The following is a 72,089-nucleotide window of genomic DNA, read 5'->3' on the forward strand; positions in this document are numbered from 1 at the left end:
TATAATTCAGGTAAGATATGGATTTAATGTAATTTAAAAAAAAAAAAAAATCCAAGAAGTCTTCTGTCCTTTTTGAAGATTAAATCTGGAGGAAAACTAGTTTCACCCACCACAATTTGCTTTACCTTCCTTTGCATTTCTTCCTGTAAGTCTGGTGGCCTGTACTCCCTAATACTCATGTAAAACCCTCCCAGCTATATAGCCAGTCTCTATTTACTGTCTGTCCTTTGGGATTAAGGAGACCTTGCCTACTTCAAAGGGGTCTGAAAATCACATCTGTTGAGGGGAAAGCATTGCAGTGTTGGAGAGGAGCGTATATGGGTAACCTGGGTGGCCAACCCTTGCCTCCCCTGCCTTCACTTAATTTACAAAGTTAGTTTGCATTAAATCACGCTGCATGCACTGGAACTGCTCCATCACATGGAGGCTCTCCAGTGTCTTCCTAAGTAGATATTCCTCCACCTATCTGTATTAAATACACATCCAATATAACTATTCCTAGACGTGTCAGCATTCCCTACAATTCCATGTCATTCCTGATGGGTAGAGTTGCAAGTGGCGGGCAGTTTCAGTAGGCAGTAGCTCTCCAGTTATTGATTACTAGCAGGGAAGTGACTTCTGCTTTCACTGCAGCCCTTGCAGGACGGCCAGCAAACATCTTGTGCTGTGCATCTCCACAGCAATACGAAGCATCTCAGCTCCCTCTGACATGGGTGGCAGGCGAGGTCGAAAAGCGCTCGAGGACAAGGTGGGGCTGGGCTGAGAATGAAGAATCAAACTTTTCCAGTTTATCAAATATAGAATTGTAGAATCACTTATTTTGGGAAAGACCTTTAAGATCATCAAGTCCCATCATAAACATATACATCACTACATTTTAATTTCAATGTTCTAATTAACCACTGCTTTAACCTTGCTAAGACTTAGAGCGTATGGGACCTGCATTGACCTGAAAGGTGCCAAAATGAGCTATTTTGATCAGGTCTGCACTTTACACTTGTCCACATAGATGTAAACAAGTACACAACTACAAGTGTAAGAGAGAGCTTTGGATGTAAAAGAGGCCATTAGCAGCGAAGCACATCTGCTGAGAGATCATACCTTTACGAGGAGTATTTCGGTTAAGGTAATCAGACAGAAAATTCAGAACCATCCTGTTCATAAGGTTTATATGACCCATGCTACTGACAGGATGTGAAAATGAGCAATGTTTGTGAGCTGATTTAGAGAAAGAGCATTTAAAAATTAATATTTAAATTAATAGATGTTCTTTAAGGAATTTTATTTAGTATATTTAATAACAGTATTGTCAGCCACATATTTTAAGTATTTGCTGTATGATGAATTATTTACTGTCTGATAAATGTCATTTAAAGAAAAACTTTTAAAGTATAATTATTTGCTTGACAATGTCCTACTACCCCTCCTACTAGCAACTTGGCAGACCCTAAGCATTAAAATATTTTAAAATGCATTTGCAGCAAGATTCCCCACTAGTGATCAGCTTGAAACTGAATTCCACATTACCTATGAGTAAGATACCAGTTACACTGAGCCTTAGCTGGACATCTTTATTACAGGATCAGTAACACTTGAACTACCATTTCCCACAGAAGCAAAAATAAAACCCGGGCTGTGCTTAACTAGACATAATGTGAGCAGTCCCACTGATAATGCTGGGGATAGTCCACAGTGCAGAATTAATCGCATAGTTTGCTGGGCTGCTCCCTTTTTTTGTTTCTGTCATGATCCTTCATCTTCCCACAGTCAGAAATGAGCCTTTCCATCTAACCCCTCTATATATCACTCCTACCAGGAGTTCTGTGCCTGTCTAATTTAATGATAATGGCCAATGAACCTGACATTTTATATTGGTAAGAACAGTGAGTAAACCTAACATTGCAATTTTTTTTTCCCCAAGTAATTTTCCAAAGCTCCTTTATTAAAAAAAGGATTAATGACATTGAATAATCCAATATTGCTCTGGTACACTGTTAATTTCCTTTACCCAGTTATGTCAATTAAATGCAAGCCATTAGTGCAACTGCTCAGTTTGTTCTAATGAGGTATGTATTGATTTAGAATGAAGATTATTTTCTTTAAGATTAAATGTAGCTTGGGAAAAATGGTTAGAAAGACTGACAGGACACATATTTCTGTTCCACTTAGGCAACATATTCACTTTTTCCCCTCTACAACTGCTACAGCTGTCTACAAATATACAATGAGATAGTTAATTGTAGTCGTGATTTAACAGTTGGATCCACATGGGATCCCTGAAGAAATACTCAAAAGTGAGGGTAAAGATCAGGCCAAGTTGTACTGCATTTTGAGAACAGCCCAAACAGAGGATCGCTCTGAGGCTGTTCTCTGTGTATTTGAAATGGTTTGTTGTGAGAAACACTTACAACCCAGAAGTCTAGTTCATGTGCAGAGCAATGTGCTCCTCTACCTTTATGGTCTGTTACTGCTCCATGTGCATCAATCATGACGTTGCATTACATAAAAAAACCCATAAATTTTGGAAAGCAGTTCTGTGTTGGCACAAGCACTCACCTCAAAACCTGGGGGTGGAGGGCAGCCAGGGAAGTCTCAGAGTGCCGACGCACACAGACACTGGCATTCTGTCTTGCTTCTCAGCAAGTCCATTTTCAAGGCAGGGCCAAGAGCTGTAATTTCCATTTAGCAGGTCTCAGTTGCTTTCCAGAGTCATTTTCAGGTCTATAGAACAGGCTTGAAGGTTTTATTTGAGCACATGTGGCATGGCTGGGATGCATTTCAGAAATACCTTCCAACAGCCAAAGCCATTAAAAACTTTCACAACAACTTGTACCAAAGCCTAGGTACGTAGCTGGGGAGAGTTTGAAGCTAAATTCACATCTCAGTTAACTTGGGTAGCAGGCTTTATAACAGATTAGGAACCAGGAATGTGGTCTCCTGGACATTAACAAGTAAGAAAAATCACAGTCTTAAAAGAAATTGAGTTAAAATCATCACACCTTTGGTGTGTCCTGGGAAATTTGCACCTAAATTGAACCATGGCATGAGATCTCTGCTGGGACCACCATTCTTACATAATGGGTGAAACCCTACCTCAGGGAAGCACCCACAGGCTGAGCAGTACAGTCTTCTCTCCATCAGTAAGACATTTCTGAAACAAAGCAGCACCCCCTTCCTGACTGCTACCAGAACCCTGGCCAAGTTGCTCCAGTGAGTTATTAGCAGCCCATGAGAGGCAGGTGCTTCCCATCAGGCCAAACACTCCCTGGCTTTGGTGAAGAAAACCAGGCTTGGCTCCTCCACTAAAATACTCCATCACTCTACCATAGTGCACCAATTACACCAGAGTGCTGGAGAAATTCCTTTTCCCCACTCAGCAAGGTAATTAATTTTAACTAACAGTCCCACTCCTACAGTTACATAATAGCCAACTACATTTCAGAGGTGAAATTACTGTCAACAATCAGCTACTTTTTCTGCTATTTTGCATGAAAAAGAGGAAGAGGAGCCCCAGACTTAAACTTTGGGCCCAATGCATCTTTATCTCATTGTACAAGGGAGCCTGCTAAAAATGGCTTTTGAGATTAACTTTAAACCTTTCTTGAGGATCTGCACACAGAGCAAAGATTTCTCCACACCCGAGGAGCTCTATGACCTCTGAAATCGAAGAGAAATATTTATAACTGCTACTGTGAACTTAGTGATGGAATAGTTGGCTATAATATCAACATCTGCAGAGGAACACAAGTCTCTTCTTTTATTGTTATTCCCATTTAGTGAAGTCATTAAATTATGTGTCTTTCTAAAGTACTTGATGTAGGTCACAATGAATCAATACGTGATGCAGAAATGACTTAGGTTCAACATCTATGCTGCACAGAAATTTGGACTAAATGGTCATAAAAGATCTTTCTGGCATTCAAAATTTATAAATAGCTACCTGCTTCTAGTGATTTCTTAGGAGTGAAATTTGGCTTGTTGAATACATATGTGTCAGTATCAGAGTGGATGGCCTATTCAGGCAGACACATATAAAATCTGGCACTGATTGAGTATTGGCTCAATTATTAAGCTCAAACAGAGTTTAAAATAACACGTTTGGTCTGCTTGAGATTTTGTACAAGTCAAATGCCAATTACAGAAGTCTGTAATATTAGGCATTAAATCCTCCATACTGTGAGGTATAGCATAGTAAACTATATATTGTTTGAAAAGCATGACTCAAAAAGTTCTGAGCATATACACAATACTTTTTTATACAAGACACTAAAGCAGGCTTCTATTAAAAAATGAGCAGTTTACTATGGTTATAGTGTCTCAAGTATTATGGGATTACATACCACTCTGGAGGGGTAGAAAGCCTTAGGTGGCTTTGCTTGTTTTGCTTTCTCGTTTCCTGGCAGTGGGGAGGCAATGAAACTTTTAGCTCCTATTTTGGTCCATTTTCCCCCCCTCCCCCCCCAAAAAAAAGAAGAAGGGAAACTACAACATTTCAAAATAATGACTAATTTCAGGTGGGTATGCTGTCTGAAATATGTGATAACGTGGAAAATATTTGAAGTCATAAAATAGGCTCAGCTTCATAATCATTCAAATGTAGACATTTTAAACACTATTTTATTTAACGTAAGGACCGTTTCAACATATATAGACATATAAATTGCATATACCTCAGGAGTGTGATATTTTGAAGTTGAGTCAGTGCCAGTGAAAGCCATTAAACTGACAGCACTAGAGGCCAATAGCCTAAATTTACCTGGACGTCTGGTGTAGTTTGGACTAAGACCATGAGAAGTGCATTGTCAAAAGAATTTGAACCTGAGAAGATATGAGAAGTGATGGGCTACTGCCAGAAACACAAGAAGCTAAAATAGTGTCCAAACTAAATAACTAGAGACCTACTTTCTCTTCCTTCCTGCAGTTTTACCCTCTTCGCTTTCTGGAAGCACCTGAGAAACGATGGCAATGTCTTTGAAGAAGATCACATTGTTATCTTTTTCCAGGGCTTCTGTTCCTTTTGAGGTAGAAGAAGCTTTTTCAGTGCAGGTCTAGCCTTCCATGCCTCAGAGAAGCCTTAATGGAATGTGTTGTATTATACATACTTCTTTCATTCTCCTTTAGTTGTGAAAAACAGTAGCCTCATAGAGGATAAATCCTGACTCTACATCAGTATATGTCAGTAACAACAGCAACCACCCAAAGTGTCCAGACGTGCGTTTTTCTTCCTAAAAGTGTGTGCTGGGTTGGGGGGGGGGGGGGCGGGGCACGGGGTTTGGTAGCAGGGGAGCGGGCTACAGCAGTGTCCCCTGTGAGAAGCTTCTCGAAGCTCCCCTGGCTCCAAGTCAGACCCGCCTCTGGCCAAGGCTGAGCCAATCAGTGATGGTGGCTTCACCTCTGGATAACATATTTAAGAAAGGGAACCTGGAAGGAGGAATTGGAGTTGTGAGGAGGAGTTACAAGAAGACCACCTATGTGAACACCAAGGTCAGTGGAAGAGAGGAGGATGAAGGGGGGAGGTGTGCCAGAGCAGAGACCCCCCTCTATCCTGTGGTGAGACAGCAAGACCGCCCCCTCTGTCACCCTTGGAGGCCCATGGTGGAGCAGATGCCGACCTGCGGGCTGGGGAGGACCCTACACCAGAGCATGTGGCTGCGCCGAAACAAGGCCAGGACTCTGAGGGAAGAAGAAGCCCCCACTGTTGTACTTTGGTCCTGGAAGGACTGCAACATGCAGGGGTGACACATGCTGGGGCAGCATCGGAGCAGTTGCCTCCTGTGGGAAGGAATCATGCCAGAGAGAGTTCATGGAGGATTGTCTCCTGTGAGAGGGACCCCACGCTGGAGCAGCGAAACAATGCAAAGAGTCATTCCTTTGAGGAAGAAGGAGCTGCAGGACTGACTACACCCCAACATTTCCTTCCCCCTGTACCACTCAGGGGGAGGAGGTATAGAGATCAGCAGCAGATCTGAGCTGGGAAAGAAGGAGGGGTGGGTAGAAGTGATTTTAGGATGTGGTGGCACTTTTCACTGTCCCACTCTGTCTGTTAAGTGTTGGTTTTGTTAGTGTTTGAATTAAAGTGATCATTCTTTTTCTTCCCCTAAAGAGTTTGCCTTTTGGCTGTGACCATAAAGGGTGAGTCATCCCTCCCTGTCTTTATCTTGATTTCTGAGCCTTTTGCTTTATTTTCTCCTTCCCATTCCTGAGGGGGAAGGGGTTTGTGAGCAGCTGCCTGGTTCTCAGTTGCCCTCTGGGCTCAACGACAACAAAGCATTATTCAATAGGAGAAAATTCCGTGCAGATATTCCACCTTTTTGTCATCAACACTGATGACTCCACCCCCTCTAAGGAGGAGCCTGGCTCATCTACCTGTATTTAGGTCTCTAAAGCCCAAAGACCAGGACACCATGGGGTTTTTTTCACCCTTTCTTTCACAGATGGAGGAATTGATTCTTCCTATCTTTTCTTTGCACGACAGACAGTATTTGGAGTAGACGTGACAAACCACTGGCCTAGGAAGAAGGAATCTAGCAATATCCAAGTATCTCCCCCTTGGTGCTTTGTGACAATGGAATGATGTTTCCTTAACTTTGGAAGGTGCATCCATTCAGCCTACAACTAATTAATAGAGGTTTCCCAAATAGACTTGGTCAGAGGAGACAGGTCATGTCCTGGCACTCACCTGTACTAAAACTAGAAGCTCTGAGATGCCAACAGAAAGTTGAAAATCATGGCTTTTTAAAGTTGGTGTTGTTTCAAGGGCAGAATAGAAGCTGTTCATGGTTCAGGGAAGAGGAAGGTTTACCATGAGCTGAGAGAGTGCATCTGACCCAGAACAATCTGAGCTGAAAGTAATTGATGCCTGGGAGGCTGCTGGAGGAAATATAACTTGCTCCTGCTCTTGTTTTCACTCTTACTCAGGTCACCATTGAAAGATACCAAAGTAGATGGACCCTCCTTATAATGTATTTTAGCCACTCATTCACTCCTGTGTTGTGACCTCTCATGGAATTGAAAATCAGACTGGGTAAGATGTAGGAAAGATGAAAGACTGCATCAAAGAAGAGAGAACCAGTCCAAATAGACACATGTACTTTAATAACTGAACAAATGTAGTGTTCACATTTTCTTTGCTGAGCTGTTTCTGCTTCCGGTACCAATTCTGTCTTCAAAATCCATGTGGCTTCTCTTTTGAGCAGTAAAGTTAACTGTCTCTTGACACTTTCAGCTACATAGTAGTATCCAGACATGTACATGTTCATAGGTAAGAAAGACACCATCCAGTCCTGGAGAGCACCTTAGGCCCAGCAGACTGGCAAGTGCACAGTGTGCTGCTTTCCATGAAAACACAACACAGCTCAAGATCTTTCCCTCTGATGTGTCTCATGCATTTTGAAGGAAAAAAAAACAGCTATTGTAGTGACAATAATAACAACCAGTTTCATAGAGCAGGAGAAAAAAAAAATAATAGATTAATATAATAAAATACACGTGAACTCCAAGCTGGGCAAACACCAATACCTAGTGAAGCAAAGCTTTCATAGGAGGCCATACCCAATGATGGGTATAGAAATATGGAAATATATAAAATAACTGAGGTTAAACTCCATATTTTCCCTTTCCTTCTTTCTGAATTCTTTTGAGCTTCTGCCTGGTTCCTTTTATTGCCTGAACAGAAGAAGTGGGTCTTGACATCTTTTGGACAGCTTGATCTAAGCAGTCCTATAGTCTCACTGACCCAACAAGTCAGAATCAACCTGCCTAACTTCAGCTAGTTCTGTGAGGCTGTATCTTAACAAAGAACAGATGATCTAGTCTTCCAAAGTATGTTCCACATTTTGTACTTCTACTGAACACATGGAAAACGGATGTACAAAGAGAAGAACAGAGATCACTGACTGTGGTGATTGAACTCACCATTACACCAATGTCTGCAGACATCTGTCATTACAGTAATACTTTCCTTGCTCTGAAGAGGCCAGCTTAGATGTGTCTGACCAGCCAAGATAATGCCTATGAGAGAAGCAAGTTCTTTTTCCTTTTGAGGGAATATCTTATCCTATAATTTGGTATTCAGGAGTGGTGCTGCTGGGATGGCTGACAAAGTTGTTCCGTGTTACAGCACAGTCTTGACAGGCTCCCCTGGGTGGAAAACTGTGAGCACCCTGAAATCCTTTCCCTGCCATTTATTTGCTCCGCTGCTGACCTCCAGCACACCCTTCCCCAGCCCTCCTTGCCTACCTGGGAACAAGCCTCCTGCCCAGTGTGACTAAGAATGGCTCTCACTGCCTCTGCTACAACTTAAAATGCTGACATGACTTGGGCTATAGTCTTTCAGTCTGGTCATCACATGAGAGCTTGTGAAAGGGATTTTTTCTCTGAGGGACATTTATGGCTCTCTCAAACAGAGGCACTGGGGTGGTTTACCATCACGTTCATGTAAAACAGCTTTACAGCTTCTGTATGTGCTCTTAGAATTGAATCAAAGTGAAAGAGTCCTTTCCTTTCTAATTCATTCTAGAAGAAAAATAAATATCTGTGTACTGAAGGAACTCACTCTGTCTGTAGGTTGTTTAGAAGGCAACCTTCCCCCACCCCTCCTCACTTCCCCCCATTTGTCTAAAGGCCATCATCTCTTTGTGGAATTACTTCTACCGTCACTAATTGCTAAGCTTCAAGGACAATGTTTTTATAATTGGACAGCAGCCAAAACAACAAGCGTATCTAAACCTCTCAACTGTGTACCTACTGCCAATTTTACTGCTGCTTAACCTCAAGGAATTCAGCTTTGCTTTGAAACAGTTCATTGTTTTGAGTCAGACTTTCTTCTAATTCCCTTTCATCATTTAAGGGAAAGTTCTGCCAACTCCATAGAGCTGGTGAAGGGCATAATTGTAATGGATGAATATATCTGATTTCCTCACTTACATGTAGATTTTCACTCATCATGTCTCAAATTTTATGCTTCACAAACTCAAGATTGTCTAAATCTTTGGATTTAACATGCTGTAAGGAATCTTAGCTCATAATTAAAACCAGTTAAGGGACTAGGCATTTACAAGAGAAAGTCTGGGATGCTGTGACCAGTGAAATCTGTAGGAGTCTTTCTTCTTGACTTTTAATGGATATTAGCTTGGGCAACAGGTGGAAGCAAGTATAATTTCTTGAAAAGTCTGTGTCTGTCATTAGGACAAACAGTATGAGGTGCATGCTCAGACTGACAAGGAAGCCATGCTCAGATCTGGCAACTCCCACCCCAGAGACAGCTTCCATTTTGTGAGAGCTTTAAATTCAAATTCTTCTGGTGTGAAAGGGCAAAGAAAGACAAGGAAGAGATTAATATCCCTATGAAAACTCCTTAACTGTTTATCCAACTCAGAAAGCAAAGCAAGCTACACATACAAATACTTTCAAGGATGTTTTACTTCAAGACATGATGTATTGGTGCAATATGAAATTGGAGCAATTTCCCTGGCAAATGTTGACAATGATCTCTAAATATTTCCTCCCAAAGTCAATGGGAGCAGAGACAGTCCAGAGCACTACACAATCAGGCCATCTCCCTCCTCCTCATCCAATGTGAGATGAGACCTTTACTTCAATACATCCTGTGAAATATCTTCTTGGACAAACTGTCCGTGACATTAGTATAATCAAAGTTTGGGTGAAGCTCCCAGGGGAATAATGGTTGGACACAGAAGTTTGCTGGCCCTCAAGGGCAGCATGACCTCAACAGCAAGGAATTCCTCTACTAACAAATTACAGCAGACCTGTGTCCTAGTTCCTCTTCAAGGCCTTGACTTCAACAGAAGGCATCACACTCAGGCAGATGTTTGTGCTTACAGACCAGTGACTGTACACAGAGAGATCTGCCCAAGCATGTCTGCAATTTATTTGCTGTGCTTTCTTGGCACGTTGGTAAAGCAATACAGGTTTTTCCTGAGCATCTAGGAGAAACACATATTCCATCTGACGCTGTCTCGATGTTATGGTAACCATCTCTGTAGTATCTAAATGGCTTCTAAGATTAAAATCTTCCTCGGTTCAGAGCTCCTGGAATACCATGTTCTTCTTCCTCATACTTTCCCTCACAGTGTGCTTTATTTCAGGCACTATAGCTAAGTGGAACAGATCACAAGCATATAGAACATCAATTGCATTTTCTTGAAAAAAATGGGAGAAATAAACTTATCTTTTGATGGCAAACGAAGAACCTGTCCTTGAAAAACATTAGACTTCTCCACTCCCAATATTATTCTGAAATATGTTACATTTGTAATCTTTTAGGTACTGCAGTTGTACTCTTTTACTGATGTGAATAAAAAGGGACCATTTGAATGTTTTGCCAGTGACACCTGTTAATTCTTGGAGCCAACAGCTGTGCATCTGACTGACTATATTTATTGAAATTAATATTAACTATGCAAATCTTAAAATCCTGTTTCTTGTACCTGTTGCTTCTGTGTAATAAGCACATGAAAATTTGTAATACTCTGTATTTTTTTATGTTAAAAGTCTAATGCAACAAGAGGAGTGTTTATTATTCCATGGTGATTTCTGAAGTGCATAGAAGAGATGAATCTGAAATAACATTTTTCTCTTATCTGTCTTCATGCATTTTATAAATGTGCTTGTTGCCTCTTCATTGAAATACAATGAAATTGGTAGGGAGGGAGAACAAATTAGCTATAATCATGTAGTGGCAGGACCAGAATATGTACACAGAGTGTGATGTTCCCATGATGCCGCCTGAATGGTGCTCCTGGATGATAGTAATGCAAGAAGAAAATACACAAAGGCAGAAAAAGGTTGAGAGGAAAAAAAACTGTGCCCATCACCTCGACCTTCAGAAGAATGTCTCAGTACCAAATAATGCTACAAAGTTCATCAATAGCATGATGGTGCGTCTGGTCTGGAAATATTCACCTTTGGCTAACACCACTATTTCAGCTTACAACAACCACAACAACAGACACAACAGAAAACCAGCTTCATTAATGTAGCTATGCCAGCAGAAGGCATTTATTGTCAGCTCAACTTACTTTGAAAGCTATGCCTCATTAGCAGAAAAATCTCCTGATGCCATGCCCTGTATTCCTACCAGGGGGCTGATGGTACAGCTAGGCAGGCTAGGCATAGGACAACAACCCTACAGCACAGGCAAGGCTTGTACATGGCTTGTATGAGATGGCACTGTGGAGAGTGATGACTAGTGACAGACTTGGGGGAAGGTGGGAGGGAGGAGGTGAGGCAGGGGGAGATGGGAGAAAAAAGCTTTATGTGCTTTTTGCTAAAGTAAACCGATTGCGGTTCTAATTTAATTAGCTGATACTGGGGTTAATTCAAGTTCTAATTAGCAAAATGTTCCTACTAATTATAATTCACATTACCATGGAAGGCTGTTAATTGGTGTAATTGACAGTGTTATTAATGTCCGTGACGGCTATGGAAAATGCTCTCCATGGCTAATGGGAGTATTTTCTCCTTTAAACTGCTAATCCATTATCTTCCAACTCTCCTTCCCATTGCCATGGCAGCATTGTCCAAGTTTGCTTGTCAGCTTCACATCTGCAGACTGGGTTGCCTATGCATCAGCAATGGGAGAACCAAGACTCGGCGCAAATGACTGCGGCTGGCTGAAGCTGGACAAAGCAGGGGCATGAGGAGGTGATTAGCAAGCAGTAACATTGCCAGTGCAATTGAGGGGCAGGCCTAGTCCAATTCTCACAGCAAGGCAAAACACCATAGCAGTTTTTTTCTGCAGCTAAGGCTCAGTTGTCTTACAAAATCCTGGAGACTTTTTTTTTCTGCAGCTGTAGATGGCTGTTGACCCAGAATATGCTTTCAAAATCATCTGTGTAAGGATGACTTTAACTCAGACAGTTGCACTCTCAAGAGTTTGCAATGATTTGGACACTTCAAATCTGCTAAGACCCATAATTCCTGGAATATGCTTCCCCCTGGCCCTATTTAGTTCAGTCTTTTCATAAAAGTGAAAGAATGCAGAAACATAAAAAGCATTATGCCCCTAGGGAGTACTTACAAATCAAAAATATAGTCCTCAAACCAAATATTTAATTGATGATCTATGTAGAAATTAACTAATATATCCCAGAGATTCATTTGTATTCACAAAATACAAAATGAAGACATACAGAATTATTATTTTCTAAATGCTGGTTTCAAATTTTAACAGAATTACAGCCCTCTCTGTCTTCCTCATGCTAAGAGTGAATACTAGAGGAGGGAATAAGTGTATCTACAAATCTTTACTTTTTTTTCTGCTTCTTTTTAATACAGTCTTGATGACATGGGCCAGCCTTTTGAACAGAAACAGAAAGTGGAGTTTTTAATCTTTTTCTGGTTTAGTCATTGATTATGAATATTCTTATTCAGTTTTTGTTACTAAAAAAGCTTTGGATGTTTACTTCTTTGTAAATTTGGTATTTAAAAATCCAAGTAAAGCTCAAAATTCAGACTGCTGCAGTTCTTTATTTCTCTACCCAGCTAACGAGTACCTTTAAGTTGAAGACAAAATAAGGGAAAACATAGCCGGAAGCATTCCGGTCTTCTGATTGGTAACTTTGTTACAGAAATCTTGGAAGTTGAACTGGGTTAAAATCTGCAGCTTGACTGTAAATCCCACAAAAGGAAGAAGGAATCAAATACCAGGCATACTGGTCATGGAAAATAAAGCTTAAAATGACTGTTCTGACAAAGGGTATCTGTGCAAAACCCCAAACATAGGAGTTGCATTTAGTTTTAACGACAGTAAGGTATTAGTGGGCAAGAAAAATAATAAGTTAAATTGCTTTCTCTTGGGAATACCCATTATTAACTTGAATATAGTTTCTCAAGGAGTTTCCTGTAAGGATACATCTTGTTCTTTACATGTTTTTCCTTTCCATTATTCCATTGCCTTTGCCATGAATAGTTAGGAGTATGTCAGCCTTTCCACTGTAAAAGCTTTCTTCCCCAGAATACATTCCTAGTGCCTAAGTGTGTGCTCCAGCCTAAACCTTGGCCAGCAGATGGGTGGGGATTTGTGGAGAGAGTGAATTTGAAAAAAAAAAAAAAAAAAAGTGAGTGCTTTCTCTATATAGTAAAAATAACTGAGAACTTTACAGAACAGATGCTCTGGTAGTGTAAATCAGCAAAACTCTTCCAGTCATAACCAGGAGGAGGTCTGACCCTGCATGTTTAAATTTTGTTGACTTATATGATCAAAACTCCTGTTTTGCAGGCAATTTACCATAGCTTCTACAAGTAAACTGACTTGTCCAGAAGAATTAAAGGATTGGATAGGTTGTAGTTCCATAAAAGCTGTGGTTTTAATAAGCAGAAAATTAGTTATCAGCCTTAATAATCCATTAAATTAGAATACCTCTGTTTTCTATGAAAAGTTAGAGAAGCAACTATCTTTTTACTGAAATACAATAGAATTTACTCCAAAGTGCCCATTTCATATTAAGAGATTAAAGCATAGATGTGATGCCCCTCAGAAATAATAGCTTGGATTCCTCCTCAGAGAGTTTTCATACTCTCCTTGTAATGGTATGCTAGAGTCTAGTTAGAAAGACTGACAGAGTGTGAACAGACACAAAAAAAGTAAATAAAATAAACAAAGGCCCTTTTCAACGAGAATGAATCTTAACCTCAAAGGGTCTTCAATATCTTTCCTATTAAAATTCCCATTTGTCAGTCAAGACACCTTCTAGACTCCTAGTCTTTTTCGTTTGTTTTTTCTTCTGATAAATAGCTTGAAAGCAAGTTTCATCATTTTATATTGGACATACCGCTGAGATAACCATGCAGTGACAATAAACACAGTCCTCTTTGTGCATACTCCAGCAAGCATCTGGGATTCATCTGGAATCTGTAGTTTGCATCAGGAGGTAACAGTGGTCCCTCCACATGACTTTAGTTTGGTCAGCATTTTGTTTTCATTTAAGTTGTACGTGTCAACATCTGTCATTTCTTTAATCATCAGAAGAAGAATTCAATTACTATTTCATAAATGAACATTGACAAATAATTTTCTCTTGGGCTCAGCAAGAGAAGAGGGAAGAGAAGGCTGACACATCTCCTTGCATGCAGAACAATGCAGCACAGCTTTGTAGGGGTTTGTGTAAACCATGTGGAAGGAGTTTATGAACTGTGCTTCAGAGTCAGGGGTGGTAATAGCCTCGCCACATGGCAGTGGTGGCTAACAGGAGAGATTAGAACCTTAGGGTTGAAAAGCCTTCCACATATGCTTTGCAACCGTCTTGGGTTGTGATCATTACTCTCTGCTTCTGGGTGAGTGGATGGGCTATAAACTAAACAGAAGGCCCATTAAATCATCATACATGTGTGCTGCATGGTAGACTAAAGGGTTTGCAAGCCTCAGTATTCACACAGTGGGAATCCGTCCCTCCTTGTGCTGATGCACAAAATTAAGAACATACCTGGATGCAGTACATAATTCTCCAGAAGAATGTTTCCTTTCTTCAGTATGTTTCTGTATATGGGAAGCTGCTTTGGTTTTAGGCTACCAGATGTACTGTGAGGCCTTCATATTTTTTACTGATACTGCTGTTTTCCAAGGAGGAACAAAGCCTCAATACAATCTAATTTCTGATTTATTCCTTGAAACCACACAACTTTGAATGTCTCAAAACCAAGTAAGGGTCTCCTGCTGCAACCTGATAGAGGTATTGTGAAGCTAAAAATGATATCACCTTCACACAAAAATCAGTTCTTTCTTTCTGTGCACTTGGCCCTCTGTCCAGATGTGTGCACTACCAGTTGTAGCTGGGTAGGTCATTGGGGTCCTTCTCCAAAGAGGTCAGCGTCAAAGGGGCATGGCACTTCCTTTGTTCAGCATGGAATCCCCAACACTCGCAGCAAATCCTCACAGTAATACAAGCACACCAAAGCTTCATGCTTGAGGTGCCATGTTGTTGAATGGAAGCATCATGTGGCACTGCTCTATTTTAAAACAAGTCCATTTTTCCATCCATTTTCTGGGATTTCACATAATTAATACAGCATGTCATTCAGCCAGTCATTGTTTTGAAAAAAAAAATAAAGTTAAATATTCTTTAAAAAAAGAATTCTTTCAGTTTCCACATTTCTATAGAAGCTCAGAATTCATCAGAACAGTTTCTGAAATACTATCTTTCAGAGCACTCTTAAGCTGCTAAGTTGTTTTATGTTGAAAGCACTCAGTCTCACTACTTCCCTAAACTGTCAATGAAAAAGAAATAAAAATAACTCTGGACCTTACATGCAGAACTCCTTCATTGCAAGGCAGTTGAAAGATGTAACTATATGATAAAATATGCAAGTTCTACCTGTGTATGAGCAGGAACACAGAGTGCTGTGTACAAATACTGCAGAAATTATGCCAAATGAAAACACGCAAAATGTGTGATGAAGTAACCAGGACAATGAAGACTGCCATTAATCACTGCAAATCAAGGCTGTTAAGATGTCAGTGAAGCACCTTTTTGGCACACCTACACAGTTATTCTAAACCATTTCACTGGGTTTTAGACAAGTGCTCTGCCAATCCATTGGCATGAAGTAAGCAGACACCAAAGCAGTTCTTGAGCCAGCCACAAAACGCAATCTTCTGGGAGGTAACTTGGGCTGGGAAAGGATATGCACATAGGAAAAGAGCACAGAAAATAAGGTTACTGCACTAGAGGTGGCACATGCTTTATGGACTTGGTGAGCTGCACCTTGAATTTCTCAGTAATGTTTTTTTTTTTTTTTTTTTTTTTCTCTAAAGGATCAGGAAGTAGGGCATAGAAAACTGACATCTGTATCACCATGGTGAGGTTGTAGTTGAAGCTGAAATTGACTCCTGCTGCTGCTGCTTCAGACAACACCATCCTCAGCAGAGATTGCAGGTATCTGCAGGTCAAGAGTTTCCTCCTATCCTCTACTATGCAATGCTGTGGCCTGAGACCAGGCTTATACATTCCAGTGCTGATCCTCCCAGGCAGGCTGGACCCAGCGTCAGTGTGGGAATGTGCTGAGTTGACCCAGCCCGTTTTGGTTCTGGAAGTGCCATGGGGCTTTTGGGGAACAGGACTCTAGTTCTCATCTCCTCTCAGGAGTTCATGCTGAAAAGTATTAAGATGGAAAAGAAAAAAAAAAAAAAAAGTAAAATAGAAGAGAAAATAATGAAATTTAATAATATTAAATTTAAATAAATTAGATTAAAGTGGGGCTGTTGTTCTTTTTGTTCTGAGAGAAAACCAATTCAGAGACAGAATCTCTGTGGCCTTTCTAGAGTGATACCACACCTTACTTTTGAGTGGTGCTGTACAAAGATGCCATTCCTCATATTTTTCACAGCAGTTCATTAACCCAGCTGTCATTCCAGCAACAGAAGTATGCATTTTTGTTATTAGTGAAGCACAAACTCATAAGGGCAGTAAAACTGCAATGGTCTCTGCAATTCTCTGCCTATTCAGAAGTTTTTTGGGGGTAACTTAAATGCTTCTACTTCTGCTTTGAATCCACTGGATGTTTAACCCCTGGCATACTGTGTGGCAGTACAGCAAAAGCTTTTATCATTATCAGTATCATATGCTCCTTCTGCTAAAATAAGTCTAAACGAGAAACTGCAACAGTGTGTGGTTCTTTTGTATTCTGACATTTGCCACCTACTTTGAAAAAGTGTACATGTAAAGAGATGGGTTATAAATAATCTGCAATTTCTTTTTTTTCTTTTTTTTTTTAAGACTTAAATTATGTTCTCATTCCTCAGTGAAAGAAAATGAGAAAACAACCTTCTCAGAGATAAGACATGTCCCCACTCCACCCCACAGCCTATGCTGTTTTACCAGCACTGTTGGTGCTTTGGCAGGTAGGCCCCTAAATCACTGCTCCAAAGCTTGAAGGAGCTTACCTCTCCTTCAGACCATGAAGATTTTGTGGGCAAATGGGGAAGAGAAGGGTACATTTTTTTATTTTGGTATTGCAGGAAAAATTCTTACAGTCTGAAATTTCTAGTCAGCTGGTTGGGACCCTTGGAGATGTCATCTTCTCCTGTGCACAGCCAAACCTCCCCCATAGGAAGCCACGTGAGGTCAGGGAGCATAGTAACACATAGTGAAATTTAAAAAAGGAAAATTTTTTAGAAAAGAATGATATAAAAAAGGCATTAGGGGGTGCAGTCTTGTCTACCATTCTGGTATTCTTCCCTCCAGGAAAGGACACAATGTTTTGTTTGCATACTTTTTTGCAATTGACTTTCTTTAAAATACAGTGAGAAAATTCTGCTTTCATGGGTAGCCATCAGCACAATGGAAACCAATGGCATATGATTTCTGTTATAGCATTTATTGCTTACCATTGTAGCTTGGAACTGGGTTTGTCCCCAGATCTTTTAAAGAATTCAGATCTCAGAGAATTAAAGGTCATTAGATCTGCAGTCATTGTTAATGAGCTCACAAAATTAAAGGGAGTAAAAACTGAAAATAAGTAATTGTAAGATGACTTTCTTGCATGCTACCTTCCTGAAAAGCAGTATGTTTTATAACCATGTGGTTTTTTGGCAGAATAATTAGCATTTTATTTGTTATTAATCCCAAAATAGGGGAGTACAGTGTTTTGCCACCTCTCCTGAAGTCTTCTCTACAGCCCAATCAGTTTCCAGAGAAGTGAGTGTGAAGCTAGAAATTTGAATTAAGACTTTACAGTAGGATCTTGTAAAGGAGGACGGACTATGGACAAGGAATAAACAAACTGTGAAATGTACATTTACTCTGATAAAAAGCACACCCATTCAGTCTGCTGAAAGTCCAATGCAAGCAAAGAAAATAATGCTGAAATACAAGGGCTGGGTCTTAGCCCACATAAAATCATTTTTCAGGGGTACTTTTGCTTCAAGACAAGATAAATTAAGACTGCTGCCCACATCTATTGATGCATATCCAAAACAATGTTTGCATGTTTTGGAAAATTAAGTCAGATCCTGAATTTTAAAAATTTTCACAGCACATGTTTCTTGGACAAAAAGTAAAGTGGATGCATGGGGCTGAGCTCTCACCAACTCAGTTTAAGGAGTGTGTGTTAGCAGGACTGTGTTAAAATCAAGTACTTGGTCTGGCAACACATATTTTCCATAGCTTAAACCAACTGACTGCAAAAGAACTGGAGGAGTTTTGCCTGTGTAAAGCTGTGATGGGGAAGCATCAGATTAGATGACAAAATTGATTTGAACATATTTTATCACAGTTTTGTTTTGGTGCTTTTTTTCAAGAGGCACAGGGTTATAACTCAAGAGAGCTAGCTTCCATAATATTCACACACTAACTTGTACAGGAATGCAAGGTACTTTTGCCAAAATCACGACAAAATTTCCATGCCTTAAACTTGTATGGGCTTTTTTGCTGGAAAATTCAAACTTTGAGAGAGAAAAAGAACTTCTAGTCTTTCTGGACAAGAATTGCAAACAGACAAATCTTAACAACAGTCAAAACATTGTAAATTTAAAGAAAACTAGATTTTCAAAAACATGTCTTCAAAAGGATAGCTTTAAAAAAACCTCATGATTTTTCTTGATTTTTTTTTTTTTCCCCCAAGTTTGGTCAACTTTGTTCAAGTTCTTAGTCCTCGGAGGAAACAACAGGTAAATCAGCCTTGGCAGGATTAGGATCAAGGCTGCCTTTGACCCATTTGCCTCCAACCAGAAGCAATGTATTTTATTATGGGTATTTTATTATCTGTTGGTGTTTAGTGTTACTAGCATTGCTTGTGTCTGCTCTGCAGATTGCCTGATTTAAAAAGGATGATGTAATGTGGTACAGAAACAACCACCTACTTTCCCTGCAGTAATTTTGCCCCATCTCTGTGAGAAGACCACTTTCTAAGAGATGATCTGTCCTCATCACCACTGACACAAGTTTTGCACCTTTTATTTTATTTGCCTTGATGTTCCAGTGGAAAGGTTGGTTCAATTTCAGGACTGGGACCAGAGCAATTGGCTTCCAAAGTGACATCTCAGCTAATCAGGAAATGGAGCCGGCTCAACATCTGGCTTTTATTTGAGAGTAGCTTCACATCTGAGTGGTGAGCTCAGGGAGTGGAGACAGCAGCAGGACTTTGATCTGCCACTGCTTAATTTTGCTTGGATTACCAAGGTCGCCATTAACGTCAGGGGGGATCCAGAAACAGCCTTGCATTAAGGGCTTCCTGCTTGAAATTCCTCTGCCTTTACCAAATTTGCTGGCAACTGAACCATGGTAATGATGTATTTCTGTGGCTAGTATCAAGGTACCTGAGGTAGCCTCCCTGAGAGCTCAAGATACAGTTAAATGGCTAAAATTAAGAATGGGATCTACACCATATCCTTCCGTGAGCTTTCTGTATGCACAGAGGTATGGAGGATGCTGGAGTGCTTGTCTGTGGGCGTGAGATCCAACTTATTTTTCACCTTGGTGCAGGTATTCTTCATTTTGATGAATATCAGTGAACCCTCTCTTAAAATGTGGTGAGTGAATGAATAGTGCTTTGAGGCCAGTCCTTTAGCTGGAGTAAACTGGATGCCTTCAGCACTACCAAGCAATAATTTCTGTGCTTAATATCAGTCCATGGTGAATCTGGACAGCAAGAATGACTTTGACATAAGCACTTTAAATGTTGGTGCATTCTATTTTCTTTTAGTATGTATGTAATCTAACTATCTACTACTGTTGAACCACATCTAGAGACCCTTATCCTGTCTTAGAAAATTTAGCTCTGGAGGATTATTTTTTTTGACCAGTAGAAAGCAAACTGATAACCTGATTCTTCTTAACGTTATACTAGTCTAGTTAATTTATTTAAATTGCTCTTAAACATGCATACATAGGAAACCTGAAAGTTATCTTCTAGTCACAAAAAAAATATGTGATTAAAATTCAAACATGCTCATAATATATTTCTTTAATCACTGACCTGAATGCTTCTGATTTTAAAATGGGTGAGAAATGTGTTTCTAAGCAGCTAAGTGATGGGTAAGAATGGTTGAGGATGTTGGCAGTACTAATCATAGTATCATAGAATGATTACATTGGAAAAGAGCTTTAAGATCATCAAGTCCAATCATAAATGGAACATAGCCCAGACATCTCAGTATCACAGCACAATCCCCAGCTGTAGAGGAGCATTTCCTGGACTGGGAGGAGGAGGAAGCAAGGGGAAGGCCATCAGAGGTATTTTCCTTGGATCCATCAGCCTTTGGACCATAAGAAGTCTTAGACTTATGGTGTTCTAGGTCCTGGTAGCTGAGCAGGCTTCACTGGCTTCCACTGAGGGACAGCATCCAGCAGACCAGTGAGTAGGTAAGCATAAGCAGTGCCTTGGTTGCAGGATCTAGCAGTAGTCTTAGCATGGAAATTTTATTCTGTGGGCTCAAGGAGGATGGATCCTGGCTTCCCTTTTCAGGCTGTGGTTGTGAGTGGAGATGGAGCCAGGACCATTACTTTCATATTTCTGTGTAGTGTCAGCTTTTGTCAAAACCAAGCACTGAAAGGCTAGGAAATTGATAGTCAAGGGCATTATAAACGTTAATGGAGACTTCATATAAGCATTTTGCTTTTATTGAGTGGTTAAGAAGTATAGGTTTCAACACAGCACACAGAGAGCAATGGAGAGCAAGAAAGCATGGCTCATCGGATTGTTAAATTAAAGGAGGGAAATACTTCCGCCAAAATAATTTATTCTTGTTTAGCTTATTATTTAGAATTATACAGGAGTTTAAAAAACACATCTAACCCAGTGTTCCAGGCACTTTTCCTCCATATTAAGGAGAAAAATAAATAAACACAGCTGTCCTTCCTGAAACTAAAAGAAAAGCACTATCAGTGCCCTGGTTCAGCAGCAGCTTAAAGTAGAACACCAACTCAAGTGCTTTGATGGGTCCATAGCAGAACCAGAGTGTTGATTTTCCAACTTGAGCTATGTTTATCTATCTACTTTCAAACTACTCTTTGAAAAGGATTCACTGTAGTCACAGTCTTTAAGAATCTTAAAAAAAAAAAGAAAAAAAAAATTGTCCATCACCATATCAAGCCTCAGAGAATGACTTAATTGTATTTATTACCTTTGGAGTTGTTTTCACTTCATTTCATTGATTTATACATTTTTTTGCCCACTAAGGGGATGATAATCATCCAATAGCTTGTTTTATCTTGCAGCAAGCACATGCTTGTGAGTGCACATCGTTCAGGAAAAGCTTGTTCAGTCACTTGCACCTAATCAAGAAACAGAGCTAAATTTAACAAACAAATATGGAGTGGAGGGCAAAGACAGGCTGAGGCTTTATCTGGCAGGCAAACCAAAGAGGTCTTTGGAACGGTTTCAGAAGGTTTCCATCAAGAGAGAATAGCAAGTACAGAAACTGTTCATCAACAGCTTTATAATGCATCATTGTAAAATGGGTGGCCATGATAAATAATGGGGAAAGATTTGTGCAAAGGGAGATTTAAGCAAAAATCTCACACCAAACATTGTTGTATGGGAACAGAGGCAAAACATTCAAGAATATCTCACTGTTGCAAACTTCCAGCTAATGTGATTTGAGCAGCAGCATAACTGTCTCACAGTGGCTGGGAGCTGCCGCCAGACATTCAGTACTGTATATTTTTCTTCATGTTATTGAGAGTGAAAGGTTAGACAGAGACAGGGTTTATAAAAAGCAGACTTTGCTCCAAATATTTTGTTTAACCTTCATAAAATATCCTCAGCTTCAGTGCAGAATTCCAGGACTGAAAGAAGGAGAAAATATGAGGGATAGTTGCCTTTCAGTTAGTACATTTATTCTGCCTTAATTAGAATTTCTCTTTTGCCAAATGACAAAAAAAAAAAAAGTTTTAATTTGCATGTAGCAACACAGCAATAACCCCTGCCTTATCAAGGCAGGTGATCAGTGTGGTATAGCAGAATATTCCGGACTCCTCAGAGTTGTGGTAATGTTGTTATATGTGACTGCCCTGTAGCTCAACATACCCAGACAAAGTTATTTGGTTCTTTTATCACCTCACAGTCCCTGGCATTTGGCCATAATGAGATGCTGTCACCAGCTTTTGCACTTAGGCAAGCTAAGTCACCATAAACATTAGTCAAAAACTGGGGGAAACGGTAAAGTTATTTGCATTCTGCAGTTTTTCAAAAGGAGGTTCTGAGTTGCTTATCCAATAAAAAACATGGGAGAGACTTGTCTGTTTTTGTTGGGATGATTCTGGTGCATTGACATGCAGAAAATTAGGAGAGAGAAGATAAAAAGCAGTAAGTCTTGTTTTCCAGCTTTGGTATATGAAAATTTTGAGGGAAATAAGTGCCAAATTTAGAAAAAGTGTGCTTGTGTCTGGGTGTGAGGTTGTTGTTCTTGATCAGCTGCAAGAAGAAGCAGCAATAGAAAGAAGAAGCCTCATCAAGTTTCTTCCTTTTTCATACTGGTGTCAGAAGCTGTTTAATCTTCAACTCTCACTGTCTGTTCATTCCCACTCTTGCCCTTCACCCATTCCCAGTAGATAGGATTGCTTTTCTCCACAGGGCTGTTGTACCCCTCCCCACATCTGAAAGAAGGCAGCCCAGTGCCTCCGTTTTTGTTGCCATGTGGATGCTTGGGCTCATAGGTACCTTCTCTAATCAGCTCTTCTCACCTTCTGTGGTTCTGCAGTCACTCGTTGAGGAGGGGCACTGGAGCTTGTAAAGCTGCTCATGAGCGATGGGACTCATGTCCCATAGCAGACTGGGCAAGTACAGAAGTCACCAGACTTCATCAAATGGAAATACCTGTGAAGAGTGAACAGGTTGTCTGAGCCATGTAAATTGCTTAATAGTTCCTATACAGAGCCACTCCTGTGGTCTTGTTAAACAAAAAGAAAGGCTCACAGAGAGATGTCTGGTCTTGATTATCTAATGATGTATGTCATCTGAACAGTGTCCCACACCTAGGGAATTCATTGGCTACTTGAGGAAGTTTTAAGTATATCCAGGATGCTTACATTCTGCCATATTGAGATTATTTTTTTTCCTTTGGGGATGGGCATTTCTGACTTGACACTGCAAATTTTCTGCAATGAAACAGATGAAATCACAGCAGCGCTTACTGTTGGTTATTTTGTTTTGTTTTGTTTTTTTTTTTTTTCTTGAGATCATTGTCTATCCAGAAACAGCTAATTTATAGTAACCAGGGAAAAAAAGATTGCTGTTGCATTATTTATTCATGAAAATGGTGTTATGATAATATCCAGAGAATGAAGCAAATATTAAATCAAGTCCACAAATTTTCCCTGAACTGTGTGTTGTATAAATGCACACTTATTGAGTATGTAGGAGGACTGCACAATAGATGAAGAGTGTCAGGGAGAGAGAAGAAACAAAGAAGAGAATGCAAAGGAAAAATTACTTCTCCAGTCCTAAAACTTATCATATAGGAGACCAGGTAGGCCACCATAAGGTTTAGGTTAAAGCCTAAAACACTCTTCTGTGCTCCTGCCATTTAAGAATAAATGGTTCACAGTAGTATTGGTCATTTTGGTTGCTGTCATCAGTGAAAGACTCACACAACTTGAACCCACGTTAAGTCTTGCAGTATGGCAAGGGGCTCACCCCGAGCCTAGGGAATGTAAGGACTCTTCCTGTAGGCTATGATCAAGTGATGTCTAACACCTCACCCATCTGCACTGCAAGGGACTAGATGTAGCAGGGCTTGAAAAATGGGACAGACAACATCCCCCCTTTATAACCTACTTCATATTTGTAGGTTAATTTGTAAAAAGCAAAGTGGCGCCTTAGCACTCTTATTAATGAGAACTAATCTCCATCTTCTGAAGCTCACACTCTGTTCATAGTGTAATAGGAACAGTGCAGGGATGTTGAGGCTTCCAGAAACAACCTCGGTTTTCAAGTCCTACCTGCAACCCCAGGCAGCCAGCTCACAGGCAGAGCAACCTCCAAGATTTCTGACTTGGAGATCCCTTTCCAGAACATCCAACAGCTATGGCAGAAAACCTGCCTCCCAGGACACAAGCCTCAAACCACTTGTCAAAGTCCTGTATAATGTCAGGTCCATGAAAAATGACCAGAAAGTACAATTGCACAGTGCTGTGGACAGATAAGAGGAGTATGTTGCCAATGTCCCTTCATCAGTAGATGTTTCTTTGAGTATGTGGCCTGTGTCTTGTCCTAGTCTGAAGCACAGGACAGCAAAAAGAAACAGTAGTTATGGCTGAATGGAGGGAGAAGGGAGATATTTCCTAATCCCAAAGCAGTCTGTCAAATTAATCATAAATGCATGAGGAAGACATGTCAAGAAGCTACCTAAGAAATCTTTCTACCCATAGACTGTAGTAGGATCTTACACTCCTCCTCTCTGTGACTGTTACCTATACTGCAGAGGGGAAAAAACTCTTCTTATCCAGAAGCCAGGATCTGGGAGACAGGAAAGGAAAGCGTAATTTGGGAGGGAAAGAGGGAGAAGGAAAAGAGAAGACAGCTCTCTGGCATTTAGTAGCTGAAAGAAGAAGGAGTTGTGCTTTGCTGCAGATCTTCACCTTTTGCCGCTTGCTTTTCCTGCTCTTCTCTGCAGCAAGTGGAAGCTGCACCCTGTTTATTTTTCCTGGTCTGATTTATAAGGAGATGGTATATAGACATGGAAATCTTTTTGTTCAAGTCAGATGGAAGGATTTGAGGGCTTAGATACAATGGAAAAGCCATGTATGGTAAAGGCTGAGGAATTTTTCAAGCCTTTTTTAATATCTTCTTCATTCTCATTATATGTATATTATTATTATTATTATATGTAGTATCAGACTATATATATAGTGTCAGAGTATATATAGTTTTATAGATATTTAGATATTATGCATATATATTTATATACATATAGTATCAGACTGATGTTTATTATTAGTGAGGCTTTTGGAGTCAGGAGGAACTTGGGCTGTAACATGTTACCAGAGGACATGTTCCCCTGTGAGTCAGGTGAAGGCAGAAGGTGAGAAAGGTAGCAATACATGATATGAACCCACCACTCCAACACCCACGTGGTAACTCAGACTAAACATGCCAGGATGGAAAAGCAGCTGAAAGTGACAGAAAGAGAATCTTGAAATGATTTAACTCAGAGAAACATTTTCCATTTGTGGAACAAAGCTTTCTAGACTTGGCCGTAGCTTTTAAAGATACGCTATCTCAGATTTTTTTTCCTCTCTGATTTTCCATAGCAGTAATAGGCAGGGGGAAGGAAGGGGTAGTGATAGAATAAAAAAGGCACTCAATTTACCCTCAGGAAGGAATTTGATTATAAAGTAATGAAATGAATGTTACCCCTGAGTGATTTCCAGGCAAATTTTACAGATTAGCATTATTCCCTGTGAAAATGTGGTGATTTTGTGCCTAAGCTTACAATAGTTAGCGACTGGAAGATACACTGGCATGTGCTGCCTTTGCAAATTCACAAGCCTAGCAATCTTCAAATTTACGGGGAGCTGTCTGCTTTTTATTTCATTTTCTCATCTTGCTTGTGTTTGGCAGTATGAGTTGGGGCGCGCATGCCCAGGGGCATCTCCCAAAGCAGTAAATGAAAGAGGAAAACTGAAGAAAATAAGATGGGCACTTCTTGTCTTGGGACATGCATTTCAACAGCCTTATTCCATCCTCAACCTTCATATTACAGCTCAGCTTACCTTCCCCTCCACCCACAAAGCCCCTAAGACTGAAGTTTTATTTCCCTTTATAACATTTCCCCCCATTGCCTGTGCCACTGTTTTTTTCTTCTCCTCTGTGGTGCTTTCATTTCTATTTTGGATGTTATTCATTGAATGAATCTGGTAACAGTTAAAATCAGATATCCGTTGTCATAGGACCTACACAGTGTGTAGTGAGAGTTGGCCCGCTCTAAGCGGCTTGCTACTTAGTGAGACAAGCAGAGACTGTATGCAGAGAAAAGACATGGTAGTGTGTTCAACTGAGGGTGCACAATTGTTAAGAAAATAGCTCAGGGTCATCCGGAAAATTTTAGCAGAGCCAGGAACAGAATTCATGTTTCCTTATTCTTTACTAGAAATCCATGCTCCCTTCTCTGTATTAGCAATTTTCCATAAGCTGTTTTATAAAACAAATGAAATGTGTAATTAGAAAATACTGAAGGAACTAGATGTTTAGGGAATGTCTCCATGAGAATGACATATTTTTGTCCTGAAATGCAACTAGAAATATTGAATTAAAATTAAAATTATTTAATTAAAATTATTAAATTTTAATCATTAAAATTATTCTCATTAAAATTATTCTCATTAAAATTATTCTCATTAAAATTATTCTTTGCAGGCCTCTTCTATAAGGTTGAAACCACTTCTTCTGTATCCAATACTGAGAAATGCATGGTAATGTGATTTTATACTTACATCAGAGAACACCAATTTGTGATTTATTTCCAGAACACTTGAGTTTCTTTCAAAATAGAATAGGATAGTAATAGTCCTTCTTTATAGCCACTCAGTGTTTTTTCCTCTTCAGAAAAAGAAAAATTACTGATTTGATAGTGAGCTGTGAGACTATTCATTTCTAAAGGCTGAGAAGTGATTATGCAGCAATTTTGCCTATGAATTTAAGCTTCGTCCTTTCCTGTCATACAGAGGATTTGAGACTGCAGCTAATGGTTAGTTAATGGTAAAGCAAAGATCTGCCTCGCTACATGTTTTAAAAACACAGCTATAGAATAAATATCCAGGATTTACACTAGACAGCCAATCTCCACTTGACGTCATAGAGTAACTTGTGTTTCATAAGGCTGGCTGCTTTCTTGGTATACTGAACTGACATTTACAGTTCCCACTTCTGTAGAGAAGCCTGCATTCCCTGCTATATTATCCTCATGTGACCACACATTCTGGTAAACTTTGCTTTTGTTTAAAAGCTAAAGGTCTTTCCCTGATCTCAAGATATCCCAGCCAAAGAAAGAACTAAGCTCGTCCCTCTCAACATGCTATGCTAATTCATATTGACATTTAGAGAATTGGTCAAATTTAGTGCCAACTTGGTTAGATCAACTTGAGTTCTAGCAGGAGTTTAAATTCATATGTGGTTTTAATTAATCCCCTGCCTAAATCAAGGGAAAGGATACTGCATTTTTCACCAGAATTGCTCCATACAGTGCTGATTGCATGTATTTAACAGTTCTTACTCATGTAACTGAGAACAGCGATTGGAAATCTTCCAAACGTCATGCAATTTTTGCCAAACTCTTTTTGAACACCCCTTTATCTGGTGCAGGGCTGGGGCACTTGAGCTGGCTGCCCCAGGAGATCAGTACCTGTAGTCCTGGTGGCAGAGGACTGTTCAACAAGGAGCTTTGCATTTATGGAGTGTGCTCCCTGCTTATGGCCCCAGTGCAATCCAGCCCTTAACATTAAACATCATGAATAATCCCATCCATTCCTGTCAAAGGCATGTGCTTAATTTTCAAGTAAGTTCTTGGTAGGAAACTATGGCATGTTAAAGTACGTCATCGAAATGGTCACCAGACACGTTCATTATTTAGTGTTGGCAGAATGTATACATTACTTTTTTTTTTTTTTTTTGTCTACACTTTTCCTAGATTTTCAATGAGCAGGTTAGTCCTTTTTCCTTTTCCTTTTCCTTTTCCTTTTCCTTTTCCTTTTCCTTTTCCTTTTCCTTTTCCTTTTCCTTTTCCTTTTCCTTTTCCTTTTCCTTTTCCTTTTCCTTTTCCTTTCCCTTTCCCTTTTCCTTTTCCTTTTCCTGTTCCTTTTCCTTTTCCTTTTCCTTTTCCTTTCATCTTTTTATTCCTCTTTCATTTTATTTCTTTCTTCTCTTTATTTTTTTTTTTTATTATTTGTCCTATTTATTTTCTTTTGAAAGGTTTGGTCAGATTTTGGTTTCTCCAGCTTCCTGATCTGTTTAGGAATCAAATGACTCTTTAAACATGAAGCCTTTCAGGCCTTTGATTTGGCTAACCACAGAGGTCAGTTTTTCATTTATAATTTAAATTATTCCAGATGCTAGCACAAATGAGAATTGCAAAGAAATCGGTTTTGACATGCTCTTTAATACAACATATGGTTACAATTTATAATCAGAAGTCACCTTTCCTAGGATAGCTTGGATTTTGGAGGTCAGAGCAGGTTAGACATTTATTTCTTAGTTAAGACAGTGAGAAGTATTAAGGGCTGATTTGCAGTGTCTTAGAGTATGTAAAACTATAAATGGGAAGAGAAATAAACATAGTCATTGAAAAGGCAGGAGCTCTATAAGGGATGTTTTTTCAAGTTCCCTTACTGTTGCAGAACAGATGTACAGAAGAAGGATTAAAGGAAAGACAACCTTTTGAGGTTGTACACGTGTACTGAAAGCCTTTGAGAACACAAAAATTGCTCCAAGAGACAGAAGAGATGGTTGAAGTCCCCTTCTGCTAGGCAAGAACAGTGATCCAGACTGAACTATTGAAGTCTCTAAGTTTCCATAGCCTTTGCTTTATCATTTTACCTTTACAAACTACTGAAAAATAGTATTCTCTTTACAGGAAACAGTCCTTTCACCTCAGTCACTATTCACTGAGGTGAGTAAGGCACGAACCAGTGACTGATCATCTCCCTGGCATTGTTCCTGTCCCTTGCGCACACTGGAACTGATGCAAGTGAAAAACAGTTATTTTTCTTTGCCAGGATAGCTCTCTGATGGATCAACTCCTTGAACTAGTTTACTGCCCGCTTATACAGAACAATGAAGCTAACTGGGAGGGAGAACTTGGCCGTATGTGGAAAGACAGAGCAGCATGTGTCAGCAGCAGCCATCGTTTAGACTGATTTCAAACTTGCTGTGAAAGCAACCCCTACATATGTATGGGTGGTAGTGTTTCAGGGCAATGATACAGAGAGGAAAGTTTGTGTTCAATATTCCTCAATCTCCCAGTCTTCTAGAGTTTTTTCAAAGCCTATGTTTTACCAGAGCAGGAGACACTGTTTAAGATGTTTTTCACAAGACTTCAACCACAAAACTTTGCAGCAACTTTTTTCTCATTTAATTTTTTTTGTCCCCAACACAAAGAGAAATATTCATTGCAGGAGATGGATTTCAGTTATACAGTATAAAAGTATGGATTGATATCTTAGACTATGATGTGGTTAAATTAGAGGCAATGCACACCATGTGATTTTTCAGTATATTTTTCTACTATGTGCTGGATTGTTTCAGAAAGCTCTTGAGCAAGGAAGTCTCTACAAGAAGTGGTGAGAGAAATTACAGCAAATAAAAAGAATTTTTAAAACCCCAAAGCAATAAAAAGGAAACTCTTGGGTTTACATCACCAAGATGAACTCAAGTAGCTACATGAGGCAAGAAAACTCTTCTCCCTCTATTACTATTTCAGTATCTATTACTCCCTCAGTACTATTTCAGAAGCCATAAGCACACAGAAAAGTGGTCCCTGTCACAGATGAAAGTATCTCACATGGTTACGATTTAACAACAGAATTTATTAAAAGTGTGAGGTGGACCGAAAGGTTGAATTTTAGCAGCACTTAATGGTTCATTGATTTAAAGATTAATGAAGTGATTTAGTAAAATATGTTATGATTAAAATAGCAACTTGATTACAGAGTCGAGAATTACAAGATTCACACTAACTTACTGCGAAGCATTCTAAATCAAAGTATATGTATATATGTATAAACACAAAACATACACACATAAACAGAGCAGAAATATTTAGATATCCAGTGACATATATAGACATCCACACTCATGAAGGCAGATGTGTATAGTTAAACACATAGATAGGTAAAGGGTTGGATGGAATAGGCTAGTCTATGGTTGAAACTTCCATCTTGTCAGGTTTGGAGCGAATACTCACAACACATTAGTTAGTTTTTCTCAATGGGTGATAATTGAGATTCGAGAAGTCTGACTTCACCCTGGCCTTCCATCAGCTTTGTGGGCAGACAATTTTCAAACCTCAAGAAGTCTGGGCCTGAGAGGTGTCCCAGCTCAGCGGAGATGATGGTCACAGCCTACCATGATCCAGGAGACCTCAAAGGGTCTCACTTAGAATGACTGTTTATAGGGTCTGAGATAATTGACTTTTGTCAGGCACTTTTCCGTTTCAGCCCAACGCGGATGACGGAATATTCTGGTACTTTCTACCAGTTGCACAGGCTGAGAACTTGCTAGACCTTGGAGTTCTAGTATCATCCTCCACTTTGGGCCACAACCATGTACTAGGCTGCCAGGAAGAACCGATGGTTCTTATTTTTCTTTAAATGATCAGAGAAGGTGGCAGAAACCAGGTGGGCTAAGGGAGTGCTTTAATGCTCTGGTCCTCTGCCTTTCCCAGGCCATTTGAGGTGGCACGTGGTCCATCCCCAAGTGACAGGGGAGGTGGGAATCGGGAGCGTTAGGGGAGTGCCTTTACGCTTTGGTTCCCTACCTCCCCCTATTCACCTTGGGTTGGAGTGTGACCCAGAGCGGGGAATTGCACAATGCACCAAGCGCCCTACGAGAGGGAGGCTTGCACCACCACATCCCCTTGCTCTCTGCCACAGCCAGCACATATAGAGACAGGAGCTTATTTGGAGAGTGACATACTTGAGGCCATCCACAATGTGCTACACCAAAAGTCTAGCATCTTCTGTATCCTGCTTCCAACAGGCACTTTAAGTGGGTACCTGGGAAACAATATGCACAGGCCAAGTATATATGACACTTCTCTTTAACACTCTGACAGTCCCCAAGTATTTCCACTTAAGGGTGCTTCCTGCACTTGCAGGTGTTTCTGTGTATTTAGTTAAGCCTAGTGGCCAAAATCCTTTGTCAAGGAGTTTCATTGACCTGTTGCCTGAATAATCATCTCTTGCTGTCTGCTTTTAAACTGGTTCCCACTCTCTGAATTTGATGCCCCTTTTTTGTAGAACTAGATGACAGTGAACTCAAACAGTCCCTCTCTGGCATTCATGATTTCATAGACAGATGTCTACAATATCCCCTAAATGTCTCTCTTTTGCAGGAACATCTTTGACTCACCCTGCCCCAACTCCATTATATCTGTTCTGGAATTACAGTACCAGAATTACGCACAGTATTCAAAGTGTGAACAAAACACTGATTTATTCAGTGGCACTATGATATCCTCTGGTTTGTTATCTGTTTCATGTTAGCTTTTGGCTTGCCTTTTTTTGACCACTATTTCACACTGAGATGACATTTTCTTGGCACTATCTGTCATAACCCTAAGACCTCTCTCCTAAGAAGTCATCCTCCACTCAGTATCCATTATTTTATGTGGAAAGCTCAGCTGATATTTCCCCTTGTGAAACGCTTCATGTTTAATTTCCATACACTGAATTTCATGTTGGTTTCTCACCCTATCACTCAGATTTTCCTGCAGCTCCTCACACTTGGCACTTCTTGCTACCCTCAATGTTGTCATCCTGCAGCTCAATCCCTTTCCTGGTTTGTTTATGAATACACAGATCCCTGCATGACTTCCTATAGTTTGACCTCTCATTTACTTATTCTTGCCAGAAGCTTCTCTTACGACATGGCTGAGTAGTTTCCTCGAAGTTTGATAAAGATTGTGAAATAATTGAACACACATTTATATGTATACATATAGCTTGAAAAGAAAATGGCATTTTCTATTTTACAGCAGTGGCATCATGCTAGCTTTTAATGAGATCAAGGCACAAATCCTTGAGTCAGACTTCCAGTTCATGGTGTTCTTCAGCTTACCCGGTTGTAATGACCTTTCTTTAGTTCAAATTATTATTTTAAAGCTTCTTGCCATACCACAGTAATGAACAGAGAAATAAATAGTATTCCCATCTGACAAAAACCTATCTGTTCCAGCCGGGTACAGTAACTTCCCTTCCAACAGTGTTTTTAAACATGCTAACCAGGTACATTTCTCATCAGGGAGGAAAAATATCCATGAGACATCCTGCCCCTGGCTGAGGAGGACCTTCTGCTGTTTCTGGGGCTGATATTCCTCAGTTACAGGGACACATGTGCAGGGTTGGGTCTTACAGCAGCACTTCTGCAGGAATAGATGATGATTTGATAGTGATCATTCAGAAAAAGAGGCTGCATGGTACCAAAAACCTGAATATTGGCTGGAATATTTTTTGCATCGGATGACAATTATTAATTTGCAAAAAAGCCAGAAGCATGATGAGAGTGCTGTATTGTAGTTTTCCATGACAGACATCTAGCTTGCAGTAGTTTAGATTGCCTTTGTGCTGAGCAGCAGCCAAGCAGCCTGCTATGCAGCATTTTTCAGGCGGGGGCACACAAAACATAGATGTGGACTGGAAGGTCCTGACTTCTCATCACTGACACCCACTGACAGCTTCTTCTCTGATTTCTAAAGGATTTTAAAACATGGTGAATGCTGCTGTACTATTCAAATGGAACAAAAAGTGGTCAGCCTTTCCTAGCAAGAGTATGAGAGATGAAAATCTTTGTGGGTTCTTGGTACTTCCATGCACTGATCCTGTATGTGCTGATATTGTTTTGTAAGCTTTCACACACTTTTGTCACAGTCTGTGATGTTTGCAATGAGGGCAAAAAGCTCAGCTAACAAACCCAGCCTCAGTGAATACAACTGTGGATCGTTTATACCAGAAAGGTGCCATAAAAATTACATAATCTGAACAGAAAGTACAGTAGGAGCCCTTCACAAATTACATCATCACCCTTTGTAAATTTTACTAGACATAAAGCAAAGACAAAATAATTTCTAGAGCACACCTAGGCTAATACAAGGAGATTAAAGACAGTCAGCAAAGCAAAACAGCATCTGGACTCAGTGGTTAATGGAACATTTCAGTACATAGTTATACTGCAACATAATGCAGTAATGTTAGCTGATTTTTCATAGACTGATAGTTATACATCATTAAAGATTTTTATGCCCTTATCAGCAGCTCTGAGTGCTGCTCCTGCTTGCAGGCTACATATAGCCATGAATAAAATTGTTTTTAATGTCTTGACTAAAGTAGTGGAGAATACAAAGAAAATTCTTTTTTAGGAGGATACAACGAAAACTTAGAATTGAAAATACTAATTCTGCCATAGCCTTACTCTAGCCATGCATGACACCACAAAACTGCTATTCCTTCTTCCAAAAATAGCTCTCTTGAAAGGAGAGGCATTTCCTTTGGAATAAGAATCTTCCAAGAAGGATTTTAAAACCTAAGTTTTGTTTACTGGGTCATTTGTTCTGTCATGAGTCACATCTTGTAGCAGAGCCCAAGGCGGTGACTGGGAAAACTGTTCAGAAAAGAAATCAGATACATGTTGCTGCATATTACCTTCATTAATTTACACTGCAGTATCACTCCAAGCACTACTCGTAGACTGCCATGGCAGATGTTGTGGAGATGCTACTCCCAGTTCTGTATAGATCCTGTGATCAAACATCACCAAGATGGACTTGCATCATATTTTTTTCTTAAGGAGAAGAGCGTAAGATTGTTTCTGTCCCTTATACACATATTATCCTGTCTGTTCATTGGCACCTTCCATCCATTTAGGATGCTACCCTCTGTTTATACAATACTTCAATATTCTACACACTTTACATGTCCTTTCTTTACCCATATTCGGGTCAGCGAGTTAATGCCAGCAGAGCACTACACCATGTGCCTTGTAGTTAGGTGAGGAAATGATGCCAAGAAAATTAAGAAGGGGACTGAGGGATACAATGTTGTTTTATCAGAATGGAATGCAATCCCATGAGAGCATTATCATCTGCTGAACAACAGTTTGCAGAGATTACAAAACTTTTGGGTTTTCTGCATACCTTACAAAGGTTAAAAAAAAAAAAAAAAAAGTAGTACTTTGTGGTAATATATGAGGCTGCTGGTTCTCTATTGATCTTAGATAAATTGGGAGTAAAAGCTGCAAAATTAAGAAGTTGAGCTTCCCTTTCCTGAAGGTCAACACTGTTAGTCTAAAGCAACGCAGTCAATAATTCTTCCATTTGCTGCAAGAAAAACAAGATGACCCTAAAGAGATGGGGTGCAGAAATGTATTTCTCAGCAAAAGCCCCTCTGTGACAGTACTGGTACTTTACAGTCAGACAGAGCCAAGTGGGAGATATTATAAAACAAACATTTTTCCCCATACAGCCCAGAAGGTGCTCTTCTTCAACACAGAAACAAGTGCCATCAGGCCTCATGATAGTTACTGTTCTCCTCCAGGATCTCACTATTTTCTGAAATGGTTCTTAAGTCTCATAATGAGGAACACTGTACTGTCATGGGACTCTCAATGTGAATACAGGAGCCTAATTTCATGTGGAGTGTAGGAAAGAGGCACAAATACGAGCAGTGTATTACACTCAGGCAGTGCCCTTTTGGGTAGTAGTGTAGCTCCACATCCTCTATAAGAGCTGCACCGCACAGTCAGGCTGCAGGATGTATGCTGCCCTTCACCAAACAAGCCCTTGCAGGACTGACATATGCTTCTCTGTAATGGGATTACTTACCCCCTGATAGGTAAGTAAAAAAAGCAAAAGGAAAGCTTTGCTGCTTCAGAGCCTGAATTCATTTGCTTACATACCCTAGACACAGCATGATATGTAAACTCAGCACTTTGAAGAAGCTGCTTAAATGGAAATGCAAAGATCCCATGGCACTTTTTAAAAAGATGTATGTATATAACCTGTGATTATGAATTAGAGGAATATTGCCACTAATTGGAGAAGATTAAGAGAAGGCTGGGAAAGATGACCACAGGGATAGAGTCAACCTTTCTTCCAAGGGATGGCTGTGCAGGCTGAGATTCATTAGCCTGGAAAGATATGAACTGGAGGAAGCATGCTAGAGATCTATGAAGCATGAAGGTCTTGAAGATGCATTTTTTGGTTGAAGGATGCTGTGGGTGCTAAAGGGCTACTGAGGTACAAAGGGTGACCGTACAAGCCTGGAGCAGTGAAGTCCAAGGAGCGTTATGTCCTCCTCAGGAAATCTCTGAGTCTCAAATGACTGGAAACCAGGAGAACACTTGGAGGAAATATCATATATATCATTGCCTTTTTAATGAATACCCTCTTCCCTAAGGCCCTGCTATTGCCCACTAGGCAATGGCTCTTTGGTCTGACCCAGCACTTGGGCACTTGCATTGTATGACTTCCTTGGGGCTATAACTTGTAAGCTCACCCAGATGATCTTACTGTCCTTTCCTCCATAAACAGAATGTCTTCTTATAACAAGAGTGCTGTGGAGAATCAAGGATAAGAGTGGAAAGTAACAGTTATACTGCTTTTAATGCTGCAGTTACGGGACATGAAGTATTTAATTCTTTATTAGGCACGGTGCCTTGGGACTGTTGTTACATGCAAAGCTGCAGAGAGAAGTGAGTCTTATTTTACTAAAAATAGGTCAAAAAACATAATTTAACCTTTAGAATAATTGGATTCTATCCAGAATAATTATTTTTGCCATTAACATGAGTTTGAAGTGCAAAGAACACAGGACATTCTTGCAAATGGAGTAATTTGCAGTTAAGATGGACCATCTTTGTTGGAGAATGGCTCAGAGACAAGGGTCCTGAGCCCACCGAGTAATTGTATGATCAGAGCCTGCTCTAGCTGCTGATGCTGAGCCTCACTAGGGTTTGCCTGCAGCTGCTCGCAGCTGCTGATACAGGAGGAATGTCAAGGACGCTTCAGCCCTGTGTACCGTGGTGTGTCGAAAACAGGTTAAGGGGAATTAGGAATAGTGGTCTGAGAAACCCAGTGTTATGATGGCGGTGGTCTGAGAAACATTGTGTTACAGTACTGTCGTGTGTTGAAAACAAGTCAACAGGAATCAGAAATAGTAGCATGAGAAACTTAGTGTTATGAGAAGCTTGGGCTGTAAGCTAACTGCAAGTAGGTGGACCGTGCGAATACGACCTTTAGAGCTTAAGCCAATCAGCTAGTGACTAGTAGGCATAATAATTATCATTGTCTGTATAAATATATGTACCCTGGACCAATAAAGACACACGTTGATTGATGCTCTATCACTCACACTGAACCCGTCTCGGCGTGTCGTTCGTCCGCGGCTCCGCACATCTTCATTTGACAATGCAAATATTTCACTGAAGAAGGTAAACATATTTGTTGGGAATAAACACTAGTATACTGAACTAAACCATCTACAGTGATGACAATTGATTTTGTGTGACTAACCTGAGATACCACAGAAGATCTTAATTTCCAAAATATCTAAGCCTGCCTCAAATTATTCATTTCAATTCTGTATGCCCTAAAATACTGGTTTATTTTCAATCTTATTTTTAATAGAGACTAATAGGCTTCTTTAAGAAGAACAAGACATAACTTTATTTCCTTTGGGAAAGATGGATGCCAGATTCACTTCTAGGAAATATGCCAAAAGAATACACTTCCTTCCCTGATTCCAAAGCATGTGTTGTACTAACAATTATTTCAGTGAGACTGATGGGCTAAAGCAATTAAGCACACAGACTTTATCAATCTGATCAAAAATCCCACTATCATGCATTTAGTTTAAGAATTCCAGTATTACTGTACTGATGATGCAGTACAGGTGTCAAAATCACAAAAGTATCTTGCTTCTCAGAAGTTAGGAAAGATCTGAATTCAGGAAAAACTAATAAATGTCTCCAATAATTCACACACTTTTAATTTTTTTTATAAACTTATAGTTTTAGACATCATGGTACCTAAGTTTTCCTAAGACCTTCCTGTGTAGTTGCTAATGGAAAGTCAATCAAGTCATGACGCATTGTAGCAAAAAAATATCTTCAGGATACACCACAGGTAAGCAGCTCGGAAATGCATCAGATGGCATTGGTTTTGCATCAGATACAGATCAGAAAGTAGAAAAGGAGCATAAGGACTTGGATAACGTGATCATTGCTCACTGACTTACCTTTTCTGAGACATCTAGAGGGACTGCATGTATTTAAGACTTGATCCTCTCACTAGCTCTTAGCCCTAGTTACCCCTAACAGAGGAGTTGTTGTGTTCAACAAGAAATTATGTACCTGAATTTTCTTTTGATGTTTTAATGAAGATGATCTCATGGAAAAGGAGTGTGGATGGAAGAGCAGGCCATCCTTTGCAGAGAAGCACATTTGCTACATCTTGCTTGGAAGTGGAACAATGAGGTACCCAGATGTTGTAGCAGGGGTCAAGCACCCTCCACCACCACAGCTGAGCAAATATCTTGGAGCTGGAAAAAAAAAAGGAGGTTCAGTCTTAAAACTGAACAGGCATTTTAGGTATCAGACGGCCAGACTGCACTGTCAAATGTCATTGTCCAAAGCATGTCTCTTCCTACAAACGAAGGGGCAGGATGCTTTTCACAGGTGTGGCCGAAGACTCCATGCAGCAACACCTCCAGTGGGACAAGAGCAATCCAAGTTGCTATTCCCTGGCATAGTATCAGCTGGCAATGGTGATGGTGCTTTGACCCTTGAACTTCTCACTGAATGGTGGCAAATTAATTGAAAGAAATCTGAATCAATGAGAGCAATACAAAATAACACAAATCACCCTGAAGTACCCTGAAAAATCAGGAAGACATGTGTTTACATCTGAGAAAGAAGTGTACATACAGGGAAAGACTACAGTCATGCTGACCTGGTCTCAGTAGTTTCAGTGACTGCACAATTTTTTCCAGGAATGCAAATGTTCTGTCATTAAATAGGATAGGTCATTAATACAGAGGTTTCATTGGATTATCTAGCAGGCAGGAAGAAACGTAATAGCACATTACATGTCACGAGCTGAAACAAGGAATTAAGAAAAAACTGTAGACTGCTACAAGTGCCTTCCTTGAGCTGGATTAGTACTGCTAATGTTTCAGTCACTAGACTAGCCACTAAAATAGCATTAATGCTGTTTTTAGGTACTGAACAGATTTTTGTTAGCTTTTTACTACAGGCATCGAAAATCTTATTATCCCAAGTTGTCTTTAATCAGTCCTGATTGTCAAATCTTGGGTCAGAGTTTTACTTAGAAAACGAGAAAACACCTCTACTTCCACTTGCTGTTTGACACATTTCTGAAACTGCTGGATGCTGTGCCCAGGGAGGAACATGAGACGACTTCTCCAATCAACATATCTTAATAATGCATTCTCACTGGATTTGAAAAAGAGATTTTACCTTTTTCTTGCCAATGTCTATAGGAAGGAGTTTGATTCATTAGGAACAATAAATGCCTGTGACAATCACCTGATGCAATTAAACTGCTTTGCTCTGAGATTGGCTTTTCTTGTGAGGGATGTCTTCTAATGAAAGCTGCTTGAGATGAGATGTTGATTTCAAGCAACAGGGAGCCTCACATAACCTAAGGTTAGGCACTTTCATGGATCCCAGTTTAGGCACAGAAAAAGAAAGGGCAAAAGCCTGTTCCTTCATCTTTGGCATTAATTACATACAAATGTACTGATAGCCAAAGCAATGTATCTTTCACACCACATCTTTCATTTTAGATTATACATACACATTTACACAAGTTTCACATGCTTTTAACATCTGCATCCAAAACATAATTTATACAAATTTGCACACAAATTAAATCCATCAGTTAGCAAGCTGAAGTAGTTAGGAAAATGGAAGTTTTCTCTTTTATTCTTTGAAGACTGAGGTAAAACTACTACTTCCTTTCCTTTTCCTTTCTTCTTACATTCCTTTCTCCTGCCCTATCAGACAATATTCAGGGGGTGGTAGGGCTGGATAGACACCACTTAGCTTATGCAAATATTGAAGCTATCAAGAGCATTCAAACAAATACACACTTTAAAGGAATTATGGTTGGGTGGTCTTACGCTAGAAAACGTTGCCAGCAGTGCTCTATTGGTAACATACGGTTGCTCTGCAACATCACTGTTCCAGCAAAAGCCCTTGTGTATTTCAGCTGGTCTTATTTCACACGATGATACTGGTGCAAATTCCTCTAACCAAAACACAGTTTTGCCAGGTACAGCCCTTAGCTCTAGAGTTTTCACTGGTACAGGTTTGTTGATGTAAGTATATTAATAAAACAGTACTGATGTGGGTTTGCAATAGCATAGACCTGACAGTGCTTTAGGGCTTTGATCCTCAGCTGACAACATGCTGCATTCATTAAAACTCACATCAAACTTACTGACAGCTTGTTTGAATGCTGTCCTTGGTAGGCTGCTGAGTCCCTGCTGTTGCTCTTCATTCCCACTCTTACTGAGGTGTTATCTGAGCTACAGCTGGAAGGTGGAATTGCAGCATAAGGAACAGGCCCACAGTAGCTTTGTGTCAGCTGCCCTGGCTAGCAGCAGAACATTTGTGCAAATCACACCCTGGATACTGAATTGGACAGCTAACCAACAGTCCAGCTTGTATTGCAGAGGCCCTGTTACATTATTACCCAAACTAGACGGAGGTAAACTAGCATAGACATGTTTTTCCTTTCTGCAAAGGAGCCACATGCTTATACTGCTCTTTGTTCAACATTTGTGCAGTGCCTGCACAATGCAAGTCTTTATCTATGGTCAGGATGCTGCTGCTACTGGAATCTAAATAATGACAGCTTTTTATTTTTAGTAGGTAATGGATGGCATCAGCTATACATACAAATGCAGTAGAGTTTAGAGATGATCACTTAATCTTCCTTTCCCTATCCTGCGCTGCCCTCCCCTCCCCTCCATTGCTCTCTCCTCTTCTTCCCTTATTTCTTTCCCCTTTCTCACCTTCCTGAATCACTAAGGGTTAGAGAGCAGTTTGGACTCCTTGATAATGAAATCAATACTTTCATGCTGTGGCCATGCTGTCTGCTGCATTTTTAGGAATATTGCACTATTTTTACTGCCTCACAGGGCTCTGTCTTCAGTTGACTCACCAGTGGCACAAGGGAGTAATGGCTCTGTCTCAGGAACAAAACAACCTCTGTATAGTGCCTGTAGGAAATTCAATTGGTGTCTGTCTGGCTGCTTCCCTTTCTTTGTGGGGACACTTCTGAGGCACTATAATTGGCTTAGCCAGGGAGATAAGTGACAATTGTGGATGGGAGGAGGAAAAACAGGAGGAGGAAATCTCTCTACTTTTTATCTGTCTATTGAGTGGTCAATGTCAGCCAAGAAGCACTTAAAAGAGATCTTCTGCTCTTATCTGGCAAGAACAAGGACACATGGAAAGATCTAGTCATGAAGGAAAAAGCTACAAGGCTGCACGTGCCTAGGACTTTCTGTAATGTTTCCTGGTGATCAGCTTACTGGCATACTCAGGGCTAGATCACTGTTCTGGGAGACGAAAGAGAACAATATTGAACCTTTGGGTTTCTACCAGCCACATTTATAGGTTCACGGTCACAAACATTCACCTCTTCTCGCATCTTTGCCCACATTAAGTCAGCACAGATCCACTGATTTCCTTGATCTCAAAAGCATTCATGCTTGTTTCCTACAAGTCTTCCAGCATCACAGGCTGGTTCATATGGGCTGGGCAAATTTGACCTGATATGACTTTGCCTGCTTTTCTTAAGAAAAGTACCAACATGTGTGATGTGGGACACTTTGGAGTCTAACTACATGCACGTTGATTCAAATGGTACCAAGCCATATGAAAATGAGAGAACCACTGGAGCTCTGAGAGCCTCTGTGTTTCCTGGTTGTGTACAAAAGACACTGCAGCAAATTGTTTCAATTGGCATAATCAGATGAATGAATCATAAAGCAGACAAACAGCAATTCATCCCTCTATGCAGCTTCTCCCTCTAATAGCATTGTAGTTAGCCAGCTCAGTAATTATATTTTCAATAAAATTTTGCTTGCAGTTAGGTCCCTCTGCTCTTAATCCCACACTAACCAGAGAGGATAGTGTACTTTCACAGGTTTATTCCATAAAATAAAACAGTTTTTTGCCTCTACATAATTTAATCCCAGGTATAAAGATCAGAGTTCCCCTTATCAGATACATGCCCATCAGCAGTCTCTGACCCAGGGTAACCTTGGAAATGAATGTTCAACTCATTTTCATAGAAAAATCCTGTTGAACGAGGCACAGGCTTTGAGCTGTTTATCAACAGGGCAGAATATCCAACCTGACTCTCAGTTTTTGTAGGACCTGAGTAGGTTTAGCAAAAAAGTTTCTGGTCAGAGGCCAAAGCTTCTTTTTGTACCTTTTTGACATCAGAGTTTTCTGTGGGTAGAAATTTCATACATAGACATATTTTAAAAAATGTTTTTCTCATTATTGAGTTTCATTACTTGATAGTGTAAATATAAAATAATAAATTCTGCAAACTCTACTCCTCTTGTCTTCATAGTTATTTTCAGAGAAAACAGCAGCTTTTGGGAATATCTTCTGTGTTCAAAAGTATGCAGCAAAAATTACAAGGTAGTAATTGGCAGCCTAGGCTCTGAAGCATGCAAATGCTAGATGATGGTATCTGAGCTCCTGGATCATTCCTGAATACACAGATTTGACACCAGTCAAGGGTAGCATTATCAAAGATCTGTTCTGAGTCAAATGTACAACACTGAACTGTCTAGTTTACCTCCTTGACATTCTTTATTCGTAAATACTAAGGGATTAAGCAAAGTCAAACCCCAGCATCCATACATTATTATCTGAAAAAGTTTCTTTGGCTCTCAGCCACCTCTTCCTACAAGCTCTGGAAATCATTAGAGTTCTTCTTTTCTCATTACTACTGTAGATAATGATGCTGAAGAAAAAAAAAAAAAAAAAAAACAAAAAAAAAACTACAGGGTTTGTGGATAAAACATAGAGGGGAACATTAAGTTTCAAGCATCAGCAGTTTGTCAGCCCAGAGTTTATTTTACACCACAAAAAGACTGCTTCAGGAGACTGGTGAAAGCTTTGCATGCCCTTAGCTAGATGCAGGCAGTCATGTATGTTACATACCAGACTGAGTGATACTTCAAGTTACTGGTCTGAACCAACCCCAATAACAGGTTTTGACCCTTCTCTTGTATTTGCCTTGGTTAGTGGAGAATTTGTGTCCATTTCAATATTTTGATTCCTCTGACTTATATTTTAGACTGATTTGATATCTCCAAACTTGGTTGTGGTTTGAATGCATTTTTTTCCTGCATGGTATTTGCTTACACTGCTTTTCTTGATAGTTTTTTTCCTACTTGCTTGCCTTTACCACTAGCCTCTTAAAACAACTATACCTCAGTCTGGCTTTTTTCCGGTCACTGGCCCCTGCTATTCAGTAGTGGAGAGAAGGCATTTCCTTGACATCATACGTCTTCAGTCACAATGCTCTTCTGCTGATGGATTTCAAATGTGATTTTCTGCAATATTAACTGCAGAAAAGAGCCTTAAGTCCTGTCTTGTGGGTGTGCCTGCTACTTCAATTAGTTGTTCATTTTTAGAAAGCCAGGCATAAAATGGCAGTTAATGGTCAAAACTTGTCTGCTGAAAAGTTCGAATATTTACAGACAGTCTTTAATTTTTGATGTAGTTACAGAACAAATGGCACTTTGCAACCCTCTTTAGTCACTGTCAGTTGTCACCTGCAGATGACTAACTTTGCTATCAGGTCCTCATTCAAGCCCAGTCACCTTAGCTGGCTGCTGATTCCCATATTACCTTCTGGGGGTTGATTTACAGATGTGCCAGTGTCCTGCTATCCAGTGTCCTACCAAAACTTAGGTAAGATATGTCTGCTTTCTGATTTTTAGAATGTTGTAATGAAAATGCATGGTTACAACTTTTTCATCCATGACAGTGTGTGTCTCACTGCAACTGAAGAGGTTGCAGTGTGTCTGAATATGTCTTAGGACAGAGAGGTAGACTAGAAATATTTGCAAAGTACTTCCAGTCCTATCTTTGGCATCCATGAACAAGGCACCCACTGCAAGTGATACCTATGCTTACAGATCTTTCTTGCATGGAGATCTATTAGATCAGTTCTTGTATGAGGGGGGAGCCAGTGGGTACCCAACAGATGCCCAGCCTGTTCCTCCTCAGCTGGAGAAATGCTACCTCCACACACAGCTTCCTTCTAATAGGAAGAAAACAAATCTCAATTCAGTGGTCTTGCTTTTTGAAAGCCATTCCACACTTGCATTCACACCTTTCTATAATAATCAATAAAGCTGCTCTGAACAATCATATTCACTTCGGAAAAGTGACTAAACATGCTTTTCCCTCTGAATGCCCATGTCAATTTTAGGTCAGCACCTGCATAATGTAAACAGGCAGCTGCACAGAAACAGAAAAATCAGTTGGAAAGGATTTATTTTAAAACATCAGAAAATAACAAGGAAAGGGCTGGAACAGTAGACAGGCTTCAGTAAGAGAATGCAAATCACAGAAGTGACAAAGAAAAACATCAGAGAAACTGTCTGTGGGCATCCACAGGCACAGCTGTTAGACTGGCAGCAGTCTGATCTGGCTTATGGGTGAAAGAGATGGCCCACATCTTTCTGGCACAGTTCACTGGTTTATAAGTGAGTAAGCACCTTGAAGTATATTGAAGAGCTTCAGCAAACACAGATTAGAGGAAAACTACTAACACCTACTAGAATCTGCAGCTAGCTGTAACCAATGAGCATTATAAAAAGGCATCAAAACACACTATTTTCAGGCTTTGCTTTCCAAGGCTTTTCAAAGCCAGCAGGAAAGGGTGGACGGTCCTCAGCCTTCTCAGGGGAAGATACTAAGCTTTCATCCCTGCCTCTGATGCACAGAGGAGCCACAGCCACACCTGCTTCGCCAACACAGCAAAATGGCTCTCCTCTGAGCTCCCCAGTAGTGCAGCCATTTTATTCACACTTTTTTCTTGTTGCCATTCTCTGAGCCTCTGGTGAGGGCAAAATTAGCTGGAGCAAGGGCAAAGCTTCAACTGTATTCTCTGTGTGTTGCATCGAAGCACACAGTGCTTTTCCTGCAGGTCCGTGAAGAGAGTGCAAGGCAGCTGTGCCACAGCTCCCCCTGAACCACAAAGGGAAAAGAGGAGGGAGTGGAAGCTCTCACACCTCATGACCCCAGGTGAGCCGGAGGGTGGCAGAGCAGGGATGGTTTACTGTGAAGATTTCATGAGCAAGGTCTGCTCATTTTGTCATTGGTACTGACTACTGCCACAGCTTAAACAGATCTGGCTTGTCCAACCATCAGCTCACAGAAGCCTCCAAATAAGTTTTCTGCCGTGGAAAGCATCTCTCCAGAAGACTTGATGTGCAACTTTATGAAATCTTAAAGACAGATTTAATGAATGACACTTAACTTGTCCCACTGCAGTAAAATGAATACAAGAAGAGGACCTGATCTTAATTTTCTTGCCGAGGGTAGCCTGCAGAGCATGAAATCCAAAGATACAATATCTGCTTTGTTACTCTATGAGCTTGCTGTAAAATATGCTGTAATCTTTGCCAGGGGTATGTTGCGCATTCCCTGGAGATTTTTCAGCACTGAGGAACACTTCAGACTGCTTAACAGTTTGTTCAGGCTTTGCCTTATAAGGCCTTTTAACTCCAGCACAAGCACATGACAACCCCTCCAAGTGTCAGCCTATTGGGAACAGATCACAGCAACAGTTTGCTCTGCTCGGGGAGCCACGTTTGTCCTTTCTGCCTTGACCTGCTACCCTTCTAGCACCTGTCCGGACCGCTAGCATAAAAATGTGGCCTTAGGGTAAGGGGTGGGGAGGGCAAAAGCTTAACTCTGCTGGTGTGCGTGTCTTTGCTGCAAAGTTTGAATGACTTTGAAGGCACCGAGGTATTTTTGTGTATTACACTGACTTGAGTTACAGCTGAGAAGATTGGTGGTCTACCAGTGATACACATTCTTCAGTGGTAAGACATGGGATCTGCTGCTTTTGGGGAGACATCTGATCTGCCAGTGAAGCTGAGGGAGCCAGGAGTTAAAAGTTGCTTTCAGTTAATTCCCGTTCCATGAGGGTAGGTAGCTGCAGTGGTATCAGGAACTCTGTATCAGGGCAGCAGAAACATTTTCACTTTTTCTTTTCTCAGTGTGTATGTGTTTTATTTTAGTAGCTCTGAAACATCAGCAGATTAGGCTAAAGTATTGAAATGGGGAATGCAAACCACTGAAAGCAGAATATGCTCTGCTTTGACTTAAAATATCCTCTCTGAAGGCTGGCTTAGTTATAAACCATGGGAAACAGCCATTTGTGGAAATCCAGGAGGACTCTCAGCCTCTCCCGCAGTTCCCAGCAGAGTTCACATTCTGGCTCGGCCAGGCTGCTCATCGACAGAGACCACACTGGACTTCACAAGTGTTTGGTGCAGTGGGGAGAAGGAGCCCTATGCAAGGGTGACACGGGGGAAAAATAGCCAGGAACAGACGTCGGTCCTCCTGCACCCCAATCCTGTGTCAGAACGCTATCCCACCTCCTGCAGGCAAAACCCAAATGGTAGCACCTACAAATGGTAGCACCTTGTACTACACAGACTCAGCAGCTGAATAAATACAGACTACATGAGGCAAAACATGCAAAAGAGGCCCCACAAGCAGACGGTTGTGTGACTTCAGTGGGATTACTACTTGCAGGACATCTGTTGAAGGGCTCCAGATAGAAACCCTGTCTTGTAACCTGCTCTGGGGGTGAAAGGTCCTATGAGACATTGCATTGCATGTTATCCACATTGTCATGGCCAGTATTTGTCATTACACATTGATTTATCCAGAGCTGAAAGATCACAACTTAATTAAGCATTAAAACTGCAATAACTGCAATATCCATGGACCTTAGGTTGCTCAGAGTTAAGTGTACAGCAGGATGAGTTTTTCAGCAAACGGAAAAAGAACAGCCTAGGTTGCACATGAAGCTCCTTACAGGTAGGAATATCCATATAAAAATTGAAGTTTCATCTGCTGATCTCCAAAACAAACTAAACCACCTTTTAAAGCCTTTCGAACCCATTTTTATTCACAGTCCTCTCTGGTGTGGGCCCTGTTGAAAGGTGTTTCCAGCTTCCTACTTGCACCAATGCTGCTTTTGACTCAATGGCTTTGTAGCTCCTGAAATTGCAGCTCACTCAAGGGAAACAAAGGCCAAGCTAATATTTATTGTGAAATCTTTTACACAAAAATAACAGACTAAAATACTTGTTCTGCTTCCCCTGAAACATCATTTTAATTTGACAATGCACACCAGATCTCCAATCTAAAGGCAACCCCTGTTTTTCCTGCCATTTTTACATTATTAGCTCATTTTTCTCAGTGCATTCTTTGTCTCTCTTCAAAGTATCAAGAATGTTCCTTTTGTTTTGCATCTTTCTTCCTCTCTGCCTCACTCCAGAAGATTATGAGCTACACTTTATTTTTGCTGTAGTGGGTTTTCTGTGGTGTTTGGGAAAACTGTGCTTGTATCGATTGCAGGAATGATTCCCGTTATAAAATTTCACAGCTGGTACACTTTCATCATGGGATGAGATAGGCAGCCTAGAGTACTAAATCAAAACTCTGATAGCTGGATAACAGGTGCAGTGAAAGGAAGGGGAAAAAAAAAAAAAAAAAAAAGGCTATTTAGAAGAAGCCATTTTTGGAGCTAATTTGTGGAACTCCTTGCCACAGTATACCACTGACAGTCAGAACTAACTATAAATCAGTAGAGGGCTGGAAACTTGTGTTGATAACAAGTGCAACATGGTTCAATAACAGGGTATTTTGAAAGGGAAATTAAATCCAGAGCTGTTCTTCAAGCTCTGATTCTGAGGTCTTAGGCAAAGCAGTATTATTCTGAAAGTGCTAATAAGCAGGATTCAAATAATTTTTTAATCAAAATTAAAAATGACTTGCAAGGTTATATTCCTATGTTGGCTCTATATAAAAGTAAAAAAACAGTGTAAAGTGCTTTTCTCAGAACTTATCTTACCTTCAGGAAAAAAAAACAAACCTTTTGAGAAATTCACCAAATAAAATGGGAGTGGTTTTTAATCTTTCTATCTCATTAAAATGAATGCATATCTTGTGTGTAAACTAGATTTAATAAACTATCGTTATTTTGCCACAGATTATATTTCTTCTTAAACACTAAAGATTAGCTTAATTTTTTGAAGGTGCAGCTATTGCAATGCCAGGTGTAACTTAACTAATTATCATCCTTCAGCAGCCACACAGCAAGCAGTTCCAGTACTAAGCAGTTCACATTAAAAGAACAAGAAGACAGCAGACAAAGAAACACCCTCACTGAAGAAGTAATTTGCAAGTTTTCAGGGCTGCATTTGTAGAAGGTCTGCTTATTGATCTACTCTATGAAATAAAATCATCTAATACTGTTTATGATAGAGTTTGCTTTGTAAGTAGTGTTACCGATTTGGAAACATACAAGTTTGTTATTCAAGTAGAATACTTCGGGCTTGACATCGTCACTTACATGACCCATATGAAATAAGCAGCAAATATTGTTACACTTCATCTCTTCACGTGCGTAATCAGGAGAAAAAACATACTGAAATTCCTAGATAGATCTGAAATGTGAGAACTCAAAATAAAAATTTAAAAGTCCCATTTTTTTAATATGGTCCCAGCTTTCTGAAAAGTGCCATCATCCTTAAATGGGACTCTCACTTCAACATGGAGTTATGTACATTAAGTATAGCTGAATTGGGACTTAGCAACTAGTAATTTGTTAACTAGAAGATTTGTTGAAGAACTTGTTTAAAACAGACACGTCCAGGGCTCCTGTCACCTCATTGCCATCACACACCAGATAGAATATTAGCATCTGCTGTAGACATATGTACGTAGGTTTACGCAGGCTAGAAGTATCCTGAAACAGCTATAAAACCACACTGTGATTTCCTCGGCACTAGAATCAGCAAACACTTTGTCTTCTGCCAAATCTCAACTGGAAGTATTTTATCAGTCCTTTAAAAGTATATTTGTCCATGATAGGAACTGTCTAACATGTGGAGAAAATTAAGTTGCCTAAATAGATCGGATGCAGACAGATAGTACACCAATCTCCATGCCTTTGGTGAGTGCCCAAACTGCAAATATTGTATTGCCCATAATGCTAGAAGATTGAAATAAATCAGTCATCTAAAGAAATCAAGGGAAAACATACAAAAAGAGAGATCATTTTTCTCTTCTATGAGAAAGGAGTAGATGATCACATTGGGTAACATCATGAAGAAGAGATGTGGTTTTTTTCATTAGCTGTATCTCTTTCTTTTTAATTTTATAAGCAAAGCAATGCTCCTCTACTATCCTTATGAAAGAGTCTCAGATAGTTATGCTGTGAAGAATGGGCAGTGGCAGAAGGAGGCCTCAACTGATGGATTTTCTTCACCTTCACTAAATTGATTCAAACCTCCTAGGAGAAATTTGTACGGCTCTTGTTCTGCACAAGAATTATTCAAGAAAAAAAAAAGGTCTTATTTTGCTAAATTAACAATCTGACATGTCTCATTCTCCATTTATGCAGGGGGCCCTGCTACATGGCTACTATTATAATTTATGATGAACTACTGCCTAAGGCATATAGTAGGCTCTGTCATGCTACCTGTCTGTTTTAAGACAGTCCCAGCCTCACAGGGAGCCTCCTTCTTTTCATTCCTGGCACACCTAGCAGTAACTATCCTAGCTGCAGGTGAACATCTCTTCAGATCATCTCTCTGATGAGGTCTGGATTTACCATGAGGTTGAGGACACCTGCAACCTTGCTCCACATCATACTCCAGTACAAGAGACATCAACAAGAGCAAGTTGGAGAAAGATTAAAAGCCTGCTTAAGTACTAAATTAAGACATAACTAGAAGTTTTCAGGGTTAAAGCATTCAGTCTATTCCCAAATATCTTCATTTAAAGGGCTGGGTGACTGCTTAGTGTTGAAACAATTATGTATTGTACTCTCTTCCAGGTTCCAAAACTGGAATATATGCAGAAGCTTGAAATGTAGACATGTTGACAGGGATTTTCAAAGCAGTCTAGAGGATTAAGAATCATTTTCCACTAAAATTAGTAGAAGACAATGTCAATCATTTAGAATGCTTTGTCAATCAGCATTCAATTTCATCCTAGGAACGGCTGACTACTAGGTTTAATGAATACTGTCTCTTCTGAATGCTACTTACCAGACAAGGCATTTGTACATTAGAGGCGCGAGACATAAAGATGATTTCCTAATTAGCTGCACGCCAGAGGTACCAGTTTAATGGTAATCTTATCTTGAGTGAGGCTTGTATGTGGTATGCAATATAATGTAAAACAGTTCACCAATTTGTACTTTATAACATTAAAGTATAAAATAATACCATTAGAGTGACGTGAATAGGAAGTCAGTAGAACTTGCATTTTCCTCAGGAAGCCTGATTATTATTTTTCTCAGCATCTACTGCTGCTGTCTTTAAAAAGCATTAGAGGGTGTACCGCATACCTGCAATGGCCCTGAGCAAGGAACCAGTGGGGATACCTTCCCCATGAAAGGGACATCACAATGTACTTGTGTGCCTTTGAGTCGAGCCCTGGAAGTGGAACCACGGAGAAGAAACAACTGCCTTAACGATCCTTGGAAGAAATCACTTGCACATATGAAACACAGTGGCTTTGCATAATACATACCGCGTGTTACGCTGGTTTAAGGCAAGCTCTTGGCACTTTGCGGCTGCCTCAGGCTGTGAAAAGCTTAATGAATTCCCTAGCTAACAACAAAAGTTAGATGTACCAATTTGGGTATTGTGTAGACTGATCCAAAATTCATATTAAACTTTCAGCATGGATCCAGAAAGTAACCAGTTATTTTTTGTCTCTGCTCCTTCTAAGTGACTTTGCCACAATCTGAAGCAGAGGCCAAAAGGCTAGGAGATGATTACTGTATGAAAGGTTTCTAGTTTTTTCAGGTCAGAGGACCAAAGATGGGATACTGCCTAAAAATCTGTCATTAGGGGGTCCTTTTTTTAGGGCTGGCACCACTGTCTAGCAGACTCAAAGGCTACATGATAGGTCTCTGGAGAATTTCAGAAAGATGGGCTGTGATAAGTAGACCTGACTCTGATCTGACTCTCTCCTCTTTCAAAGTACTGTCAGACTCCTTACTTGAATGGATGGATTTAACTCCTCTTCATCAAAGAGATACAATCAAAATTCCAGCTCTTTCATTGCTATAATGTGCTGGAGTTGAGGTGGACTGATCTGAAACACCCATCATTAAATTATGGCCTTGATGCAGACAAACTGAAGACACCTCTCTGGGCAGCCCCTTCATGGAGGATGAAGGCATGCTGTCTTAAATTTCCTGGTTATTTAACCTTAGCTGAAAGCTTGTCATTAACAAATGCTACCCTTTGTAGACTGGACTACTTATTACTTTTTGGCATTGCAAATCCAATGCCAATCCCCTAGTCCTTCTGTGAAGAGCCTGTTAGGATAGCAGACCAAACTAAGAATGGACTAGAGGGTCTGAAGCCAAAAGAGTGTTTAAAAAGGAGATATTAAGTTGTCTTATTGTCATATATGGGGGAACAAAAGCAAAGGTCACACAGTGATCAGAGCAGTAATAACACCCAAATATTCAGATTCTGGTCCCAGTTACCTTCTGGGGCAGTAGTTTATTTTCACCTCTTCTACAGTTTTTGCCAGTTGGGCTGCAGGTAACTTTTTTCTTTTCTTTACTATCTAATTTCTGAAGCAAAATCCAGTGTACTAACACAAACCTCGGCAGTAAATATTTTGTGTTTTCTAAGGGAATATCATTTCAGCTATGTACTATATGTGGAGGATGATCAGAAGGCACAAGAACAGAAATAAATGCTGCTAAAAGCAGTTTTCCTGCTGCAATCTGGGTTGTTTGAACAGAATGGAGAGGGATGTGCCAGAATCTACACGAACCAAGCTCCAGTTTTTAAATCCAAAGTAAAAAAGTTTATACATTTTCATCTTTCTCTTGGCAGATTTGAATAGCCAAGACAGCTTTAAGGGGCAAGAGAGGCAAGAGTCTCTTCCCTATCAGCATTAAAGTTGTCAGGACCCATGGAATTCAATGGCACAGAATGTTTCTAATGGGGTGGCTAACACAAGTCCTGGTGTACACGTGAATCTCAGCTCATTAACAGCTACAGAGGTTTGTGCAGCTAAGGGGTGGTGACCTATTTCAGTGGCATCATTATGCTGATAGAATAGAAATTCAACAAAAATTCCCTTTTTAGTGAAGAGTTGTCCTACTCACAGATACATCTCTGCCCTGCACTGTCGTGCTGGGAATATTACTTGCTCTTGTCACCCTTCTCTGCGCCAGCTGGATGTAAAGTGTCAAGGGAGGCCCTGGGAATAGAAAGTGGAAGACAAGGACTAACCAGAATTTTCTTTTTATGTAATTTCAGAGAGAATAAAATAAACTGGGAAATGTTGCCTTACATTTGTCCTCTGCAGGTTGTCTAATCCCTCTCTGCTCCCCAGGAGCCAAGGTAGGCTCCTGCAGCAAGGAGCTAGCTGGGTAAGCAAGCTGCAGTGCTAGCAGCTGGCACTGAAATCCCAAGAGGAGACAAGATGCTTTCTCCACCTGTGAAGCTTCAAATAACCCCAGCTACCAGGGAAGGAAAGAATGAAGAAAGGTGAAATGCGTACATAATTTCTTCTTATTCTTCGCTACTTCAAGGAAAGTCATTGCAAACAGGATCTCCTGGTTTACTGACCTGGAGGCTTTGACAGGGAGTGATCTGTGGCTTGCTTCATTAATTACTGACAAAGACTGAAGGTGCTGAATAAATTTCAGGCTAACATCAGGCTGTCTAAGCATGGCCGGGGGGGCTGGCAGGACAAGAGGTCTCAGTAAAGCCATTGCTTCTGGTCCCTGATACCAGCAGAATTGCTTAGAAGCAACTGTTTGTGGACAGCAGACATTACTTGGCCAGGAGACCAAATAATGTGCGGAGGCTCTTGAGGGCCCCTTCCACTCACAGCATCTGGTGGTCCATTGAGAGGACGTGTCCTGACACTGGCACGACCGCGTGGAGACCTCTCTAGTCAGAGGACTTCTAAGCGCAGAATGAAACCAAGCAAACATGGAAAAACCTAATTGACTGTACTTATTAATAAATTATGGCTTACCTATTCATAAGCCTGCTGTCTTGGGAAGGTTTAAAACAAAGCCGTGTGGTCTAGCTTTTTATTTCTTAAACAATGCCATCTCCTGCTGTGTGTGCTTCAACTCCATGTCTTGATAGCAAGTGGTAAAACTGAAACAAAAGGAGGGGAGAAAACAATTTCAGTTAAACCAAGTCTGATAAAAAGATTTTTTTCAATCAAGAAAGAATGATCTCGTGCACTTTCATAACTGGACTCAGCCACGGGTTGAGCTTTGCCACTGCCCTCCAGTTGAGCTTCAGACATATCGCTTATGGTTTTCCCATCTGCATTTTCCAGGTGTGAAATGCTGTGGGAGGTGGAGAGGAGATTTCCCAGCCTTTGCTTGTCCTGTCACTTAGGCCGGTTTTCCCACCAGCCCACACTGCCTCGGGGCTGTGCCCATAAAAACCCATGCAAGGGGCTACCATCTGCCACTCCGCAGCAGAGGGATCAGGGCACATATTCTGATGTTCAGCCACTTTTCACTTTCACCACTGCAAGTCATGAGTGGCAACAGACCGTGCACCCCCATGAACAGCCACGAGAGTGGGTGTGCAAGGCTTGGACACATAGCTGCCACCATGCAGCCACTGCTTGCTGGGTTAACATGTCATGTGAGATGAGGACAACTGTCCCGGGGTGATGTGTCACTGGGATGGGCATCCCTGGGGTGCAGCTCAGAGCACTGAGCTTCCAAGTATCCCGAGCACAACCCCTGGTGCTGCAGCCACTGTGCTCCTTCAGCAAGCAGCCTGGGTACGGGAGAGGGAAGGACAGCAAGACTGTTGTCTGACGAGGCTGAAAGTCCCAATTAAAACCGCAGATGGAGTAGCCTCTCCTGGAAATGTTGGATGGTGCCAATGCCAGAAATTTCAAAGGCTGTGTTGTGTGAGACGCTGTGTTTGAGGGAGTCCAAAAAGTAAGCATGGACGATGGGCTCAGGAATCTGAAAGTTTAGACAAACTTTTCATTCCTGGCCTATTTTAATACAGCATCTGAGGCCAGAGTCTGGTAAGAAAGATAAAAACCAGATTAATCAAACCTCAGAATTTCAACTTGGATGAAAATAATATGGTTCAAATATGCCCTAGGGAGGAATGCTCGACAATATTGAGGATGCCAGAACAGTGTTAATGCAGCACAATGCAACATGCTGGCATGTGGTAATTTTAAGAGCCAGAAGTATCTCCTCTTAAACAATCTGAAATGCAAATGTGAAGCCTGTTTTCCCTCTTTGCTCTGTGTTTTCTTGACAACCGCTGCCAGGATCCAACCACTAACTTGTCACCACAAAAATATGTCAATGCATTTGCAATGGCTGAGGTGTTAATCCTGACCTTCATGTGTATGAGTGTGCCTTCCTTACACAGTCTTCAGGCCAAAGTCTGGTTTCTTAGACTGATTCAGTCCTATCAACAGCCAGAAGGATGTGAAGCCAAAGGTTTTGCCCCTAGGAGAAGTTGCCTGGCATCATGCAAAAGGGTTCTGTTTGTATGCAAGGCAATGGCAAAAATCACCTGGTTTGTCAAAAAAAGGAAATGCCTTGTGAAAAAAAAAGAAACTCAAGTGGTTTAAACCACATTTTCTAATCCAAATTAGCTCCATGGCAAGGACAAGAACCTGATTTCCACCATGTAACTAAGCTGCCTCATTAAAAGTTCAGGCTACACATAGCTCAGAGTGCTTTCAGGATCTTCTCCAGCATCGAGCAGGGACTACAGATTGTTTCCTACACTCTTTTCCAAATAAATTAAAATAAAAATCTGTTTTGCATGGAAATCGGATGCAATTCACACATTATGAAGATGTAGCAGTTTTTGCTCTTTTAAAAATCACGGTGAAAAGAACAGCCTTTTAACTGACATTTGAGAAATAATAGGGACATTTTTCCTTTCTTCTTCATTTTTAGCTATCGAAGGAGGTATATTAAAATACTTCTTTGATTTTGCTTGTCTACACTTCTAGAACCTTCTTGCTTCTCCCTACACCCTCCATCCTCTCTTGTTTTCCTAGTAACATCATAATTTGGAAATATTACCCTGCCCCTCTGCCCTAAAAGTAAAAAAACAAAACAAAACAAAACAAAAACAACTGTGAGACTTAATACAATTTTTTATTTTTTATTAAAACCAACAAAGCGAAACATTCTGGAAACAAAAATCTTAGCCAACATGGACAAAAAAAAACACGTAAAAGTGGACTGGGTGGTTGTTTTGTTTTGTTTAAAGCTGCCTTCACTAACCAAATGTCCATTGGGACTGTCCCTTGCAGACTATGTCATGACCCAGTAAGTCACTTTATAGAGGTCATTTCACCTGGGTGTGCTTTGTGAACCACCTGGGTGCAGGATTCCCACCTCACTGCATCCCAGGCTTCAAGCTGTACAGAAGAGACTATAGGAAAACTAGTGGCTATTACTATTGCACGACTTCCACCCTTTCCTCTGTATTGCAAGCCACCAGCATGAAACTGCACTGCTGCTGATGCATCTTCTGTCATGCAATCATAAAATCATACAATTATGAAGTCATACAGTCATAAAGAGCTGACAGGGTGGGCTGCTACAGCAGAGCTGATCCGCGCTTCCCTGGCAAACTAAACTGAAGAGGAGTGCACAGACATACAGCATGTTTCACTGTGGCCAGGAACACCCCAGCACTAACTAGGATGCACCCTGCTTACCCCTCACCTGCAACCAGCACTGCAGTTAAATGGAAGAGAGAATAAACATGGGCTGAATACAGTGTCCAGCTCAGCTGCAGTTATGGTCCTTCGTGAACTGTCGTGAGGTTTTGTATCAGAAGTGAGATGTGCATATGCACTTTTATATACAACTACCTTGAATGCACTTGAATATATTTTTAAATATTTTGTTGAGTGGATGCCATGTGGAAGGAAAGAAGGGATGGCCTAATGTGGTGCATTTAACACACCACTTTGGCAGCATCTAATGTGACTGCAGGTTGTGGAGTGAAAAGGTTGGCTCTCCCAGCTCCAGTTAGCACTGAGGCTTACCCTTGCCTTTGCTGTATATAGCCTGTAGCAGAATTCCTCCCCTGGGCAAGGCTTAACAGCAAAACATGAGACGGGTATTGAAGGGATTTAATTGCATAGCTTGCAAGTCTTAGTAGGAGTTGCCCATGTATGTTCTCAGTGCACATGTGGGAGTATAGATGTCTGGGTCCTGTGTGATGGGGTATTTCAAAACCAGCTGTAGCAATATAAGCAGCAATACATGGACCTTTATGTGGTGACTGAAAACAAAAAAGAGAGGTTTTGAAGAAAAACAACAAGCTGAAAGGGACCAAATAAGCTACAGGACAGATGCCATACAAAAAATTACTTAAAGCTGGAAGACGGAAAGAGTATCCCAGTTTAAGCTGGAATTGTTGCATTTCCCCTAGCTGTGAGCCCACCCCAACACTCACTTACAGATACTACCTCACTTGGGATACAGCAATAAAACTTTGCCTTTTGGCCACAGAGACTGCCGGAATTATATAATGTTCTGTGAGTTTTCTATACAACAAAGGACCTCTTTCACAGAGGCAAAGCTAAGCAAGAAGTCACTTTGACATGCTATCACGAGACAAGGAGGCTGGGCACCAGTAAGGGAAATGGGACCAGGAGGTCAAACACTTGTGAAAGCAACTGCTTTGAAAAGCAGCCTGCAGCAAGCAGCACATCCTGGAGCTGGAAATGGGATGGAGGTGGAGGATGTCTGGGAGAGGAGACAGGCGTGCCAGCTGAGAGGTAAAATGCCAGGCTAGGTGTCACACAAAAGGGCAGGCACAGGGGAAGCAGGGTGATCTCCATACCTCTTGGAGTTTCCCCGTCTTATCAGCATGGGGTTATTAACCCAGAATTATATGCTGCAGAATGCATTTCTGCTCCTTGCTGCAGGACAGCAGCTGGATGACAGGCTCAGTGCCCCCCCAGCCCTTCAGCTGGCTCGGTGGCTGTCCTGGCTTGGGGGTGTCCCTCCGCTGGGGCAGCCCCCTGCTTTCCTTTGCAGTAGTATCCCATGGGACCAAGCAGGGAGAGAGTAAGGGGCTTTGCCCTTTATGAGTAAACAAAGCGTATGGGAAATCATACACCCTCCCCGCCTCAAAAAAAAAAAAAAAAAAAAAAAAAAAAAAAGAGGAGGATGCATGCAAAACTGAAGCCACATTTGAAATCAAGGGTATCCAAACGCTGCTGGCTCAAGCCTCCCCTCCCTTCCCCACCCGGCTCCTTCCCAATTTATACAGACACGCGGGGGCTTCAGTCAGACCGTTCGTACACCGCTCGAGCGCCTGATGTCACCGCAGCGCTTTAACGTGCGGTGCACGTGCAGGGTGCCCGGGCACCTTCCCTTCCCCCCACCCACACACCCCCCCCACACCCATCCCCTCCGCGGCTGCTCTTAACGCCCCGCGGCAGCCGCCCTGCGCAGCGCGCCGTCGCGCTCACGCGTGGCTGTGCCTCTCCCCCACCGCCCGGCCCTTCCCCAACCCCCGCCACGTGCCCCCCTCCCTCCCTCCCCGCCGCGCTGATCGCGGAGGACGCGCCGCGGCACCGCCGCCTGCCCCCTCTGCTGCAGCCGTGCAGGTTTGGATTACTGTGCACGCTACTGATGTCGAGCTCCTGTCGTGACCCAGCGCCCCATAGGAGGAGCAAATGAGCTGAGACGTCAACGCAAAAAATTATAGCCATGCGAGCTATCCCTGCACTCGGCTGCTCGCAGAGTGCATACATGGCTTGTGTGACAGCAACAGCACACAGAAGCGGCAATGAAATGCAGTTAGCAATACAGCTGGGAGACAGGCAGCGAGGCAGGCACTGGTCCAGTGACTAAAATGATCCTACCGTGAGCCAGCCTGCAGTGCCTCCAAAAGTGGCTGACTACTACACAGGAGCTCGGCTTTCTTTGCAATTACTCCGGTTCCCCCCGGGTGACTGCAGTGTGTGCTCCGGTTTTGTTTGCCTTGACTCTTTTTTTTTTTTTTTTTTTTTTTTTTTTTTCCTCCCCCACCCGTTTCCCTCTCTCCTCCCGTGTCCTTCTCTCCAGGATGGCGGAAGCAGAGTTGCACAAGGAAAGGCTCCAAGCTATAGCAGTAAGTCAGTTTCATTTTACTTGCTCTTTTGTCCATAGCCGCGGGTTGCGGAGGGAGTGGGGGGATTCCGGCACGGTGGCTGGGAAGCACCCGGAGAGCTTGGCTTTCGCGAAGTTGTGCGTGGAGTTCCCCGTTCGGGAAACCAGTGGTTAAAGTCTGCTTTGCAGGATTTGGCGGAGAAAGAGGGCTCTGAGGAAGAGCGTTGAGCTGACACGTGCAGAAAGAAAAATGTGAATGCACAGTGGCACGCTTAAAAGATTGATGATGGAGAAGAAAAGAAGGAATAAGTGGGGAGGAGGGGAGATTGTGGGAGAAAATCAGTACTCTGCTGAAAAGATATTTTCTCACAGTAGGAGCTTTAGTTTAGCAGATTAAGAAGTTAAACAAAATGATCTTCTGCAGGGTGGCTTTTACTGCAGCAAATAATTGTGATATTACTGATTTTTAAGACAATCCAGTACAAACACTGCATTATCAAAATCATGTAATTATTTGATCTACTAGTTAAATTGTCACCTCAGCTCCATAGCTGAACGCATGCTTTCAGACAAAGTCCCTGCCGAGTTGCATCCTGCCAGGGGTAAAGTTTAGGCAGGATTTTGCCCCATTTTAGTTAAAATTTTTGTTTTCACATTTAAACCATAATTGGAGTGAGCCATGGGCTTCAGCTGGTGCAGACCTCAGAAGAACATGGGCATTGACACCTCACGAGGGTTGGGCCTGGGTGTTTAAAAACCACCATCATACCGGCACACAGAAATCTGCCAGCTCATCTTGTACCATGGCACAGGCGCTGTGTCAAAACGCCTGTGTTTCCGTGGGCACTGACAGCCCCTGACAGCCCGCCCTTGTTCGAGGGACACCCAGCTCTTCTTCCCCACGGCTGAGGTGTCGATGCAGCTGTGCTGGTCCCAGTCAGATGGCACAGACTGTGCTGGGGACCGCACACCTGGAGCTCTGAAGGGTCTGACAGAAGACAGCAAAGCCTGCATGGGTTTTCCATTCCCTTCCCCGGTTCCCCCAGTGATCAACAGATGCTATGTTTTACTGTAGCCAGCGGAGATTACAGATTTCCTTTGTAGTAAGAGGAATGGCTGCTGCTGCTGCTGCTGCTGTTCCAAGCTGTTTTCTTTAAGTCCACTATTCCACTAATATTTCCACGGAGATTTAAAATAACCAGATGTAAAACGAATAGATTGTTTTTGTTTTTGTTTTTTTTTTCTCTCTAAAATATTTCCTGAAAAAGAACAAATGGGATCATTTGATTGGGGGGGGGGGTGTGTGTGTGTGCAATACCATAACGGTTTAATTTTCAGGCAGCAGAAAGTAGATGCATATTTTTAAGCTGGTTCACAGTTTTCTGTCATCATAGGCATTGCCAAATCTCCAAATGGAAACATGGGGAATGTTCCCCTGGAGGCAGCCCTAGCCACTGCCTCTGGTTTGAAACTCCTGTACAGCAGAACCATACTGCAGAGCTGCTATATGCATTGCTGCTGTGCATAGCTCCGAAAAACTTCCATCTCCACATTCTAAAAAATGGTTTACGTTATTGCAGCTTCTTTTGACCACTATATAACAGAAAACCAAGCGGCACTCATTTCCACTCCACATGATGTGCTTAAACCTTTCACCGAAGTAAATCAGGTGCTCTGCTTCTTGATGCTTTGCATTTCACATCAATGTGGCCATTATGGATATAAAATCATCACCTGGTGTATTGCAGCTTTTTACCGTACATTTATGCTGATAAAAGAGGAGGCCTTCAGAATCTGGATCTTCATTTTCTATATATATTTCCTTTTTGGTTTCTATTTTTAACCACAAATAAAACATAGTATAGCAATGTAGGCAATGAAATAGATTGAAAGAATTTTACTTAAGCACAAAAATATTCAGTCTCATTTTAAGCTTGAATGTGGGTCCATGAACTGACTTGTTTACTCACTCTGAACAGCAACAGGTTTTCCATATGAGCTTGTTAAGTAACTTTTCTCCTGTTCTTGGGCTGCTGCAAATGTTTGTCAGAATATAGGGAAGTTTATTTCTAGTATAAGCTTTGCCTATCAGGATAGACAACATGACACAAGTTAGGCATTTGTCTTCTGATACCAGTTGGCTAAAATAGTCAGCCCTGAAAAGTTGCATGGCCTTTCTTAGAAGAAGAAAAAGGTAGCATTTCGGTTCAGCTTGGTGTTGCCTCTATTTTAACAAGCTGCAGTGTCTCACTCAGATCTGCAGAAGCTTACACCAGCACTCTTTAATTAACCTAGTTGAATGCTAGGCACATACAAAGAAAGCCATTTACCGTTGGGGCTTCTACACACCATTGCCTCTATGTTTGTGCTTGCTTCCATAATCACGACAGCAAATGAGCTTGCCAGGAAGACAAGCAGAGTAAATTTTAAGTGTGCATCACAGAGTACTTAAGGAAGATAAAATCCAAACATGGAAATATGAATATTTGCAGCACAAGGCTGATGCCTTTTGAAGAGTTTGATTTTGTACTTTGTTACTCTGACTAATCACGGTTCTAATATATGCCTGTCTGGCACAGAGGCAAGTGTCACATGAAGAGGAAGAAAGGGGTCTAACTGTTAGGACATTAATCTAAATGTTGGTGAGCATGAGTTAGCCACTTGTTTTGGCAGCACAAATTACTTAGCCTATCTCTGCATTCATTTTCCATGTGTAAACTGTGAATAATGGACTTTGCCCATGTATCAGAGAACCGTTGGGGATGCATGCAAGGAGGATAACTTGGATGCTGTGGTTTACCAGGACAAAAAACAGCTGAATAAGTCTTTAAAAAATAGAATGTGTGATTCTAAAAAAAATGAAGGTTTAAATGTATATATCTTTAATACCATTACACGTGCTTAAGCAGTGATTTTTTCTGAAGTTTCTAAAATTCACAAATATACTACAGGAAGACTCAGAGCACGGTGGTGGTTGGGTTTAAGAAGCGGAGACAACTATTAAAAGTGTAACCCAGTTCTCTCTGCTTGGGAGGAAAACATGAACTCTGTGTCCTGGGGAGATCCTGTGATGGCCTGGAGTGATTGGTTTTCTGATCCTTCCTTGAGAAGAGCTCATCAGATCTCCCCACTTGGCTATCATGTATGCCACGGATACTGGTAAATCTTTCTGTCATGTCACACCACTCTTAGCTGTTTGAGCTCTGCTTGAGCGTGACCCTAAATCACCATAGCACCCATCTGCTGCTCTACCACCAGAGGAGCTGAGCAGCCTTGCAGAAGGCAATCAAGAGGTTAAAAGAGGAGGTTGGAAGCCATCTTCTCTCTGAGCTTGTTCCTGTAGCACAGTTCAGTGCTTGCGTCTGCTCTTTTCCTGAAGGGGGATGGTGGGTGAAATTTGGGGTGAAAAAGGAAGCATTTTTGTGGCTTTAAAAAATATGCCTGCTGTGAGTTGCTCAGAAGTTTGGAATGTGAACAGTCCCAGAGGAAGCAGGCCCCTTGGCCAGGGGACAGGTGAGCTGAGTTAATTTATCACATTCAGGATAAATAAACTGTGTGGCTCTGCAATTTATTATATGGACCCCTTCTCTATGACTGCAGAGATCACCACCAGATAGTGATCTAAACATAGACAAGTGTTTACGAAATGTAAATATTTTCCGTCACTTAGCTAGCAGTCATAAAGCTGGGAAGTGGGGGCGTTAAGTATGTATCGGTGCATCTGGGGTACAAACGCACATATGATGCAGTGAATAAGTGTTACCCATATATCAGGTGAAATAAAGGCAGTAGCTGAGGGACAGCACTGAGGAGAAAGTTGTCCACTGTACCAACAACCAGCATGGGAGCTGGAGGAAGTTTTCAGGTTAAGGAGATGTCCAGCCTGCAGGTGCAAGTGGGAAGCTACTAAAATGTACTGATTTCATAGCCAGTAAAAACAACAGTAATGACAGTCACTGCTTACCCGTGTCCAGCTCTGAGAACCAGTAGCTCAGTGAAGCATTAAAGAAAAGCAATCATTGACATTCAAGTAGCCATGTCAAAGAAAGCTCCTGTCAAACAAGACCATTCTTGCTTTTTCTATGGGATTATGAGTTTGTTGAGCTGGATCTAACACTACTTAAATGTCATCAGGTGTTTAACATAGTATGGCAGGACACTGTTGTTTAAAAATAGCCCTCTTCTGTATCAGTGGGGTCTGCCTTGGATTAAGGACTGGCTAACTGACAGATCTCAAAAAGTTGCTGTTAGTGAGGGAGACTGATGAACAGAGTCTTGTTCCTGGAAAGGAAAAGCAGGGGAGAGCTTATAGGAAGCAGTTTTTCAGAGCTTGAAGGTGTTCTGTATTGGTACTTTGATGTAAATGAAAAATCAAAATTGATAGTATGCAGGTAACATTAAGAGTGGTGGAGGAGTAAATAAAAAAGAGAAAAAGCAGTCTTGCAGAGCAAGTTGGATTTTTTGGTAAATGGGGTCCTGCGTTTAAAGAAGTCCTTGACACCTATATGCAGCTGGTGTTAAGAGAGACCAGTGCAGGATCCAAATGTCAGGGAGTACAGGGCCAGCACCGCAGAAGATGGCCCTGCAGTCTGAGCAGTGTTGTCTTTTGCAGGGGACTAGAACTACTGTGGGAGATAATTCAACAAGGATGAGGAGGGGATCCTTGTCCTGCAAAGGACGTTAGTTTTGCACAAGTTAAACCTATATGAGGTGAGGTTTTAGAGTCCTCCTAAAAGGGAGGCAAATCCATATATGTTTACATATAACATTGCACTAATTGTTCAACAGGCCTTTGAGAACAGTAATACAATTATCTTTTGGAAAGACAGTATGGGTATGGTTTCACTATCACAACTTTTAGTAGCCTAGGCATTCTACATTTCTGTGTTGGACACTCAGCAACTGCAGTGATCATTATGTGGTGTCCATAAATTTCTCAAAATTCATTGACAGAAACCCCAGTGGATCTTTTTTTTTCCCTCCCATTCACCTATTGTCTATCACCCCACAAAATTAAAACTCATGACTAGTAGATCTTGTGCCCAAGGTCATTTTACTGTAATCCTTCTCCACAATTTTTGTGAGTCCTTCCAGAGGACATTGTTCATGGAAATCAGAAACTCTGCTGTTGGGGGTCACATAGAACAATGTGGAAAATTAATTTAATCAACTGTTTACTATTACTTTCATGACTATACGCTAGTTTCCTCTGCCTTCTTTTAGAAGTAAAAGTAAGGACAATGTTTTTGTCCTTAAGCACATGATCAAATGTCTGAACTTGGCTGTTTTCAGACCTAAAGTCTGCAGGAAAAAAGGGGCAGTAAGATATGGAAAGAATAAGCAGGCTGGGACTTTTCTGCTTGGAAAATATGGCAGTGAGAAGAATCTGCAAAAGTCTCTAAGGTCGTGAGTGTTATTGAGAGAGAGGATAAGGAAGTACTACTCACACCTTTTGGCATAAGGATTAGTAGGTTTCTAAGGAGAGGGTAGCTGTTGTGGATAAAACAAACCCAAAGAGATATTCTTCCTTAAATGAGTTGTTAAGCTGTAGAACCCCTCATTCCAGGGTATGGTGAATGCTCAGAGTACACCTGGGCGGGAGGAGAACCCAGGTATGCTTAAGGAAGTGGAATCCATGAAGGACTTTCTCATTAGATAAAAGTAATGTGAGTTGCAAGTTACGAGAGGCTGACAGAGAAGTTTTACATCTATTTGCCATGCTCCTGAGGTCTTCTGCTTTAGGCACTGTCCTAGAACAGAGCATGGTCTAGGTGGTCTGATGCAGCACAGCCATGCTGTGTTACTCAAACACATTCCTGGAGTAACTATGTCTGTAAGTGCTTTTATGGGATTCAGCGCTAAAGAAAGCCCCCCCATGCAATTTATTGTGAAGTTTATTTGAATATTGCTGCTAGTTAGTTTAATCCAATTTTTCCATTCCCATTTTCCCTTCATAATCCTATATGCAACTGTATTTACAGCTCTGATTAATCACAACCATTCCTCTGCCATCTCATTCCTCAGCAGTCTTATCATCAAAGTACCTGAAATAGAAAATCGTCCCATAGCTGTGGCTGTCCTCTTTTCATATTCTGACCTGAAAAAAATTGAGGGCTAGTGAGACCTTTACAGATTTCCAAAGTACTGTATGGTTAGGAACACCTGGAGGGGTTAGAAGGAGTTTGTATCCTGCTGCAGGTATTTCCAGGAATGGATTCAATATGTGTAAACTAGGGATTATCACAAACTAAATCTAAATGAGATCTGTATTGTGAGCACAATATGAACCTGTGAGGTCCCTGTGAATCTCAGTGGAAATCAGCTGTGGGAGAGGAAGCGTTAGGTTTGCATTTGCTGTAAAGGATGAAGAGAAGTTTCCCTGCACACAAATCTGCGGCCCTACCCTGGTCTGCAGCAATATCATGAGTCAGCTTCATGGCAGACCTTGTACAGAGAAACCCGTGCAAGCACAGTTGTATCTTGTCTTGACTTCTGGAGCATATAAAACACTGGGAGTTCATGCACAGTGTAAGAAATGTTATGGCCTTTGCCCATTCTAAACCAGAAGCCAACAAAAAATGCCTATAATGTCTGAAAACTAAAATTACTGTCTTGGGTTTTATCTGTATTTTTGCTTTAGGAATGTTTACATGACAGCAAGCGAAGCGGAAATATGATGAAAAAATACTGCTGTCAAGGTATCAGTGAAAACTAGGAACAAATAGAAACCAGAAACCAACTTACTCTTGAGAAATTTCTAGACAGTCTCCAGACTTACCCAAACTCAACTGTTTAAATTTAGAATAGTTTCCACAGCACATTCCTAGCCCTTAACACATCACCAACATCTCTTGAGCACAGACAAGGAGCTGAGATACCGGATTTTGTTTTGTGCCCTTCAAATTATATTTTGCAAAAGAAGTTCAAAATGGGTGAAAAGCTTTTGTTGCTGCTGTTGTTAAGTCTCTGGTAAAATGAAATAGTTTTGAAGGATTTAAATTTTTGAAAACTATTGAACAGCTCTAGCATGGAGTGTGACTTCAGGGACTGATGCCACATGCCGTGGTAGCAGTGGGGCAGGTGTTCGTGTGAAATCACAGGAGAGACTTTGGGATTTACATGCTGTGATAGGAGTGATGGATAGCTGGGTAGCTGGGATGAGGGTGGGGTGGGACTGGAAGGGGGTGCACAGCGATGCTCAGTCTCTCCTTGAGCACTCTTGCTCTTCCAGGTATCTAACTTCTTACCTGATTTACAAATACTGTTTTATTCTTGTACAGAAGGAAGTGTATTCTTTCAACAGCTGAATCCTTGCAAAGTATAGTCACCAACAAGGTGATTGGTCTGCAGCGTGTGTTTGGGAAAGCACTGGACTGTGCATGTGTAGTAAATTATAAGGGCTCACAGCAGTAATACTTAGCTGCTGAGCCTCTTTGTGAGTGGGTCCTGAGGAACTTTGCAAAGATTTTAGTGTATTTATTTATTGATGGAGAAAATTAAGCTTGGGCAAGGGATTTGTTTGGTGTTTCACCAGCAAAACCAACAGAGCCTTGAATTCAATCCCTTACCCTCTCGAATGGCCCATGAGCACGTGCTGAGGCACTGTTTGAGCTGAGGATGCCTTTAAGGAGCAGGACTTGGGAGCTCAGTCTGCCACACCTGCCTCTGGCCCTAATTTCCCTAGCATGAAAAAGCTTTTTCTGTTGGAAATTCTGGTTTGAGAAAGCCATGTGCTTGCAAGGGTTAACATCACAAGTCCAGTGGCAGTGAAATGGGTATGGCCTTTTGGCAATTGCACACCAGACCCCTGTAGATCTTGACACACAGATGCTTTTTGTTACTTAGTTAACTTGCAGCGAGGTTAGGTACTGGAGGCGTGTAAAGCTTTCTTTCTCTTTGCCAGTAAAAACAAATGTTCTCTGTGCGCAAAAAAAGTCCAACGACCAATGCAGTTTGGGGAGTTCTTTTTGGAAGGAGACAGACCTGCTCTCATCTAGGAGTTGCTACCCTTTCTAGGCGGCGCAGAGCTCAGGCTGTTGATTTAGGCAGTGCTCTTTTGAGCTGCCAGCATCATTTGTCAGGATCCACAGACAACAGTTAGCAGGGTGGGGCTCAGCCCCTCTGCAATGCCTAATAATAGCAGTTGCTGACAATCAGCTGAAGATTTGGGACAGCAAAGCTGTGCTCAGATTTTTAAAAAATACATACCTTGGAAGAAAGCCCTCAGTTTACCAGCAGAGGGCTAAATAAAAGGTGATTTCCATCCTTTTGGGGACATCTCATTGTCAGCTCCTCTGCTTCAGCCATGTTCTTTTGCCATGCAGAGTTACAAGCAGCATTGCAGTAGAAGGAAGTAACCTGGGCAGGTGATGGCTAAGGAGCCCCTGTTAAGAGGTTGAAAATTGAGGACAGAGATTAGAAGCCAGTATGCTATGTAATTTATTGCTAGAAGAGGAAGAGTTGAGCAGCCCATAATGCTTGCTGCAGAGAGTCACACAGCTGCAGCCTCTTTATGGCAGCAGCAGGAGTGAGTGCAGAGCTGAGATTACTCAGGAGTGGATAAGGATGCTAAATGCAAGCGTCTAGCTATTAACCAGCTGAGTGCCATGCGCTGCAGTGCCAGCATCAGTCTGACTGGTCTTTCCCAGTGATCTTCTGAGAGGGAAAGGGGTTGGAGTATACACGCATGCACACACAGGCTTGTTAGCCTCTTGTGGAACAGGTCTGTGCTGTGCCATGTGTCAGGTCCTTGGAAAAACTTCCGCTGCCATCCATGGGTTTTTAAAGGATCCATAGTCATCCAGCTGTTTCCCATTTGAAGCATAAAGCAAGCATTTGGCATCCGAGGTGTCACTAAATTTATGATAACTGCAGCACAGGGGACTGGATTGTCTCCTACACTGGCTTTGGGGCAAAAGTACTGTCTTGGATGTGTTGGTGAGTTCTGGCAGCTCTGTGCAGATAGTATGGCGTTTGGGAGTTAATGCCTTATCTATTTTGAATTCCTACCTACATTGACATAAAAATTAAGGCTTAGTTGTTAATCATGTATTTGTTCTTAATAAATATAAGCATATGCAAGCACTTGCTGCACTTCAGAGAAGTAGGCTTCAGCAGAAGGCTGATTTAATTTTCCAGCATTTTAAGCTGCATCTTTAAGACCTCTCCTTGTGGTAGGAATAATTACTGAATTAAGAGTGTACATAAACTCATCCCAGCATCGTGGTGAATTTAGTAAATTGTTCTGGTTAAGGAAGTAACTTCTAACCAGCCAGGAAAAAAAAATCCTCAGTTTTTAAAAAATAAAATAAAGAACAGTCTAAACATAACATCTCTAAGAACTGTGTTTCTGTATCAGTTAGACACTGAGAAATATCAGTTCCTTGTGCTAAATTTAAACTTGTTACTGCTGAAGTTTCAAAAAGTACATTTAGACTGAAATTCATATAGGATATCTGAAACTCATCTGTGAAATGGAGACCTGTTAATAGTTTCCATGCTTCTCATTATCAGCTTCCTAATCTCCAGAGGAAAAATAATAGAATCTAAGTGGCTTACATGTATTTTTGTCCTTATTGTGACATTGCATATGATGCCAAGCAAAGGTTTTGATGAGATTGATGTGACACTGAACAGTGCAGACCTCTTTGCAAATTTCTCAGCAATTCACAGGACTGAATGTCCCACAGAGGAGTTGTTTCAGAATCAATACTTTCCAATGTAGACAACTCTTTCCATTAATGATGTTCTGTTGGGTTTTTTTTTTTGTTGTTTTTTGTTTTGTTTTTTTTTTGGGGGGGGGGGGGGGCAGGGGGGCGCTGCTTTTAAAGCAGTATAATAATTCATAATCATGGAGACAAGGTGTCTTTTAAAGATTATTCCACTGCTGAGAAAGAGGGGGTAGACAACCGTGCTGAACTGAAGAAAACTTGTAGGACTTTCCTTTTACAACTCTGCCACAAGTCTCATGGTTCCTGGAAAGAATTCCCTTATGCATTTGTCCTGTATCTTGGAAGAGCACTGCACCATCCTTCCTTGCCTGAGAACTCACAACCCATGAAAGCAGTCCTGAAAAGCAGATATAAGGTATTTTTGTGGTCCACATACCTACAGTTCTTATTTCTGCTTCGTGTTGGTCTGTGACATTGTAGGGCAAACCACCATGCTCTCTTGGAGATGTAAGAGAACAAAAATAGTCTTTGGTTTGTGTTACTTTGAAAACACTTGTTCCTTGGTGAAATACACCCAGTTGCCGTTGATGTGGATAACATTGACCATGTGATTGTGGGCAAGTCATAGGTGACTGGTTGCAAGGCAGTAAGGTCCAAAAATATCAGTTGGTCCTGATTATATATTGTGACCATCTGTCTGCATCCGGGAGTGTTTTAACTAAGCTCCATCCATGTGCCACTGAAGGCAAAAGTGGTATCAGGCTGTGTGCTCTCCCGAGCTGCTGTGACACCCGTGAGCGCGCGCTGACCATGAAGCCACACCAGCAAGGCTTGTTGCATGGTTTATCCTTCTGGCTGCAGGTGGCACACTGAGCTGGTGAAGATTTCAGTGAGAAGGTAGACTTGATTTCTCACTGGTGTTGTGTTGGACACATCTCTGTCTAGGTGAAGCCAAGGGTGCAGAAGTGGCTGGAGAACTGAAACAAGAATATACATATTAGTGATCAGCTGTCACAGTGGAAACCTGTACCAAGGTGTCCAGCCTGGGTCTGACCTTGTTCCAGTTCTAGACAGTGTTTCATGAAGGAACATGGATCAGATAATGCAGCGTAGTCACTGTATCTGTAGCCTGGGCTTTGCAGGAAGGGATCATGGATGCACATAAAAAAGAGAGTTTAAAATGGTACTGGCGGATTGGTAGCCTTTTTCACGTGGTCTTCAAAACAAATGAAGGATTCTTAACACCTAGTACTAACCAAACGCTAGATAGCAGCTCTGAAGAAAAGATGATAATGGATAATCCAGTGAACATTACTTAGCAGTCTCATCCATCATGGAAAAGGCAAACAGGCTGGTAGATATAGACAGGAATTCCCATGAAATGGTGCTCTAGTCAGACCCATGATGGATGTTAGTCTCCAAGGACGTGGGCTGAATGGAGAAGAGTCCAGGAGAGCCAGGAATAATCAGAAGCGGAGGGAAGACAGAATAAGTCAGAGTTGTCTGGCCTAGTGAAGAAAATATGGAGGCTTAGCTGATCTTGTTTAAGACTACAAAATCTTTCTGTATTCCTTCTACAGTGGATCCCCAGTATTTTTGCTCATTCTCAGATGTTGCTAAGTCACTCGGTAATAAGTAGCTTACATATAAAGAGTCCTTCTGCAGCCAGTCAGTTTTCTTGCGATGCCAAGCACAATGTTTCCCTGAGACTTGGCAGGCGACATGTGGATGCTTGGAGACCCAGGAGAACAATTTAATCCAACCACAGTGAAAGAAGTCTGAAGCTGGGTTGGTTTACTTTGCATTTTGGATAGGCTAAGTGGGTGGGTAGTCAGTCACTGTAGTTCAGATATGTTGGGGAACATGATCACGTCTGAGTACATAAAATTACCTCTTTTGTTGAATTTAGACCACCAGTCTCTAAACTCTTCTCCTGTGGTAGGGCCCTGCCCTGCTCCCAAACAAGTTAATAGGAATTTTGCTGCTAGTTTCAGTGGTGAGCAGGAACAGACCCATACTATCCCCGTAGGTGTTTACACTATTTCTGACTATTTATCATCATAAAAAATGCCAGATACGTGCCAGATCACATGTCTAAATAAGACTTTCCAGAACAAATGGTTATAAGGCTAAGGGTAAGCAGAGAAAGTGGGATTCACCATTCCGCTAAGCTTGAGAGGTGCATGCTTTGCCACTCATCACATACTCTTTAGTACAGAGGCACAGCTAGAAAGTGGCTAGACTCACCTATCAAAAGTTCAAAATGTAAAAAAAAAAAGACTAGATTTTAAATGCCACATGTTCTCATTCACCCACAGGAGACAGTCAGTTTTGAGAACCCGTATCTCTTAACAGGCAATGATCTTGACTTGTTCTCTTGTATGTTATGGAGAGTCCAGGTATTTAATAGCCTCTGCTGGAATAAGCTTCCCATGCTTTACCTGTGCTTTGTAAGGAGGTGCTTTTTTAGTTGAGTCTTCCTTCCAACAGAAGGTTTTGCTCTTCCTAGAAATGTTACCAACAGAAAATAAAATAATAATAATAAAAAAAAAACAAAACAAAACAAAAAACACCCCCAAACACATAGTAACAGCCTTATTTTGTCAGTAAGATGAAGGAGGGAAGGAAAAAAAAAAAATGGTATTTTGAGTTCCAGGGAAATCATGTTTGCGGTTTCTTTGTTGATCCTGGGAGGTTTGAAACTGTGAAGGCTTAGCAAGCTGAAATTTCTCTAATGCTGTAGCCTAAAATCAAAGGGAATGAGACCCCTACCCTTCAGCTAGCATAAAATAATGCTAGAAGAGGCAAATGAAGACAATATTGTCACTGAATTTAATTGTTTTTGTCTCACCTAACTTGTTTTTGAGTTGCCTCTGCAAATCAATGCAGAGCTTTGCAGTGCAACTTTGGAGCAGATCTTTAGGATGTATTTGGGGGCTGGAACATGAATCACACATAGTCTGTAGGGCAGCTGGATTGTCAAAGGGCTCTAGAAAGCTCAGCTTTGGGCAGGTGATTTCTCTGTGGCTGCATTTTGACCTGTATGTGCTGAAAGCCTTTCAGCATGCATTATGGTAGGGCAACAGGTGCTCAGAATATAGCACAGCCTTACAGGTTTATCTTTCTCTATTTCTGTGTTTTAAGATAATTCACATCATATTTAAGAAAATGATCAGAGAGAGCTTTCACTGCCGATGTGCTGTTAATATTGCACTCCATTTCAATCAGTTTCTCCTTTTTTAGCAGAATTTTTTAACTTAATAAAACCCCACTTAAACCATGAACAATGAACAATTGGTTTGCTTGTGGATATATTGCTGAAGCATTATGTTTCCACATGTGCTCCAGAATTGTAGATATTGGGGACTTACTGAGTGCAAAGGTGGTGAAGCTGGTGAAAACGTTTTACTATGTTGTAGTGGAACTTATCTCCTAAGTTTTAAACTGTTACAGTTGTCACTTGGGCTGTGATTTAATAACTTAACTCCTTCTTTTTAGACCAGTTTTTCTCCCTTTAAAAAACAAAATGAAAATCTATTTTGGCTAATTGAGAAATGTCAATAGTGGTTTTGGTTGGTCCAAGAGTTTTTTTTGTTTTGTTTTGTTTTGTTGTTTTTTGTTTGTTTCTTTGTTTGTTTTTGTTTGGGTTTTTTTGTTTTGTTTTTGTTTTGTTTTTTGTTTTGTTGTTGGTGGTTTTTTTGTTTTTTTATTTACTGTGAAGTGCATCACTTTCTGAAAAGTGACTGTGTAAATGGCATCCAGCAATTCAAGCTGTATTATCTTTCAAAGGTTATCATAGCATATTCCATCCACAAAATGTTGGAAATGTTTTCCTTGGTTAAAGGGCACCAAAATAATACATATGATCCTTTAGGATGTGTCTGAATTTTGAATTTTACACTGAAGTACCTGCATTTGTACAAAGATGCACATCGGGCTTTTGGGTCTGCTAGGTATCCACAGCAAGTCCTCATTGTGGCAAATCAGATGGTTATTGAAATGAATGTACAGCAGATACCAAAGGTAATGGAAGCAAGCTGGTAATTTGCTCCAAGTTCAGCACCGAGCAGTTAGGATGAGCTCAGCTGCCTCTGCACAGCACTGTGGTGTATGGCATCCACTAACTCCGCATCTGACTCAAAAATACATGCCAAAGAGCCTTACTCGGTAAACTCATCATGAAGTCTAAACTTCTGTTTCAGGAAGGAGGTGATGCAGTTGTTTATTATTCTTATTAGTGTCCTTATTCAGGCATTTTTTCCAAACAACCACCACTGCAAACTTTAATATTTTTTTTATTTTCCATTGCTGTGATGAGGACTAGCTATCTCCCCACTTCTATCCCAACACACGAATAAGAGCAAAATTGTCAAAAGTATCCACTAACTCCTAACACTCAGCATGAGACATTTTCAAAGCCTGCAATTTTCAGAAAATAGGTGGTTGTGTAGTGCTTCATATATCCAGAATACCTCTTGTATTGATGTGAAAGGCATTGTGAAACTTCAGTGCATCTGACTTTTGCATCTGCTAGATAACCAAACCAAATCTGCATTGTGGCAAATCACATATTTATTGAAGTGTTTTAGTCTGAAGAGACCTCAAGCATTTTATAGAGGAAAAACAGTTTTTCCTGAGGCAGTTGAACAGATTCAGAAGTGGCAAATTGAACAAAAGCACACAGTTTTTGATAGGTGAAGTTTACACCTACTTACCCTTTGACACTGATTGATCGTTGGTCTTTGTGCTTTTGAAATTCAATCAGTCAATATTAATTTGTTTGTTTTTCTCCCATGAAACACAGATAAAAGGAAGAAGGAGAGAAACCAAGCCTAATCAGTAGTAAGGAATTCAGCATTGGAGATCACAGCATTGGTCAGGCAAAAAAAAAAGGTACAAAACCCCCTCTATAATAGATCTAGTTTTGGTTTTGTCACTGAATCATCCTGTAGGATTTTTCATGACACTTAAACTTGTATCCCCACCCTTCCTTGCAAAACATGGATTTTGGTACTTACTGTTGCTCAGAAATGGTGAAAACCGTTTACGTCGAGTCTAAATGGTGCCTTGAAGATGGGACTTCAGGCACAAGTGCTTCGCAGAGCTTTATTATTCTGTCTCCAGCAGTTGATGAAATTTGATGCTACAAGAAAGGCAAAGGAAACCCCATCATGCACTGTCTGAATAGTTTCAGGGTAGTTTTCTTTCTGTTTCGGCAGTGGAGAAGATGAATTTATTGTTCATTACTGGCATTAGAGCAGTGCCAGCTGAGGTCTGTGCCCTGTTGTGCTAGCACAGCAGCGAACGTGTGCCAAATGTCAGCCTCCAACAGA

At 41.0% G+C, this 72,089-nt stretch overlaps 1 long non-coding RNA gene across 1 annotated transcript; it reads right to left on the reverse strand.

Annotated features, from left to right (window-relative positions):
- Positions 1-22,677: 22,677 nt before the first annotated feature.
- On the reverse strand, positions 22,678-57,106 carry LOC116958856. The gene is made up of 3 exons (XR_004405500.2): positions 56,860-57,106; positions 51,994-52,121; positions 22,678-22,773 (listed from the first exon to the last, which is right to left on the reverse strand). It is a non-coding gene; the product is annotated as an uncharacterized LOC116958856 (long non-coding RNA).
- Positions 57,107-72,089: the final 14,983 nt, after the last annotated feature.

Source organism: Tyto alba, unplaced genomic scaffold (assembly GCF_018691265.1).
Source record: "Tyto alba isolate M040663 unplaced genomic scaffold, T.alba_DEE_v4.0 Super-Scaffold_13, whole genome shotgun sequence".
NCBI lineage: Eukaryota > Metazoa > Chordata > Aves > Strigiformes > Tytonidae > Tyto > Tyto alba.